We start from the raw sequence: 62,086 nt of genomic DNA on the forward strand, positions 1-62,086 counted from the left end.
TTAGAGTATCTAATTTTTTTGGAGGATGATCCAAAGAGCTCTGTCATTCACTGTGTTAAATAATAATAATAATAATAATAATAATAATAATAATAATAATTGAAAAATCAGCTGATGACCCAAAATGCAGACTGTGCAAGGAAACCGACGAAACCATTGATCATATCCTCAGCTGCTGTAAGAAAATCGCACAGACAGACTACAAACAGAGGCACAACTATGTGGCCCAAATGATTCATTGGAACTTATGCCTCAAGTACCACCTCCCAGCAGCAAAGAACTGGTGGGATCACAAACCTGCAAAAGTATTGGAAAATGAACATGCAAAGATACTGTGGGACTTCCGAATCCAGACTGACAAAGTTCTGGAACACAACACACCAGACATCACAGTTGTGGAAAAGAACAAGGTTTGGATCATTGATGTTGCCATCCCAGGTGACAGTCGCATAGATGAAAAACAACAGGAAAAACTCAGCCGCTATCAGGACCTCAAGATTGAACTTCAAAGACTCTGGCAGAAACCAGTGCAGGTGGTCCCGGTGGTGATGGGCACACTGGGTGCTGTGCCAAAAGATCTCAGCCGGCATTTGGAAACAATAGACATTGACAAAATCACCATCTGCCAACTGCAAAAGGCCACCCTACTGGGATCTGCACACATCATCAGAAAATACATCACACAGTCCTAGACACTTGGGAAGTGTTCGACTTGTGGTTTTGCGAAACGAAATCCAGCATATCTATCTTGTTTGCTGTGCCATACAACGTCGTTGTGTTGATAATAATAATAATAATAATAATAATAATAATAATAATAATAATAAGTTTATTTGTATCCCGCCTCCATCTCCCCCGAAGGGGACTTGGGGCGGCTTACAGCAAAATCAAAATACAAACAATGATAAAATATAAAACATCAGGACAAAAACAAAACCAATAAAAAAAATATACACAATAAGTTAAAAAACACAACGCAGAATTAAAACATCAGGTTAAAAACAATGAGGTTGCAATAGTGGATAAGCAAAGTGTACGGTGCACATTATGGGTAACAAATTCATAAATAGATAAAGTGCATTAGATAAAGTGCAATAAATGCCTTTGCAAGGTCAATGAATGCCATCTACAGAGGTTGGTTTTGTTCCCTGCATTTTTCTTGGCGCTGTCCTATGAGGGTTGAATGAAAAGTAATGCCTCCACCTTCATAACTCCTCAACAGATGGCAGTCCTGGTCTGCGGTAGGTCCTGGTGTGTTCAGTAGACTCTCCTCTACAGTTCCACTTGGAGGGAAGCCTTAGCATTAAACAGTTGTGTTGTTAAAGTGCGAAGTATGGAACCCTGCGCAGACAGTCGGTCAATGCGACTTAAGCAACATGCAGTCATTGAATTCTTGACAGCAGAAGGTGTCACCCCAAAGGAGATTCATCCGAGAATGCAAGTGGTTTATGGGGATTGTGTTGGTGTGAGCAGAGGTGGTTCTACCACCAGGCAAACTAGGCATTTGCCTGTGGCGCCATGTTGTTGGGGGCGCCATCGAGGCAACTCCTGTCTCCTGCGGCAGAAAGGAGCCTAGGAAGACAATATGGTTTTTGGGAAGCCTGTGAAGTAAGTATTGCTTATCTTACCTAACTTGGGTGAATTAATTTAATGCATACACCCTTATTTAATTGAATGTTCATTTTCTACTGTTACTTTTTAATTTATGGAGCTTGTTTTAATTCATAGGTGAGCCACTTTTGTCCCCATTTATGAGAAAGGAGGGAAATTGTTAAATAAGTCCTAGCACCTTCATTTATAAGTAGATTTTCCCAAGGATTAAAGTTTTAACACCTGTATGCAACTATTTAGTTTAGCAGAGATATAGAATCTACACTTTCTAATGGATGTGCAAGGCAGAGATGGCAGTAATGAATGTCCAGCACTTCTGGAAAATGTCAGTTTGAGAAAATCTGGCATACATTGTCAGAAATAGTTGTACTGATTCAGACTATTGGGTCATCCAACTCAGCCTCCTCCTCTGTAGGAAGCCTAGGAAGCAAGGCAAGTGGGGCTTCCTCCCTGGGGGCATTCTTGGTTGGGGGGTGTTAGTTGGCCCTGATTGCTTCCTGACCGGATTTCCCATTTTCAGAGTGTTGTTTATTTAGGCTTTTCCTTAATCCCTCCTTATTATCAAACATTTTTGCTTATCTAACACTTTTATTTTTCAGTGATTTTATTTGGGGGGGGGGGGTGCCAAAATTTCTGTTTGCCTACACTTGAAAATTACCTTGGACCGGCTCTGGGTGTGAGTCCTGTTGGGCGGGTAAGTTTAAAGATGCTGAGGTGGTAACATCTGACTTGCATGATAAACAAAGAGTTGGACGTCCTGTGACAGCAACCACCAAGTTTCACAAACAAAAGGTGGACAGATTGAATCAGGACAATTGTCATATTGTCATATCATTTCAAACATAATCGGCATTTCACAACAAAGTGTGGGTCACATGATTGCACAAAGATCTGTGCACAATGGGTCCTGTGAGACGCTGGTTGCGTAAACAGAGTGTCGACTTCTTCCGAGATGGCTTCAGAAAACTTGCTCATCGTTGGCAGAAATGTATCCAATTGCCTGGTGATTGTGTGGAGAAGTGAATAGTGGTAGTCGAAGAGCACATTCTCAGGATTATTTCTGCGTTTGATTTATCAAAATATTCCCATCCAAACCCAAGTAGCGAAGGTGGAGGCATTACTTTTCATTCAACCCTCGTACTTTGTAACTGTACACTCAATTCGCTTTCGACGCGATAAATAAATAAATAACCCATAAGTAGAAGAGCAGTCCTGACCCCTCTCCTTTTTCCAGTGAGGGGGGGGGCTGGAAAATCTTTAACCTGGGGGGGGGCTTCCTCTCGTGCCCAACGGTTCCTCCAAGCAAGGAGAAGCCCCTCCCTCCTCAAAGGCTTTCCCTCCATTCAAGAGGAAGGGGTCTGCTCAAGGTAAAGGGGGGGGGGTCTTTTGGGTCTGGATGGACCCCCCATCCAAAAAAAGAAAGAAAAGCAAAGCCTTGCTGCCTGCAAACAGACGACATCTGCCCGACCCTCCTCTTAATTCCTTTAAGCTGCTCAGGAGGGGACAGAGCCCCCCCTCGACCCCTCCCCAAATCAGGCCAAGGAGGGAGAAGGGGGGTCCTCCTTAAAGGCAAAGCAGTGCTCTAACAACAACAACAACAACAACAACAACAACAACAATAATAATATAGTACAACAATCATAATAATGTACTGTAATATAATCTAGTATAATGGCAATAATAGTGGCACACAGTATAGTATAATATCATCATCATCATCATTTAATTACTTATTAATCGCCCTCCATCCAAGATGCTCTAGGCGATTTACAAGATAAAATTGTAAAGGATAAAAATACATACATATAAATATTGATAAAATTAACATAGATTAAAAGCTCTAGTAATATAATCTAGTATAATAATATAGGACCTGGACTGACCTCATGGACCAGTATAATATAATCTAGCATAATAATATAAATATATATTATTATACTAATAATACACAATAATAATAATAATAATGTATAATATAGTATAACAATCGTAATAATGTACTGTAATATAATCTAGTATAATGGTAATAATAGTGACACACAGTATAGTATAATATAATCTAGTATAATAATATAGATATATATTATTATACTAATAATATATAGTAATAATAATAATAATGCATAATATAGTATAACAATCGTAATAATGTACTGTAATATAATCTAGTATAATGGTAATAATAGTGACACACAGTATAGTATAACATAATCTAGTATAATAATATAGATATATATTATTATACTAATAATATATAGTAATAATAATAATAATGCATAATATAGTATAACAATCATAATAATGTGCTGTACTGTAATATAATCAAGTGTAATGTAATAATAGTGATACACAGTATAGCATAATATAATCTAGTATAATAATACAGATATATATTATTATACTAATAATATATAATAATAATGATAGTAATAATGTATAATATAGTCTAACAATCATAATAATGTACTGTAATATAATCAAGTGTAATGATAATAACAGTGACACATAGTATAGTATAATATAATCTAGCATATTATATATATTGTTATGCTAATAATATATAATAATAATAATGTATAATATAGTATCATAATAATGCACTGTACTGTAATATAATCTAGTGTAATGGTAATAATAGTGGCACACAGTGTAGTATAATATAATCTAGTATAATAATATAGATATATATTATTAATATAATAATATATTTGCATAATATTATTAGTATAATAATATGTAATAATAATAATAATAATAATAATAATAAGAGTAGTAATTGGTTGCTGTGAGTTTTTCGGTCTGTCTAGCCATGTTCAAGAAGCATTCTCTCCTGATGTTTCGCCCACATCAATGGCAGGCATCCTCAGAAGTTGTGAGCTGTTGGAAATTAGGCAAATGGGGTTTTATATATCTGTGAGATGATGTCCAGGGTGGGAGAAAGAACTCTTGTCTGCTTGAGACAAATGTGGATGTTGCAATTAATCACTTTTATTTCTCACATTTATATCCCTTTGATTAGCATCGAATGGCCTTGCAGCTTCAAAGCCTGGCTGCTTCCTGCCTGGGGGGGGGAATCCTTTGTTGGGAGGTGTCAGCTGGCTTGGATTGCCCTACAATCTGGACAGTAAATAAAGAACAACACTCTGAAAACGGGGGAATTCCCAGACAGGAAACAATCAGGGCCAGCTAACTCCTCCCAACAAAGGATCCCCCGGGCAGGAGGCAGCCAGGCTTGAACGTAACATTTGTTGGATTTTCTTGGTGGGTCTGTAAATAGAGCCCTCCCTCTCCTTGCCCGGGGAATCCCTGCGGGGAGGGGCGGGGAGGGGGGAGGGGGCGTGGTCTGGAGCAGGCCCCGCCCCCTTTGCCCCTCCCCCTCCCCTCGGGGCCGGCCTCTCCCCGGAGGGCGCCTCGGGGGAGGGCGGGCGCCGGTGGAGCCAGGCTCCGGAAGGAAGGAGGACGCGCCCGTGGCCGTGGACATGGCCCTGGTGAGTCAGGGAGCGAGGGAGACGCTGCCTCTGAGCGCGTGCAGAGCGCCGCCAAGAACACACGCGCAGGAGGAGGAGGAGGAGGGGCAAAGGGAGGGAGTGCGGCTGCAACTCCGGCCTTCTTCTCCTTCTTTTCTTCCTCTCTCCTTCTTCCCTTACTTCTTCTCCTCTTCCTCTTATTTTTCTCCTCCTCCTTCTCCTCCTCTTCCACCTTCTTCTCTTTCCGCCTCCTCCTCCCTTCACCTTTCTTCTTCTTCACCTTCTCTTTCTCCTCCTCCTCCTTCTTTCCCTTCCCTTATTTCTTCTTCTCCTTCTCCTTCATCTTCTTTTCCTTCTTCTTCTTCTTCTTCTTCTTCTTCTTCTTCTTCTTCTTCTTCCTCCTCCTCCTCCCTTCACCTTTCTTCTTCTTCACCTCCTCTTTCTCCTCCTTCTTCTTTATCTTCCTCCTTCTCCTTCTTTCCCTTCCCTTATTTCTCCTTCTCCTTCATCTTCTTTTCCTTCTTCTTCTTCTTCTTCTTCCTCCTCCTCCTCCTTTCACCTTTCTTCTTCACCTTCTCTTTCTCCTCCTCCTCCTTCTTTCCCTTCCCTTATTTCTTCTTCTTATTTCTTCTTCTCCTTCTCCTTCATCTTCTTTTCCTTCTTCTTCTTCCTCCTCCCTTCACCTTTCTTCTTCACCTTCTCTTTCTCCTTCTTTCTTTCTTCTCCTTTATCTTCCTCCTTCTTCCCCTTCTCTTTCTTCTTCTTCTTACTTTTCTTCCTCCTCCTCCTCTTTCTCTTCTTCCTCTTATTTTTCTCCTCCTTCTCCTTCATCTTCTTTTCCTTCTTCTTCTTCTTCTTCTTCCTCCTTCTCCTCCCTTCACCTTTCTTCTTCACCTTCTCTTTCTCCTTCTTTCTTTCTTCTCCTTTATCTTCCTCCTTCTTCCCCTTCTCTTTCTTCTTCTTCTTACTTTTCTTCCTCCTCCTCCTCTTTCTCTTCTTCCTCTTATTTTTCTCCTCCTTCTCCTTCATCTTCTTTTCCTTCTTCTTCTTCTTCTTCTTCCTCCTTCTCCTCCCTTCACCTTTCTTCTTCACCTTCTCTTTCTCCTTCTTTCTTTCTTCTCCTTTATCTTCCTCCTTCTTCCCCTTCTCTTTCTTCTTCCTCTTACTTTTCTTCCTCCTCCTCCTCTTTCTCTTCCTCCTCTTATTTTTCTCCTCCTTCTCCTTCATCTTCTTTTCCTTCTTCTTCTTCTTCCTCCTTCTCCTCCCTTCACCTTTCTTCTTCACCTTCTCTTTCTCCTTCTTTCTTTCTTCTCCTTTATCTTCCTCCTTCTTCCCCTTCTCTTTCTTCTTCTTCTTACTTTTCTTCCTCCTCCTCCTCTTTCTCTTCCTCCTCTTATTTTTCTCCTCCTTCTCCTTCATCTTCTTTTCCTTCTTCTTCTTCTTCTTCTTCCTCCTTCTCCTCCCTTCACCTTTCTTCTTCACCTTCTCTTTCTCCTTCTTTCTTTCTTCTCCTTTATCTTCCTCCTTCTTCCCCTTCTCTTTCTTCTTCTTCTTACTTTTCTTCCTCCTCCTCCTCTTTCTCTTCCTCCTCTTATTTTTCTCCTCCTTCTCCTTCATCTTCTTTTCCTTCTTCTTCTTCTTCCTCCTTCTCCTCCCTTCACCTTTCTTCTTCACCTTCTCTTTCTCCTTCTTTCTTTCTTCTCCTTTATCTTCCTCCTTCTTCCCCTTCTCTTTCTTCTTCTTCTTACTTTTCTTCCTCCTCCTCCTCTTTCTCTTCCTCCTCTTATTTTTCTCCTCCTTCTCCTTCATCTTCTTTTCCTTCTTCTTCTTCTTCTTCCTCCTTCTCCTCCCTTCACCTTTCTTCTTCACCTTCTCTTTCTCCTTCTTTCTTTCTTCTTTATCTTCCTCCTTCTTCCCCTTCTCTTTCTTCTTCCTCTTACTTTCTTACTCTTATTTTTCTCCTCCTCTTTCTCTTCTTCCTTTTATTTTTCTCCTCCTCCTCCTTCATCTTCTTTTCCTTCTTCCTCCTCCTCCCTTCACCTTTCTTCTTCACCTTTTGCTTTCTACTCATTTATCTACAATATATTATATTATTAGCATAGCACAATATTAGCATTGTATATTACTTTATTGTACTAGAACACTATACTGCAATAGTATTTATAATACATTAATAATTAGGTTATGATTTTACAAATTAAGCACCAGAACATCATGTTAGACAACAAATTTGGCAGAAAATGCAGTTCAATACGCAGTAATGCTATCTAGTAATTACTGTATTTATGAATTTAACACCAAAATATAATGATATTTTGAAAACATTGATTACAAAAATGCGTTGAATAATCCAGAACGTTGGATAAGCGAGTGTTGGATAAGTGAGACTCTACTGTAATTACAATACAGTAATTAATTACTATATTAAGGAGCCCCGGCGGCGAAGTGCATTAAAGCGCTGAGCTGCTGAACTTGCAGACGGAAAGGTCCCAGGTTCAAATCCCGGGAGCGGAGTGAGCGCCCGCTGTTAGCTCCAGCTCCTGCCAACCTAGCAGTTCGAAAACATGCCAATGTGAGTAGATCAATAGGCGCTCCATGCAGTCATGCCAATGGCCACATGACCTTGGAGGTGTCTACGGACAACGCCGGCTCTTCGGCTTAGAAATGGAGATGAGCACCAAATCCCAGACATGACTGGACTTAACATCAGGGAAACCTTTACCTTTTAATTACAATATTGTGATCAATATTGTATGTACATACAATACATTATCTTAATAGCATAGCACAATACAGTAGAGTCTCACTTATCCAACATAAACGGGCTGGCAGAAGGTTGGATAAGCGAATATGTTGGATAATAAGGAGAGATTAAGGAGAAGCCTATTAAACACCAAATTAGGTTATGATTTTACAAATTAAGCACCAAAACATCATGTTATACAACACATTTGACAGAAAAAGTAGTTCAATAGGGAGTAATGCTACGTAGTAATTACTGTATTTACCAATTTAGCACCAAAATATCACGATGTATTGAAAACATTGACTACAAAAAATGCGTTGGATAATCCAGAACGTTGGATAAGCGAGTCTTGGATAAGTGAGACTCTACTGTATTAGCGTTGCATATGACTTTATTATACTAGAACCCTATTCTGCAATATTATTAGTAATATTACATGTAATACATAATTATTATATTATGGAAGCGGGCACTGGCAGGCTTGCTTTATGACTCAGGACTTATTGGGGGGACTCTGGTGGGCATGAGGGGGGAAGTGGGGAGGCCGCTTTCTTCTTTTCTTCTTCTACTGCCAAGTTCCTGGGTGGGTGGGGGGCTTGAGAGAGAGAGAGAGAGAGAAAGAGAGCGGGGCAGTGGTGGGAGAAGGGCCCCATTCAGGCAGGAATGCCTGGCCTTTCTGCGTGGGAAGGGCATTGGCATCGCCAAGAAGAGAGGGGGGCTTTGTCTAGGCTCCAGAACAGAAGATGAGGGAGGGGGCTTGGCACCGGAAATGCCCCCGACCCCCTCCCCATTGCACCTGAGAGATTCCTGCCTGCCAAGCAGCCCAACAGGTGGAGCCTCTGCCCACCGGGGTCCCCTCTAGCCTAGGTAATAATAATAATAATAATAATAATGATAATGATAATAATAATAATTATTATTATTATTGCCATGATCCCTCTGTCAACAATCTTACAAAAAACAAATCTTGACTATCAAACATCTAAGAAATCTCACAAAATTTCACATCTGATGTACATGGATGACCTGAAGCTGTATGGGAAAACGGAAACTGAAATCCAGTCTCTGACCAACACTGTCCGAATTTTTAGCACTGATATCAGCATGGAGTTTGGTTTGGACAAATGTTCAACAGTGGCATTGAAGAAGGGAAAAATCATTGAAAGTGAGGGCATAAATATGCCTAATGGCCAAACAATAAAGTGTCACCAGCCAGAGGCCTATAAATATCTGGGCATATTACAGCTGGACAACATCAAGCATGAACATGTGAAAACTGTGGTCAGTAAAGAATACACAAAGGGTCAGAAAAATTCTCAAAAGCAAGCTCAATGGAGGCAACACCATCAAGGCCACAAACACCTGGGCCATACCTGTCATAAGATATACTGCTGGCATTATAAACTGGACACAGATGGAACTGAACAATTTGGACAGAAAAACAAGAAAACTCATGACCATTCATCATTCACTGCACCCTCGCAGTGATGTTGACCGGCTGTATCTGCCTAGAAGATCAGGGGGCAGAGGACTCTTACACGTAAAGCAAGCAGTCAAAGAAGAAGAACATGCCCTGCAGAATATGTAAAGCAAAGTGAAGAACCTGCTTTGATTGAAGTCAAAAATCAGAAACTCCTCAAAGCACAGCAGACAAAAAACCAGTACAAGAAAACCGCACTACAAACTAGAGCTGACAGCTGGCACAACAAAACACTGCATGGAAAGTTCCTTGACAAAATTGAAGGAAAAGCTGATAAGGAGAAGACCTGGCTCTGGCTCACGAATGGGACCCTGAAGAAGGAGACAGAAGGCCTGATCCTTGCAGCCCAGGAGCAAGACATCAGGACAAAGGCAATTCAGGCCAAGATCGAAAAATCTGCTGATGACCCAAAATGCAGACTGTGCAAGGAAACCGACTAAACCATGGATCATATCCTCAGCTGCTGTAAGAAAATCGCACAGACAGACTACAAACAGAGGCACAACTATGTGGCCCAAATGATTCATTGGAACTTATGCCTCAAGTACCACCTCCCAGCAGCAAAGAACTGGTGGGATCACAAACCTGCAAAAGTATTGGAAAATGAGCATGCAAAGATACTGTGGGACTTCCGAATCTAGACTAACAAAGTTCTGGAACACAACACACCAGACATCACAGTTGTGGAAAAGAAAAAGGTTTGGATCATTGATGTTGCCATCCCAGGTGACAGTCGCATTGACGAAAAACAACAGGAAAAACTCAGCCGCTATCAGGACCTCAAGATTGAACTTCAAAGACTCTGGCAGAAACCAGTGCAGGTGGTCCCGGTGGTGATGGGCACACTGGGTGCTGTGCCAAAAGATCTCAGCCGGCATTTGGAAACAATAGACATTGACAAAATTACGATCTGCCTACTGCAAAAGGCCACCCTACTGGGATCTGCACGCATCATCCGAAAATACATCACACAGTCCTAGACACTTGGGAAGTGTTCAACTTATTATTATTATTATTATTATTATTATTATTATTATTATTATTATTATTTATACTCTGCTTTTTTTTCTCCATAAGGAAACTCATTAAGAACCCATCCGATCCCGTTCCTTGCTATTCCAGATTTAATCAATGATAATGAAAAGCAGGAAATATATTTCATGCTTTGCTGAAATCCAGATCAGCAACGTCTACAGCATTCCTATCCTTGGCTAAACTCATGACCGATTTTTTTTTAAAGGTGGGAGATTAGGTTGGCAGGATTTGTTCTTGAGAAACCCATTAATTACACCATCGTCAGATTCCTGAGTGTTTCAGAAAGATTCATGGCACTGAGGTCAAGCTGCACTTTAAAAAAAATATAGAGAGATGTTTTGCAGAGATTCCAGATAGTGTTATCAAGGAATATTTATCTGGTTACCTTCCTAGTTTTTTCTCCTCCAGATCTGATTTATTTATGGCTCTTTATGTTAACACATAAATGTAGAACCGACCTGTGTCCAGAGACGGCTACTTTGCTGCTCTTTTGGTGCTGCTGCCCCTTTAATTAGCAGTTTCTTCTCTGATCCCTTCTCAACTCAGGCCAGTTATTTGTTCCCTGTTTTACAAAGAACATTCCTCAATTACCAGCAATTAGTCAGTTCCTGTGTTGAGCAGAAAGAGCGATATTGGTGCAGCCGAAGGAGAGAAATGAACCTGAAGCACCTGGGATTCCTTGGTAGTCTCCCATCCAAGGATCATCCAAGGCAGCCCCTGTTTGGAATTACTTGCCAAGGTGCACAAACAGCAATGTTATACATTGCCCATTGCATTTGTGCATTGTGGCTGTACATTGCACGGCAACAGCACCCATGTGTTGCTTGATTTTACTATTGCTATTAACAATAACAACAACAAAAATAATAATGCACTGTGGCTGTACATTGCACAGCAACAACATCCATGTGTCACTTGATATTACCAATAATAATGATGATGGTGATGATGATGATGATGCATTGTGGTTGTACATTGTACAGCAACAACGTCCATGTGTCACTTGATGTTGCCAATAATAATAATAATAATGCACTGTGGCTGTACATTGCACGGCAACCACATCCATGTGTTGCTTGAAGTTGACAATAATAATAATAATAATAATAATAATAATAATAATAATAATAATAATGCATTGTGGCTGTACATTGCACGGCAACCACATCCATGTGTCATTTGTTGTTGTCAATAATAATAATAATAATAATAATAATAATAATAATGCATTGTGAACTGTACATTGCATGGCAACAACATCCATGTGTCACTTTATGTTGCCAATAATAATAATAATTATGATGATGATGATGCATTGTGGCTGTACATTGCACAGCAACAACGTCCATGAATCACTTGACGTTACCTATTATTATTATTATTATTATTATTATTATTATTATTATTATTATACATTGTGGCTGTGCATTGCACAGCAATAACATCCATGTGTTGGTTGACGTTATCAATAATAATAATCATCATCATCATCATCATCACCATTATCATCATTGTGGCCGTTCAATAACATCAATAACATCTATGTGTCGCTTGATGTTATCAATAATAATAATACATTGTGGCTGTACATTTCATGGCAACAATGTCCACGTGTCACTTGATGTTGCCAATATTATTATTATTTATAATTATTATAATGCATTGCGGCTGTACATTGCACGGCAACAACGTCCATGTGTCACTTGATGTTGTCAATAATAATAATAATAATAATGCATTGTGGCTGTACATTGCACGGCAACCACAACCATGTGTCACTTTATGTTGCCAATAATAATAATAATTATGATGATGATGATGATGCATTGTGGCTGTACATTGCACAGCAACAACATCCATGAATCACTTGACGTTACCTATTATTATTATTATTATTATTATTATTATTATTATTATACATTGTGGCTGTGCATTGCACAGCCACAACGTCCATGTGTTGGTTGACATTATCAATAATAATAATCATCATCATTATCATCATTGTGGCTGTGCAATAACAGCAATAACATCTATGTGTCACTTGACGTTATCAATAATAATAATAATAATAATAATAATAATAATAATAATGCATTGTGGCTGTACATTCATGGCAACAATGTCCACGTGTCACTTGATGCTGCATATATTATTATTATTATTATTATTATTATTATTATTATTATTATTATTGTATGACACAGTAAACAAGATAGATATGCTGGATTTCGTTTCACAAAATCACAAGTTGAACACTTCCCGAGTGTCTAGGACTGTGTGATGTATTTTCGGATGATGCGTGCAGATCCCAGTAAGGTGGCCTTTTGCAGTTGGCAGATCGTAATTTTGTCAATGTCTATTGTTTCCAAATGCCGGCTGAGATCTTTTGGCACGGCACTCAGTGTGCCCATCCCCACCGGGACCACCTGCACTGGTTTCTGCCAGAGTCTTTGAAGTTCAATCTTGAGGTCCTGATAGCGGCTGAGTTTTTCCTGTTGTTTTTCTTCAATGCGACTGTCACCTGGGATGGCAACATCAATGATCCAAACCTTGTTCTTTTCCACAACTGTGATGTCTGGTGTGTTGTGTTCCAGAACTTTGTCAGTCTGGATTCGGAAGTCCCACAGTATCTTTGCGTGTTCATTTTCCACAACCTTTGCAGGTTTGTGATCCCACCAGTTCTTAACTGCAGGGAGGTGATACGTGAGGCATAGGTTCCAATGAATCATTTGGGCCACATAGTTGTGCCTCTGTTTGTAGTCTGTCTGTGCAATTTTCTTACAGCAGCTGAGGATATGATCAATGGTTTCATCGGTTTCCTTGCACAGTCTGCACTTTGGGTCATCATTATTTGGGTCATTATTATTATTATTATTATTATTATTATTATTATTATTTATGATTAAAATGCATTGTGGCTGTAGATTTTATGGCAACAAGGTCCATGTGTTGTCTGATGCTGCTATTGCTACTACTGCTATTATTATTATTAATATTATTATTGGGTCTTGCATGGTGTTAGTGCAGCATCTCTCCATGTGCTGGTGTTTGCGGTGTGTTGTAGGATGGCCGGGCTGCACCTTCTTTCATGCATGAGAGGGAAGGAAAGAAGGAGGCTCCAGCTTCTGCCAACCTGCATGAAACAGCCTGCAAATGCAAATAGGGGAAAGGGGTGAAGTGGCCGTGGTGCAGAAAAGCCAAGCCTCGGCGTTTGATTCCTTGCCATCTTTGCTTTTTTCTCTTTCTCTCTGAAGTTTTGCAGCATATGATTAATGGATCATGGGAAGAGGCCTGTGGGCATGTTCCCTCTTTGTGGCCCAGGCGTTTTTTTGGCCGGTGCCCATCTCTGCACAAAGGCGCCTTTATGGGATCCCAGCGAATAGAATGCAATTGCAAGGGGGCAAGTGCAAAACTCAGCCCTATATAGTGGAGCGGGGCCGGGACCCTAAAAGCCCCTTTTTGAACTGCATATCCCGGGATCCTGCTAAACTTTGGAGCAGAAAAGCAGCTCAATAGCATTGCAATGGGATAAGCGCCAAAGAGGCCTGGACAGCTCTTTCCGGCCCATTGACAGTGAGAGGGGCCCCCACCCTCCTGGGCAGCAGGATGAGTGAATAATAATAATAATAATAATAATAATAATAATAATAATAATAATAATAATTGGAACCTATGCCTCAAGTATCACCTCCCTGCAGTTAAGAACTGGTGGGATCACAAACCTGCAAAGGTTGTGGAAAATGAACACGCAAAGATACTGTGGGACTTCCGAATCCAGACTGACAAAGTTCTGGAACACAACACACCAGACATCACAGTTGTGGAAAAGAACAAGGTTTGGATCATTGATGTCGCCATCCCAGGTGACAGTCGCATTGATGAAAAACAACAGGAAAAACTTAGCCGCTATCAGGACCTCAAGATTGAACTTCAAAGACTCTAGCAGAAACCGGTGCAGGTGGTCCCGGTTGTGATGGGCACACTGGGTGCCGTGCCAAAAGATCTCAGCCGGCATTTGGAAACAATAGACATTGACAAAATTACGATCTGCCAACTGCAAAAGGCCACCTTACTGGGATCTGCACGCATCATCCGAAAATACATCACACAGTCCTAGACACTTGGGAAGTGTTGTGATTTTGTGAAACGAAATCCAGCATATCGATCTTGTTTGCTGTGTCATAATAAAATAATAATAATAATACACAGTCCTAGACACTTGGGAAGTGTTTGACTTGTGATTTTTGTGATTCGAAATCCAGCATATCTATCTTGTTTGCTGTGTCATAATAAAATCATAATAATAATATTCTTCACCACTGCCGTGATCACTTTTTTGCGCTTTGGTAGAACATTTTTCCCGGTTGACGTTGCATTTTGAAATCCAGCGCAGCCCTAGCCTTTGAGAGCAATTTTTTTTAGGAGAGAAACTGCAGAGGTTTGGGATCCCTCTCTGTGCCCAGATGGCTCCTGCGGTTTGGTTCCCAGCCTGTTGCCTGGAGTTTTGCATTTCGTCTGGCAAATACTGGAGGATGGTGTTGTTTTTGTGGGAATGGTCCTCGGTTTTGCAGGCCTGCGTTGGGTGGCTTTGCTTTGGGACTTGCATCGCCGACTCCTTCCAACTTGAGTTGCAGTTTGCGCCATTGTTGCATGCTCAACCTGCCAGCGTGTGTTGCCGGTCCTGATCACAATCTGCTGCAGCAGAGATTGCGTGGGAGCCGATTCCAGGCCAGAAAGGCTGGGGCGGATGCTGATGCGGGAGCCGCCTTCGGGAATGTGGGATGGACCCACGGGTTCTTCCTCATGCCGAAGCTCCTTCTTCCTTGGAGTCTTTTAAACAGAGGCTGGATGGTTGTCTGTCGGGAAAGCTTCGATGGTGCTTTTCCTACCCGGCAATGTTTTGGTGCTAAATTCATAAATACAGTAATTACGACATAACATTACTGCGTATTGTACTGCTTTTTCGGTCATTTTGTTGTAAAGCATGATGTTTTGGTGCTTAATTTGTAAAATCATAATGTAATTTTATGTTTAACTAGCTGTGCCCGGCCACACATTGCTGTGGCGAAGTCTGGTGGTATGGGAAATAAAGTATTGAGGAATCGGTAGTAGTTAAGGTCAAGGGTAAAGGTTTTCCCCAGACATTAAGTCCAGTTGTGTCCAACTGCACACTGAAGTGGATTATATGGCAGTGTGGAGTCCAGATAATCCAGTTCAAAGCAGATAATATGAGATTATAAATGGGTTATATAGCTGTGTGGAAGGGCCTTGAGTCTACACTGCCATATACTACAATCCAGTTAAAATTTGATAATCTGTATTTTATAGGCAGTGTGGAAGAGGCCAAGTGAGGCCTAACTCTGCCTGTCCCCTGGCCTGAGTGGGTTGCTAGGAGACCAAGTGGGCAGAGCTTAGCCTTTTAACTGGCAGCAATTGGATAAAAACAATTCTTCCTCTCCCTCTAATTAGGACTTTATATTTCTTTTCTTTTTGTTGTATGAACGTAGAGGCATGGATGAGGGGTTGTGCTGCCAAGTTTAGTGTTTCTGGGTGTGTAGTTTTGTTGTTTTGTCCTAGGCCGAAATTTCATTACCCTTTTATATATATAGACAGGCTTTTTTCTTAGTCCCTCTTTATAATCCAACGTTTTTGCTTATTTATTTATTTATTTATTTATTTATTATTACATCATTTCTACCCCGCCCTTCTCACCCATCAGGGGACTCAGGGCGGCTTACAGTATACATCACAAACACAGTTTACATCAAATTAAAAGTCATCCAAGATTAAAAATTACAATAAAAATTAAAATATAAATTAAAAACAACATAATTATACATCTAAATATACATTTCAGGCGCATTATCCAATGTTCTGCCGGCCTGTTTATGTTGGATAAGTGAGACTACTGTGCAGTCATTACTACATAAGGTTTACCGTATAGTGAACTACTTTTTCTGTTGTTTTGTTGTAAAACATGATGTGTTGGTGCTTAGTCTGTAAAATTTTAACGTCATTTGACTTCAACTCCCGCTTAAACGCACGGAGGACCGAAGTTTGCCCATGCCTTGCCTAAACCCATGCAATGGTCAGGGATGTTGTTGTCCCAGTTTTTCAACATACGTTGTTCTGGGCCTGTGTCTCCAGCAGAAGGGGGTTTCTGCAACTTGGAGGTGACCGGGGAGGGTCTTTATTCCCCATGGAAAGGAGCCCGTCCTCCAGGAACCGGAGGCTCCCTGCCTGGAACTCATTTGGCAAAGTGGGAGGTTCGCCGGGATGGGATTCATGGGGAGATGACAAGTTAATTGTTGTCAGGAGGGGCATGTGTTTGGGCTTGCCGCAGAAGTGCTGAGGCTGCAGAGCCAGGGCTTTCGGCCTCGGAGTGCTGGAGAGGAAGCCTGGTCCCAGATACGGTTTAAATGCAAATAGTGCAATGAAAACAACATGTAAATGCTCCTAGCTCGGATTAAGTTCTGTGCATTTTGGGGTGTGTGTGCAAGAGCTGTGTGCGCTTCTGCTGTAATAATAAAATAATAATAATAATAATAATAATAATAATAATAATAATAATAAATTGCACAGACAGACTACAAACAGAGGCACAACTATGTGGCCCAAATGATTCATTGGAACTTATGCCTCAAGTACCACCTCCCAGCAGAAAAGAACTGGTGGGATCACAAACCTGTAAAAGTCTTGGAAAATGAGCACGCAAAGATACTGTGGGACTTCAGAATCCAGACTGACAAAGTTCTGGAACACAACACACCAGACATCACAGTTGTGGAAAAGAAAAAGGTTTGGATCATTGATGTCGCCATCCCAGGTGACAGTCGCATTGACGAAAAACAACAGGAAAAACTCATCCGCTCTCAGGACCTTAAGATTGAACTTCAAAGACTCTGGCAGAAACCAGTGCAGGTGGTCCCGGTGGTGATGGGCACACTGGGTGCCTTGCCAAAAGATCTCAGCCGGCATTTGGAAACAATAGACATTGACAAAATTATGATGTGCCAACTGCAAAAGGCCACCCTATTGGGATCTGCACGCATCATCCGAAAATACATCACACAGTCCTAGACACTTGGGAAGTGTCTGACTTGTGATTTTGTGATACGAAATCCAGCACATCTATCTTGTTTGCTGTGTCATAATAAAATAATAAAAACTTTATTTGTATTCCGCCCTATCTCCCCGAGGGAACTCAGGGCGGATTCCAACATAAAATGGCAAACATTCAATGCCTCCATAAACAAACAAATAGTAAAGGTAAAGGTTTCCCCTGACGTTAAGTCCAGTCGTGTCCGACTCTGGGGGTTGGTGCTCATCTCCATTTCTAAGCCAAAGAGCCGGCGTTGTCCATAGACACCTCCAAGGTCATGTGACCACTGGCATGTCTGCATGGAGCGCCGTTATCTTCCCGCCAGAGCGGTACCTATTGATCTACTCACATTTGCATGTTTTTGAACTGCTAGGTTAGCAGAAGCTGGAGCTAACAGCGGGCGCTCACTCTGCTCCCTGGATTTGAGCCAGACAACGCCGGCTCTTTGGCTTAGAAATGGAGATGAGCACCAACCCCCAGAGTCAGTCACAACTGGACTTAACGTCAGAGGAAAACCTTTCCCTTTTACTTGAGGCTCAAGCAAATGCATGGAGCGAGCGGTGGGAAGGTGGGTTTCAATTGCTTCCAAGTAGTGTCACGCAGGTAAGCGCACACTCGCACAGAACAACGCTCATAACCATTTTGCAAAAGGAGGAGGCGGCGGAGGAGGAGGAGCGGCCCGGCCCCGCTCTCTCTTGCAGGGGAGGATTGTGCCGCGTAAGCTGTCTGGTGTGCGCCTGCATGCATGCATGTGCGGGTGCCGGTGCCGGCCTGGGTTTGTTCTCTTGTCCTCACGCTCTCCGCTTTCCCTCCCGGCAGGACCTGCGCTCGCTGGACGGCTGCATCCAGAGCACGCTCTCGGCGCTCTTCCCGCCCTTCGAGGCCACGGCGGCCACGCTCCTGGGCCAGGTCTTTGCCGGGGTGGAGGCCGCCTTCCGGGGAGACGGGCTGCGCTACCTGACGGGCTTCCTGATCCCGGCCAAGCACGTCCTCCAGTGCATCCAGCAAGAGGCCTGCGTGAGTAGGAGGCACCTCCAAAAACTCCCCATCTCTCCCCAAGTCCTTTTATTATTGGTATTTGGAAGAGTGCAACACTTCCAAACTTTTCTTTGGTGAGGCCTAGAACCTGTCTGGCTGTGCTGTTTAAAGGCCCCTCCCTAAAGTGGATTTAAAGTGGATTTAAAATGGATCCAAACTCTAGTGTGATGCTGTCCCTAGATAATATTTTCCAGGCAAGGGCAAGAGGCCCTCATTCAACCTCATGGGCTCAAAGGGTGCCTTCCAAATCCCACCCCTTTCCAAATCCCTTCCTGCCCCAGGCCGCTCGGTGTTTGCCACCCCGAACCAATTACAGGACTGATTGATTTACGAGAGGCAACACTTTATTGCAGATCGGTTGCAAAGATGGAGGCGGCCCCACAGGTAGTTTTTGAACCTTCGGTGTGAGCACTTACCTGTAATCACAGCCGCGTTTTGCAGCCGTGTTCCCCTGTAAGAAAACCAGGTTTGGGCTCTGAAAGGTGCATTTCTTTGGAACCGCTGGAATGGCCAAGAGCCCCTTAGAGGTCTTGCTCCCCATTTGCAGGATCCCATTGTCTTGTCTTCCTTCTGTCCCTTCCATCCTTCCTTTGGTCTATAATTCCTTCCTTCCATCTTTCCTTCCATCTATCCATCGTTCCTTCATTCCTTTCTTCTGTCTCTCCTTCCTTTCTTCCTTCCTTCCTTTCTTCTAGCCCCCCTTCCTTCCTTTGTTCTATACTTCTTTCCTTCTTTCCTTCCTTCTTCCCTTCTTTCCTTCCTTCTTCCCTTCCTTCCTTCCTTCCTTCCTTCTTTCCTTCCTTCCATCTATCCATCCATCTATCCTTCCTTCCTTCTTTCCATCTTTCCTTCCATCTATCCATCCATCTATCATTCCTTCTGTCCATTCTTCTGTCCTTCCTTCTTTCCTTCCTTCCTTCCTTCCATCTTTCCTTCCATCCATCCATCCATTCTTCCTTCTATCCTTCCTTCCTTCCTTCCTTCCTTCCTTCCTTCCTTCCTTCCTTCTATCCTTCCTTTCTTCTATCCTTCCTTCCATCCAGCTTCCCTTCCTTCCTTCCTTCCTTCCTTCCTTCCTTCCTTCCTTCCTTCCTTCCTTCCTTCCTTCCTTCCTTCCATCTTTCCTTCCATCCATCCATCCATTCTTCCTTCTATCCTTCCTTCTTTCCTTCCTTCCTTCCTTCCTTCCTTCCTTCCTTCCTTCTATCCTTCCTTTCTTCTATCCTTCCTTCCATCCAGCTTTCCTTCCATCCATCCATCCATTCTTCCTTCTATCCTTCCTTCCTTCCTTCCTTCCTTCCTTCCTTCCTTCCTTCCTTCCTTCCTTCCTTCCTTCCTTCCTTCTATCCTTCCTTTCTTCTATCCTTCCTTCCATCCAGCTTTCCTTCCATCCAGCTTCCCTTCCTTCCTTCCTTCCTTCCTTCCTTCCTTCCTTCCTTCCTTCCTTCCTTCCTTCCATCTATCCATCTATCCTTCCTTCCTTCCTTCCTTCCTTCCTTCCTTCCTTCCTTCCTTCCTTCCTTTCTTCTATCCTTCCTTCCATCCAGCTGTCCTTCCATCCATCTATCCTTCCTTCCTTCCTTCCTTCCTTCCTTCCTTCCTTCCTTTCTTCTATCCTTCCTTCCATCCAGCTGTCCTTCCATCCATCTATCCTTCCTTCCTTCCTTCCTTCCTTCCTTCCTTCCTTCCTTCCTTCCTTCCTTCCTTTCTTCTATCCTTCCTTCCATCCACCTGTCCTTCCATCCATCCATCTATCCTTCCTTCCTTCCTTCCTTCCTTCCTTCCTTCCTTCCTTCCTTCCTTCCTTCCTTTCTTCTATCCTTCCTTCCATCCAGCTGTCCTTCCATCCATCTATCCTTCCTTCCTTCCTTCCTTCCTTCCTTCCTTCCTTCCTTCCTTCCTTCCTTCCTTCCCTTCTTCTATCCTTCCTTCCATCCAGCTGTCCTTCCATCCATCTATCCTTCCTTCCTTCCTTCCTTCCTTCCTTCCTTCCTTCCTTCCTTCCTTCCTTTCTTCTATCCTTCCTTCCATCCAGCTGTCCTTCCATCCATCTATCCTTCCTTCCTTCCTTCCTTCCTTCCTTCCTTCCTTCCTTCCTTTCTTCTATCCTTCCTTCCATCCAGCTGTCCTTCCATCCATCTATCCTTCCTTCCTTCCTTCCTTCCTTCCTTCCTTCCTTCCTTCCTTCCTTCCTTCCTTTCTTCTATCCTTCCTTCCATCCAGCTGTCCTTCCATCCATCTATCTTTCCTTCCTTCCTTCCTTCCTTCCTTCCTTCCTTCCCTTCTTCTATCCTTCCTTCCATCCAGCTGTCCTTCCATCCATCTATCCTTCCTTCCTTCCTTCCTTCCTTCCTTCCTTCCTTCCTTCCTTCCTTTCTTCTATCCTTCCTTCCATCCAGCTGTCCTTCCATCCATCTATCCTTCCTTCCTTCCTTCCTTCCTTCCTTCCTTCCTTCCTTCCTTCCTTCCTTCCCTTCTTCTATCCTTCCTTCCATCCAGCTGTCCTTCCATCCATCTATCCTTCCTTCCTTCCTTCCTTCCTTCCTTCCTTCCTTCCTTCCTTCCTTCCTTCCTTCTTAATGTCCTTCCTTCCTTCGGGTCCCACCTCTTCCTCCCTCTGGTCCCCATTATTTTTATCATTTTTTTACTCCTGTGGTTTGTGAATTTGGGGTGCCTCCACCTCCAAACCTTTGGGTTGGGAAGGTTCCCAGAGCAGCCGTCATTACCGAAACGCAAGAGATCATATTAATAGAAGCGGAAACTGCCGCAGAGAAGGGAACAGGCCCGCTCTGCAACCCCTCCCACAGGCCGGGCCCAATTGCTCATTCTTGCGGACGGCAGCCACAAAGGTGCGAGCATCTCACCCCTTGTCTGTCTGTCTGTCTCTTTCTCGTCGTGCAGGCCCCGTTCTGCGGCCGCCTCTTCCGCCACGAGGGCTGGCCCCTCTGCCTGGGCGAGAAGGTGGTCGTCCAGCTGGCCGCGCTTGACCAGCGGGCGCTGAGGCCCGGGGACTTCTACCTGCAGGCGGTCCCTTCCCCAACGTCTCCCCCGCGGATCGTGGCCAAGTGCTTGTCCGCCGACGGGTGCCGCATCGAGGAGCTGGTGGTCCCGGAGGTCTGCTACACCGCCATCTTCACCCCGGGATGGCTGGAGGGCCTCAACCGGGAGCGGAGGGGGCCGGCGCTGGACAGCTGCCTCCTGGCCACTGAGGCCGGGCCCGTCCGCCTGCCCTGGGACCGCGTTGTGCGGCCAGAGTTCGTCCTCATCATGGATGCTGCCACGATTGAATCTCCTTCTTCGCCTGGCCTTTCAGGGGGGCAGCTTCGGGACGGACCCCAGGACTTCCATGGGGCAGAGAGGCCTGAAGAGAAGGAGCTTCTGCCCACATCAGAGAAGCCTTTGAGAAGAGCAGACAAGGAGGGAGACTTGGAAAGTGAATATGTAACATTGGCCAAGGTCTCCCAACCACCAAAGGTATCTGAGGCCCAGCCAGACTCTACTGAAACTGGGGCCCGGGATTGGCCTCTGCTTCATCCATGTGGCAACACTTCCTTGAGCAACGGAGTCGGCTTGGATGTGCCAACAATGCCAAGCGGGCTACTGAGGATCTCCGAGGCTCCGTCCAGCGATGCCAGGATCTGTTGGGCGAACGAAGGCGGAATGGGAAGTTCCGTGTCCGTGGAGCTTCCAGAGGAGACCCTTCCCTCGGGGCATGAACTCGACTGGCGGTTTGCCATGTGCCGCTTCCAGGAGGCAGAAGAGGCTGAGGGTCTGTCACTCACAGCCGGGATCTCTCTTCGAGGCCAAGGAAGGACTGCTGAGGCGGGTGGGTCTCTGGGACCAGGCCATGTCAGAGCATTGGACCCCAAGGATCAGCAGAGAGCGAGAGGAGGCAAAGTGGGTGGAAGTCCACAGAGAAGCGGGGACACTGTGGAGGAGCATTGCGGGCGGACTCGTGAAGACCCTCAGACTGTTGTCCTAAGTTCCCAGGAGGACGACGACAACTCAAGCTTCTCGCCTACAATGAAGCCGTTCCCACCAAAAGCCGACTTGGATGGGACTCTGGATCCTGCTCTCCTTGCTGTAGAGCCTCCTTGTGCAGTGATCTGCCAGTCAGCTCCTCATCTGATGGATGAGGAGAGACAGAGGGAAGCTGACCAGTTGGAGGGGCCACACAACAGGACTGGTGGGGGGGCCAAGCAAGGCCTGTCGGAGCAGCACGGCCACGGAGACCCCCCTCTTCCGCTTCCTCTTCCTTCTCTGGGCTCCAGGAGGAAGGAGCAGCACAAAGAGGAGGATGTCCACAAGTCCGACAACCGCAGCACTCTTCCGCTTTGCCCCTCTGAACCAATGCCACCAGAGAACGGTTGCCCCACTTTGCCAAGCACAGACTTGGTGAACTTCTCGGGCCTCCTCAGTGCGGAAGGGGCCCCGGCATGCCCTCTGGACCGGTCCAATCTCACCATCGAGACCAAGGCCTTCCTACTGGACTCTTTGCAAGACCAAAAAGAGACATTCCCTGCACCCATTTCCCCCAAAAAAGAGCCAGGCCTGTGGTCACTTCTGGGGTCCAGCCCCCTTCCATCGCCCTCGGCTCCACCGATGACAGCGGAGCCTCCAAGAGCCCCCCAGGAGGACCCAGCCACAGGTAGGCCCCCCAGGGCAGGGTTTGGGGCCAGAGGGTGGGATTATGCTTGTGCTGGATGGGGGGGGGTCTGATTTCCCTTGGCTTCCTCTCCAATTAGTTGAAGATGTTGTTTTATCTGTTTTTAACTTTGCTTCATTTGCAAAGTTAGCTGCCCAGAGTTCCTGCGGGGAGATGGAATAGCATTGAGTCGCCTCGCAGCTGCAAAGTCAATCAGTGAGGGTATCTGCATAGAGGTAGCCTGGCTGTTGTTGCCTGAAGGCATCCTCTGTTTGGGAGGTGTTAACTGGTACTTGATTGTCTCCTGTCTGGAGTTCTCCTGTTTCTGAGTGTTGCTCTTTATTTACTGTCTTAATTCTAGTGTTTTTTAAATACTGGTAACCAGCCTTTGTTCATTTTCATGCTTTCTTCCTTTCTGTTATTGTCCACATCGGAACCACCAAACACAGCGTTGCCCAGGCACGAATCAAAGAGTCATGAGTTTAAGAGTTCATGCTGCCCACTGGGCCATGGCTGCCTGTGTCTTCTGGGGAGGGGTCTGCAGGTCTGTTGCAGAGAAAGAGAGAACCTGTCGAACCGCCTGCCCTCCCTCTTAAGGCCCTCCTTCTCTTCCGCTCGAGGCGCTCTCTCCTCCCCACACCCTGCGCCCCACACCCATTGGACTCAATGCGCACTCAGCCGGGGAAACAGGCCTCTCTCATGCGGCAGGGATTACGGGCTGCCCGAGAGCAAAGGCAAGCGCTGGCTCTTTATCAGAGAGAATAAGAGAGGCACAAACACTCCAGGACTCAAGGACAAGGAATACTCAGTACTCGTCCTCTCTTGCTAAGCCACTGAAACTTTCTGCTGACGTTTCGCCTGCATCTGTGGCTGCTGGCATCTTCAGAGATTCTCATGATGGTAAAAAGAAGGGGAATATATAATATACCTGTGGGACAAAGGCCTGGCTCCTTCCAGGCAGATGCCCTCATTATTGACAATGCAATCTTTTCAGCTACTCATGTGCTAATGGGCGGATCCCACTCAAACACTTGCAAATCAGGCCTGTTAATTGCACCTTTCACACTTGGTTAATAGGCATAATAATAATAATAATAATAATAATAATAATAATAATAATAATAATAATAATAATACAGTAGAGTCTCGCTTATCCAACATTAACGGGCCGGCAGAACGTTGGATAAGCGAATATGTTGGATAATAAGGAGAGATTAAGGAAAAGCCTATTAAACATCAAAATAGGTTATGATTTTACAAATTAAGCACCAAAACATCATGTTAGACAACAAATTTGAAAGAAAAAGTAGTTCAATACGAAGTAATGCTACGTTGTAATTACTGTATTTACGAATTTAGCACCAAAATATCACGACGTATTGAAAACATTGACTACAAAAATGCGTTGGATAATCCAGAATGTTGGATAAGCGAGTGTTGGATAAGTGAGACTCTACTGTAATAATATAGTCGAATGCAATGTAGTATAACATAATAACCATAAGACTTCACAACCTCTGAGGATGCCTGCCATAGATGTAGGTGAAACGTCAGGAGGGAATGCTTCAGACTTGTCCAAAAAAATCACAGCAACCCGCTGCTAGAACACATGGACCAGACAGCATAGAAAACCACACAACACTCCAGTGATTGCGGCCATGAAAACCTTTGGCAATATAGTGATGAAGTGTCATGCAATTCCTGACAATTCTCCCCACCACAATTCACATTCTAAAGTTATAACGACCGTATATACTTGAGTATAATATTTACTTTTACTCCAGGAAGACAAGGAATGGGAAGTCCTGCGTGGGGACCCCCATTTGCCCTCCTTCTGGCTTCCAGAGCCTCTCTTTCATTCACGGAGGCCAAAGGGAGAGAGAGAAAGGGAGAGGGCAAAGGCCTTGCGTGGGAGGACGCCAATGGCCTGGCCGGTGCTGGAACCTGTGTCCGTGGGAATGCAATGCAATGCAGGCGGTTCAGAAGCCCCTCTGTCAGCGTCGGGGTCTTGCGAGGCGGAAGTGCGCTGGGGTGGCTTTCATTCCCCGACTTGTCTTCCCATTCACTAAAGCCTATTCTGCCAGTCTCTGCTAGACTAAACAGAGCCGAGCAGGGGCCTTAGAGAGGCAATTGAGAAGAAAGGAGGCCAGAGTAGCCAAAAGGGTTCAAGAAATCAGGGCCTCTTGGCAGGTTCCCACAGCTCTTTCGAACTAAAACCAAATGTACAAAAGTTCAGACATAAGGAGTGTTGGCTCAGGGCCTGCGTATTTTCACCTGGAAGGCATGCCTCCTCCTTTACCTTTTCTGTTTGGCACAAAAAGAAGAAAAACCGCGCAGACATCTTCTTACCTGAGCTGGAATATATCTATCTATCTATCTCTATATATCTATATCTATATAAAAGAGTGATGGAATCCTGGCGACCGACAAAACAACAAAACTACAGGCCCCCCAACCTCGAAATTTGACAATACAACCCATCATCCACGCCTCTAGGTTGATACAACAAAAAGAAAAGAAAAATAAAGTCCTAATTAGAGAGAGAGGAATAATTGTTTTTATCCAATTGCTGCCAGTTAGAAGGCTAAGCTCTGCCCACTTGGTCTCCTAGCAACCCACTCAGCCCAGGGGACAGGCAAAGTTAGGCCTCACTTAGACCTCTTCCACACTGCCTATAAAATACAGACATCACCAGACAACGCCACAGCAACGCGTGGCCGGACACAGCTAGCGATATATATATATATATATATATATATATATACACACACACACACACACACACACACACACACACACACACACACACATATATATATACACACACACATACACACACACACACATGCATATACACACACACACACACACACACAGAGTTTTCTGTTGTTGTGTTTTCTGTCATGTTTTTGTAATGACTGTTACCTGGGATAAATGAAACAAATTAGTACAGGTCGTCTCGGTAGGTTTGTTTTTAAGTTAAGTTTGTTTTTAAATTGGAACAAGTACATTTCTAAGTGTAACTCCAGCCAAATTTATTTATTTGTAGTATTTATATTCCGCCCTTTCTTCTCACCCCGAAAGGGACTCAGAGCGGACATACGACATACATAGACAGACACAGAGGCAATTGAACATTTTCCAGCTTCTGGCTTCATGAGGCTATGCTCGATTCCGGCCACAGGGGGAGCTGCCGCTTCGCCGTCCACTTGTGACACTGAGTCCTTGATGGAGTACTTCCTCATTCCTTTCCACACATTGCTGGAAGTTTTTATGGTGTCATAGATTTATTAAATTAGCCTCCCTGCATAAAGCGGTACCTAAATTTTCTACTTGACAGATGCAACTGTCTTTCGAGCTGCATAGGTCAACAGCAAGCTAGGCTATTAATAGTCAGGGGCTCAATATGAATTGGGCTGGCTTCAAACTTGTGACCTCAGTCAGTAGTGATTTATTGCAGCTGGCTACTAACCAGCTGCTCCCCAGCTCGGTCCTTTGCTGTTCGAAACTAATGTATATATTAGTGTGTGTGTATGTATTAGGACAACGCCACAGCAACGCATGGCTGGGCACAGTTAGTGTATGTATATATGTGATAGAGATAGTGTCATAGATTTAGAAGGGACCCCCATGGACCATTGAGTCCAGCTTTGTTCTTAACTAGGAATCGTATGTAAGCCAGATGTTTGTAACTTGGGGACTGATTGTACATCAGTTTTGTCCCTGGGGATAGTGCTGATGGGTATGCCTCCCATGCCTCTTTCTTTTCTCTTTGCAGCAGCCTGCTTGAAGAGGCCAGAGGAGGCCCACAGGCAAAGCAGACCCGTCGTTGTCTGTCCACCGGAGACACTGCCCTCCCCCCTGGAGGTCCTGGGACCACCTTGCTTCCCTTCTGGGGGGGAAGCCCTTCAGATGGCCCCACTGTCATCATCGTCGCCCTCATGGAGGGACGTGGATTGGGAGATGCTCCAGAGTGGCGTGGCCTACCTGCCAGGTAAGGAGTGCAACTCTTTATTATGTTTATCTATCCATCCATCCATCTATTGTATATACACACACACACACACACTAGCTTGGGTACCAGCAATTCCCAGGTTCTTTGAAAAGGGCCTTGTTTGTTTTTGGATGTTAGGTAATATCACTTTGGTCATATGTTACTATATGTCTTAGCAAAAAACTCAGTATTTCCTGTTGTTTTTTTATGAATGCTCCCTTTAGAAAATCCATAAGGATGTGGGTGAACTACAATTCCCAAAAAACTTGGGTCAGTCCTCCCCAAACTCCGGCAGTGTTCACAGTTGGCCATGTTGGATCTGTGTGACAAATTTGGTCCAGATCCGTCATCTCCTGGGGTCAGTGCTCTCTTGATGCGGGCAAACTACAACTCCCAGATTCCCAATTCAGCCCCCCTCCCACCCCCAAAAAACCCACCAGTATACAAAGTTGGCTGTGTTGGGTCTGTGTGCCAAGTTAGCTCCAGGTCCATTATTGGTGGGATTCAGAGTGCTCTTATATTGCAGGTGAACTATACATCCCAGTCCCTACAACTCCTATAAATCATGGTGAATTCTCCCCAAACCTTTCTCTCTAGTATGTTCAGTTGCTGCGTTCCATAGAAAAGAATAGGAAAGCATTAATAGATGATAGATCAGATAGATAGATAGATCGGTAGATAGATAGATAGATAGATAGATAGATAGATAGATAGATAGATAGATAGATAGATAGATGTTTTAGATAGATGTTTATTACACGGAAATATTCAATAATCCAAATGTTCTAAGATTTTGTACATGTCATCCAAATAGGACAATACCATACTAACATGTCACCTGGAGGGAGAGACAAAGTTAGCCCAGGCTTAGTTTATTCATTCACTTCATTCACTTAATTTATTCATTCACCAGAGCCAAAGACTCCGAACGAGACTTAGGCCCCTTTGCTTTGCCCATGAGTGGCCCTCCCAAGAATGCACGTTTCCTCCTCCTCCCTCCCCAGGCGGCAGGGACCGGTGTGGGCGAGCAGTGGCCGTCCTCCTGACCAGGAGCGCCCTGCGGCCGGACCCCTCCAAACAGGCCAGCGGACTGGTGCGCCTCCTCCTCTACCTGCGCAGCACCCTCAGGTTTGTGGTGGGGCCGAGGGAGCGGGAGGAGGAGGGCACAGAGGCCACAGGCCAGGCCGCTCACCCTCCTCCTCTTCCTCCCTGGTCTCCAGGCCTCAGCTCCAGGCTCTGGGCCTGACGGTCCTGGTCGATGTCCGGCGATGTCCTCCGGCCCCGGCCCTCCTCACTGCTCTGGCCGCCCTGCAGGTGAGAGAGAGACAGGGAGGGGGGGGGGCAAGATGTGGCCCGCAGGTGGCAAGGGATGGCCAAGCAAGGGCTTCCTTCCTTCCTTCTGTCCTTCTTTCCTTCCTTCTGTCTTTCCTTCCTTCTACCTGTCCATCCTTCCTTCTTTCCTTCCTTCTATCCATCCATCTATCCTTCCTTCATTCCTTCTTTCCTTCCTTTCTTCCGTCCTTCCTTCCATCTTTCTATCCTTCATTCCTTCTTTCCTTCCATCCATCTATCCTCCCTTCATTCCTTTCTTCTATCCTTCCTTCCTTTCTTCATTTCTTCTATCCTTTCTTCCTTCCTTCCTTCCATCCATCCATCTATCCATCTATCCTTCCTTCCATCCATCCTTCTATCCTTCCTTCCTTCCTTCCTTTCCCTCCCTCCTTCCCTCCTTCCTTTCTTCTATTATTCCGTTCTTCTTCCTTTCCCTTCCTTCCTTGCCTGCTCTTGTGCTTTCCCTCCCTCCCTTCTTCTCCCCATCATTTTAAATCTTTTTTTTTTACTTCTGTAGTTTGTGAATTTTGACTGTGTGGTTCCTCCTATTTGTCATGAGCCACCTTGAATCCCAAACTGGAAGAAAGGTGTGATGATGAAGATGCTGCTGCTGCTGCCCCAAGGATGGGGGGAGTGGGTGGAGGGAAGTCATTCTTTCCATGGGTCATTGGGCCAAAGTCACAACTGACGGTGGGGGCGATGGAGGGGGGCTCGGCTGAGCACCACCCTGCCTTGTTAGTCCTGCTTGGCCTTTGCTGGTCTCTCCCTTGTGTTTGGAAAGAAGGGGTCGTGATGGGGACTCAATCCTGGTCTGGTTCTTTTGCAGGAGGCCGTCCCTCGCTGTGTGCACGGAGTGCTCTTGCTCGCCGAGAAAGAGGCCACCTTCCGGGTGGAGAAACCGCCCTCGATGCAGGTAGGGTCAGGCGCGAAGGGGCCACTCTGGGTGGGGAGGTACATGGCGGACTTCCAGGAGTGCCGTGGCCACCCTCTTTCTTCCTTCTCCTCCAGTGCGAGCTGCTGACCTCCCTGAAGGCCCTTCACAGGCACATCGAGTCCGCACAGCTTCCCCCGGAGTTCGACGGGACCCTCCGTTACTGCCATCAAGACTGGTTGCGCTTCCGCATGGTGAGCGAGTGACGGAGTGAGTGAGTGAGTGAGTGAGTGAGCAGGCCTCCAAGGAGCAGGCACTCGAACACCTCTTCACCCAGCACCACACCAGAGTCCGGTAGTACTAACTACAAAAGTTTATTAGACAAGCAGGTACAAATAGAAAAAGGCATTTCCCAAAAGGGCAGAAGAGTAGAGAATACAAAATAGCAGTAATCCAGAAATGCCCAAGTACATAAAGTCCAGAGAGAGAAAAGCCACAGCAGACATTCAGACATAAATCCATAGCATTAAATCAGGAACTTATTTCAAGGCAATTCCTTCAAAGAATATAGGCAAACGGAAGACTTGAGTCATAAACAAAAACAAAGACAGGGTACTTGAATCATGAACTTTGAGAACCGAGACAGGAAAACCATCCTTAAGGCAATGTTGTCTCCTTTGAAGGCATGAGGCCCGCGCTCCTTAATTTAAGCCTGACTAAGTAGCCATGAGATCATGTCAAACGCACCTGGGCTTCGTGGGCTTCTCATGGATTTTCTCAGAGCAGTGTTCCCTCACTTATCTCTGGGGTTAGGTTCCAGGAAAATCTGCAAAGTAGGGACACTATATTTATTTTAATATTTATATATTAGTAGTTATACACAATTTTAAGTCTTTATCAACCAATCATGTGTTGATAAATCGCCTCCTTCTCCTCCCATTGCTGCTTGGGCTCCTTTTCTCTCCCTTTGGCTTCTCCTTCCTCCCTTCCTTAGGCTGTAAATTGCAATTTTTATGATTTATAATAGTCTTTTAGTGTTTATTGAAAAACTGCGAAACAGTGAACCGCGAAGTAGTGAGGGAACACTGTAGTCTGTTTTTCACTCCCTCTGTTCTCAGGCCTAATCTAGCTTCTCTTGAGAACTCCCACACAGGTGAAGCCTATTTCCCAGGGGACCCGGGACTTTCCCTTTCCCTTGTTTTTCCTGTTGTCTGGAACGGGTACTGTAATCCAAAGCCTCATCTGGATGCAATTTTCTCCTAATACAAACAGAATCATTACTCTGAAACCCATCAAATCCTTTGTCTTCTGAAATATCAGTAAAATTCTCAGCGTTTTGCGGAGCCACGACAGGCATCCTCTCTTCCCTGAGGCCCTTCTGGGTCTGTCCAGAAGCCAAAGCCTCCAAAGTGGACATTGGTCCAGTACCTCCCCCCTTTTACCAGCCAAAGGTGGGTCCCTTTAGATTCCCCATCCAAGGCCATGCCTTTGTGCCCCCTTCTTCCAGCGCCTGGAGCAGCTGCTGCAGGGATGCAGAGGGGCCCGCGCCTTCCTGGAGGGGGCTGTCCAAGCCGTGGGGTCCGGCGGGTGGCCAGAGAGAGCCGAGGTGAGTCTCTTCCAGAGGGAATTTTATTATTATGCTCACAGACCAGGAGTGTAAAACTTTAAAACGTGGATCCCTATCCTCTATAACAGGCATGGGGAAACTTGGGCTCTCCCTCCAGGTGTTTTAGACTCCAACTCCCACCATTCCTAACAGCCTCAGGCCATTTCCTTTCAGCCGCCAGGGTTGTGCAAGGACAGAAGAGAGTGATGGGTGTGTGGGCTTCCAGGGCGGAGAGATCCATGGGGGCTTTGCATGTCTCCCCAGGAGGCGGAGGCGCTGCTGAAGAGGGACCGGCAGCTGATGAAGACGGTCCTGGAGGACGCCCGCCTGGTCCGGTTGCAGCAAGAAGGGGGGGCCCTGCTAGCCCGTCTCCGGAAGGAGGACTCCTGCGTGGCTCTCGCCCAGGACTTCCCGTGAGTCGCCTCCTTGCGTTGAAATGCCTTTAATGTCAGCTGCACTGGGTCTTCTTGTGGAGAAAAAAAGCATTCCGATTATCCGACTTCCGCTTATCCAAGACACCGTATTATCTGATGCGCCAGCGTCCCGCCCCTCCTGGCAGGTGCCTGACACTTGGAGAGACCTGCTGTGCGTTGCTGCCTAGAAAAACTATCTGTATTTTTATAATGCGTTTTATGAATGTTTTATGTAAGTTAATTTTTTTAACTGCTTTATAGTGTATTGTACAGTTTTTATATGTGTGTTTTATTGTAAGCCGCCCTGAGTCCCCTGTTGGGTGAGAAGGGTGGGATATAAATATTGTAATAAGTAAATAAATAAATAAATAAAAACAGCTGCTTTCCTAGGCAGCAGCAGGGCTCTTCAAGCCAGGTGCTTGCCGGGAGGGATAATAGAGCTTCGATTATCCGACATTCGGCCCGCCCGTTTATGTCGGATAACCAGAACTCTACTGTAATCATAATACTTGGAGAGGGAGGGAGGAGGAAAAGGAGAGGAGCCTCTGGGAGGAAGCAGACCTTGAGGGGAGAAGAGGGGAAGTGCATTGCCCCCATGGCGCTGACCTTCACCCTCCTTCCCTTCCAGGTCGGCGCTGGACGAGGCCACTGCCCTGTACAACCAGGTGGACGAGGGCATCCACCAGCTGGTGCTGGCCTCCAACCAGCGCATCCGGGCCCTGGAGCTGCTCAGGGACCTGCCGGCCTTTGAGGAGGCCTTTCGGGAGGTTTGTGCGAGTGGGGACGGGTGGCACTAACATTCTTCCTGAAAAAGGAGTCCAGGGCTCGTGCAGGGCACTGCTTAACCATCCATCAATTGCATTGGCTCCCTTGTCCCTCTGCAGGTCAGCAGCTGGATTGAGAACGTGGGCCGGACGCGGCTGGCGGAGCTGGGGGAGCTGGGCCCTTCCTCGGAGGCCCTCCTTCGGGCACGGAGGCAGTTCCAGGACTTCGAGCTGGTGGCTGGTGTAAGTCAGGGCAGCATGAGGGTTTCAGTGGGGTTGCCAAAGACCATCAGAAAACACATATTTCTGATGGTCTTAGGAACTCAAATCCCTCTGGTATTTTCTGCAGGTCATAGGGTTTCTGTGTAGGAAGTTTGGCCCAATTGTATCATTGGTGGAGTTCAAGGGGTTCTTTGATTGTAGGTGAACTATAAATTCCAACAACTACAACTACCAAATGTCAAGGACTATTTTCCCCAAATACCACCAGTGTTCAAATTTGGTCATATTGAGTATCCGTGCTAAGTTTGGTTCAGATCCATCATTGTTTGAGTCCACAGTGCTCTCTGGATGCAGGTGAACTACAACTCCAAAACTCAAGGCCAATGTCTACCAAACCCTTCCAGTATTTTCTGTTGGTCATTCTGTGTGCCAAGTTTGGTTCAATTCCATTGTTGATGGAGTTCAGAATGATTGATTGTAGCTGAACTATAAATCCCAGCAACTACAACTCCGAAATGGCAAAATCAATCCCCCCAACCCCACCAGTAGTCAAATTTGGGTGTATCGGGGGTTTGTGCCAAATTTGGGCCAGTCAATGAAAATACATCCTGCATATCAGATATTTGCATTACGATTCACAACAGTAGCAAAATTACATTTATGAAGTCACAACGGAAATAATGTTATGGTTGGGGGTCACCACAACATGAGGAACTGTATGAACAGGTCACGGCATTAGGGAGGTTCAGAACCACTGCACCAGAGGCTCCAGGCCCACGTTGCAGCCAGAAAGCGCACAACCACACTCTCGCTTTCTGGGGCATTTCCTGCGAGCCTACCAACCCTTCTCCTGCTTCCTCTCCTTCCAGGAATACATCCAGAAGGGCTGGGAAGCCCTGCGGAAGACGGGATGGAAGGAATTCTCCTTGTCCGCCGGGGAGCTGCCTGCGGGAGCCGTGGCCCAGTTGCAGAGCGGCAGCCAGCACTTGCAGGGCTTCTGCCGCCAACTGGACGATGGCAGGGACCGGCTGGAGGAGGCTGCCCGTCTCTATGAGTTCCTGGACCAGGTGAGGAAGCAGCCCGCCAATCCCTGCCCAGCATGTTGTTCCCACCCCCTTTGAAACCCATTTCCAGCCTGAATGGGCCAGGATGCACAGCCACATGTCCGCTCTCTGTCCGGGCCACACCTTGTCTGCAAACCCTGCATCCTTCTTTGAATAATAAAAAGCCCTCATATCTTCAGCTGTGTTGCACTCCTTGCTCTGAATTGGGCCTGAGCCCTGCCACATTATACTATTGGATAAACACAGATGTCTATTCTAAACAATGTAACGAGCTATACAAAACACAATAATGGTTCAAAACATAAGTAGTACACAATATGTATATTAGAGCATCATATACATATTACATTCACATTTACATTCCTAAAAGGATTTGATTGGCTTAAAGGCAAACCGATTCAGAGTCTCTGCAGTTCTGGAAGGATTCCTCAGGACTCCACAGGTTTAGAATCAATAGTAAAGCCAAGGAGACAGCGTCAGTGCTGATGTAGATCCTGAGTAGCTGGTTATTGACTGGAGTAGGTGGTAATATATCCGTTTACTCTGTTTACAACTGGCTTCCGGGTTCTATCCCAGTTTCGGTAAGCCAATCAAATCCTTTTAGGACTGCAGAGACTTATATCAGCTTGTTTGATTTATAATACTGAGTTAGATACTTTTGGGTTATAAACCATAGGACTGAGCATTGATTCTGTGAATGTAATATGTATATGATGCTCTAATATACATATTGTGTACTACTTATGTTTTGAACCATTATTGTGTTTTGTATAGCTCATTACCCTGCCACATTATAACAACACCAGAGGCACTCCATGTGGCCAGCTACTGGTCAAAGGAAATCGAGTATAATATCAAGTTTTTAACTTTGTGTGTTTTTAAAATACATTATAACTGTTTTATAATTCGCTTCTGACACGGTAAATAAATAACCATCAGCTCAACAGTTACCATATATACTCGAGTATAAGCCGACCTGAATATAAGCCGAGGCACCTAATTTTACCACAAAAAAACTGGGAAAACATTGACTCCAGTATAAGCCAAGAGTGGTAAATTTCAGAAATAAAAACAGATACCAATAAAATTACATTAATTGAGGCATCAGTAGGTTAAATGTTTTTGAATATTTACATAAAGCTCCAATTTAAGATAAGATTGTCCAACTCTGATCAAATCATTATTCTAATCTTCTTCAATGTAAATGTGCTTATGTATCCTTTTAATAATAATAGAGTCAAATAATACATGTAATAATAATATTAAATACAGGAAAATAATACATGTAGTAATAAATAGAGTAAAATAATTATAATAATAAGATCAGAGTGAAATAATAATAATAATAGTAGTAAAATAAATATAATAGTAGCAACAATAATAGAGAAAAATAATAAATGTAATAATACCAATAATAATAGAGAAAAATAATAAATGTAATAATACCAATAATAATAGAGAAAAATAATAAATGTAATAATACCAATAATAATAGAGAAAAATAATAAATGTAGCATATATTCTTGAGTATAAGCTGACCCAAATATAAGCCAACCAAGACCCTCACCCGAGTATAAGCCGAGGGGGGCTTTTTCAGTCTTAAAAAAAGGGCTGAAAAACTAGGCTTCTACTTGAGTATATACAGTAATCATTTTCACGGTTCTCATCAGCAACTTTTAATAACAGTTCCTGAGTGTAATTTATTTTCCAGGCCTCAGTATTGTAGAATCGTGTCTTCATCCCAATTAGGCCCCATTATACCCCCTTTGGTGTAATTTCATTCATACCATACATCATATTTATCCATCACATGAGTGCCCTTCCTTCTCCCGCAGGTGCAATCCTGGGCTGCGGAGGGGACGCGGCTGCTGTCCGTCCTGGGCCCGGAGGAGAGCTCCATCTGCCCCGAAGACGCCTCCACGGCCGCCGCAGCCTGGCTGGAGAGCGCCTGCAGGTTCAGCGAGGCCCGGTTCCAGGAGATGAAGGAGGCGGCGCTGCGTCTGAAGAGCGGGGCTGCACTGCAGCGGTGGCACCGAGCGTGGGCCCAGTGCAAGGAGGCCAGGCGGGGCCTGGAGAGGAAGCTGGAGGTTGCGCTCAGCGCCACCGCCAAGCCTTTGCGGCCACACTGGGCCTGGCCACACGAGCTGGCTGCCGTGGGCCCCTCCCAGGCCTCTCCCAGCCCCAACGGTGACGTGGAGGCAGGCCCCGCGCACCCCCAGCGGATCCTGCGCAAGGCCCAGAGCTTTGAGCTGGGCGGCACCATGGAGGGCCTGCGCCCCAGCTGCCACCGCACCCTGAGCGAGCCGGCACCCTTCGGGCACCACCACCACGGGGTTTTCATCCGGGGCCTGGAGGTCAGCAGCACGGAGCTGGCCAGGAGGGCCGGAGGGGCCCCGCAGGCGCTTGTGCCTCCTGCTTGGGGCCCCACATGCGGACAGGAGCAGCGCATGAGCAGCGGTCTCAACACGGCAGAGGAGGAGGAGGAAGAGGAGGAGGCCAAGGGATGGAACCGGTAGGCCGGGTGGGGCCATAGGGGGGGGGATGAGATATTATTACTATTATTTTATTTATTTATTAAATGCTTATAATTGGATTTTGCCCCTTCCTCCCTCCCTCGCTTCCTTCCATCCATCCTTCATTCCTTCTTCTCTTCATCCCTCCCTCGCTTCCTTCGTTTTCTTCTTTCATTCTGTCTTCTCTTCCTACCTTCTTCCTTCCTTCCATCTTTGTTCTTTCTTCTCTTCTTCCCACCCTCCTTTACTTCCTTCCTTGCTTCCTCCCTCCCTCCCTTCCATCCATCCTTCGTTCCTTCTTCTGTTCTTCCCTACCTCCTTTACTTCCTACCTTCCATCCTTCGTTCCTTCTTCCCTTCCTCCCTCCCTTCTTTCCCTTCCTTATTTCATTCCTTCTTCTCTTCCTACCTTCTTCACTTCCTTCCTTCCATACATCCTTCATTCTTTCTTCTCTTCCTCCCTCCGTCCTTTACTTCCTTCCCTTCCTTCCACCCTCCCTTCCTTCATTCCTTCCATCCATCCATCATTCATTCCTTCGTTATCTTCCTTCCATCCATCCTTCGTTCCTTCTTCCCTTCCTCCTTCCCTCCTTTACTTCCTTCCTTCCTTCCATACATCCTTCGTTCCTTCTTTTCTGCATCCCTTCTTTATGTCCTTCCATCCATCCATCCATCCTTTGCTTCTTCTTTTTCCCTACCTCCTTTATTTCCTTCCTCTCTCCCTTCCTTCCTTCCTTCCTTCCTTCCTTCCTTCCTTCTTCTATCCTTCCTTCCTTCCTTCCTTCTCCTCTTCCCTGCCTCAGGCTGAAGAACATTGTGGACGAGATGGTGAGGACGGAGCAGGAGTACGTGCGCTCCTTGCGCTACATCATGGAGAGCTACTTCCCGGAGATGGAGCGCCCGGACCTTCCCCAGGAGCTGCGGGGGAAGCGCAGCGTGGTGTTTGGGAACCTGGAGAAGCTCCACAGCTTCCACAGCCAGTATTTCCTGCGGGAGCTGGAGAGCTGCTGTGCCCACCCGCTGCGCGTCAGCCACTGCTTCCTGAGACACGTAAGGGGGGTCTGGGAGGGGCCAGGGACAGACCGGGAAGGCGAAAGGGAAGCCAAGTTGGGGTCATGGTGCTTCTTCAATTGTGGCCGACTTTGATCTCCGCTTGGGGATGATGGCTCCATCCAGTCCCATTGGCACCTGTGCCAACCATGGAGAGCTTGGGGTGAGAGCACCTCCTGGTCAACAGAGCTCTTCCTATGACAATGATGGGCAACCTTTTGCACTTGGTGTGTCAAAATTCACCAAAAAACCTAGCATGACTTGGGTAGTGTGTCACTTCGAGAAAAAAACCATAATTTTGCAATATGTATAGTTTAAATAACAAAAATATATAATTGTAATATATAACTGTATTTAATAAATCAAAAACTATTTACTACCATTATTTCCATGTACAACATTCTATGGTACCTCTTGCAGTTTCCACGCTGATTTCGCTCTATTGTAGTTTCAATGTAGTCATGAATATAGTAATATAATAGTAATAATATGATAATATATTACAATAATAATGGAATGATATAATAATTACATATATATGTGTATGTATGGATATATATATATATATATATATATATATATATACACACACACACACACACACACACACACACACACACATACATAATTCCCATGGACTAAACAACAAAACTACTGGACCAAATCTCATCAAATTTGGCCACAAAAGACATAGTCATCCAATCAATCTGCATGTGGCAGCGTGGCAGCAAAAATGGCTAGGTGTGTCAGTGCTGACACGCGTGTCATAGCTTGGCCATCACTGTCCTATGATTAGTCGCATGCCTTTAGGGGGAGGGGTCTTCCTCCTCCCCCCCCCCCCCCCCCCAGCTGACATCTGCCTCCCTGACTCAGGCCTTGCTCCTTCCCTTTTGCAGAAAGATCAATTTGGGATGTATGCGCTTTACAGCAAAAACAAGCCCAAATCGGATGCTCTCCTGGCCGGCCGAGGGAACGCGTTCTTCAGGGTGAGTTTGTCATGAATACTTTTTTAATCTTAAAAATCCATTTTCAGTGGGACAGGTTGCAGCAGGCACTTTCAGAGAAAGAAGTAGACTCACAGACTCCAGTTTGTTTTAGAATAGCTATATTGGTTACACAGACATTCACATTTACTCCACATTCACTCCACATACATTCATTCATTCACATGCATACTCACCACCTTCTTCATTCATTCAGGCCATCTTGGAAGAAGGCGGGTGCAAGCTATGCATTCCTCATAGATATGCCACACTTTTCCAAAAGGAAAGTACAGTAGAGTCTCACTTATCTAAGCTTCACTTATCCAAGGTTCTGTATTATCCAAGGCAGTCTGCCTTTTAGTAGTCATTGTTTTTGTAGTCAATGTTGCAATGTTTTGGTGCTAAATTTGTAAATACAGTAATTACTACATAACATTACTGTGTATTGGACTGCTTTTTCTGTCAATTTCTTGTAAAACATGATGTTTTGGTGCTTAATTTGTAAAATCATAATGTAATTTTATGTTTAATAGGCTTTTTTCTTAATCCCTCCTTATTATCCAAGATTTTCACTTATCCAATGTTCTGCCGGCCCATTTATCTTGGATAAGTGAGACTCTACTGTATCTCTTTAGCAATTTTTATTGTTGTTATTCTGAATTGATTGACAACTTGTTATTCAGCTGAGACTTGTTGAAACTCCATCAATTCTGGACAAATGTTTTATTATTGTTATTATTATTAGTATTAATAGCCTGCTTTTTTGCTCCATACGGCTCATAACTAAAAGGCATTTCAATACAACTTAAAATATACAACTACAGTAGAGTATCATTTATTCAACATAAATGGGCTGGCAGAACGTTGGACAAGTGAAAATGTTGGATAATAAGGAGGGACTAAGGAAAAGCCTATTAAACATCAAATTACATCATGATTTTACAAATTAAGCACCAAAACATCACATAAATTATTTATTATTTACAGTATTTATATAAAAGCAGTTCAATACGCAGTAGCGTTATGTAGTAATTACTGTATTTATGAATTTAGCACCAAAACATTGCAATGTATTGAAAAGATTGACTACAAAAACATTGACTGCTAAAAGGCCGACTGCGTTGGATAATACAGAATGTTGGATAAGTTGAGGTTGGATAAGCGAGACTCTACTGTATTCAAACAATATTAAACAACATTAATATTAAAACAATCCAGGTGAAAACCTCTTCCTTAAAGTAAGGAGCCATTATTTTTGACTTCCTTACTTAAAGAATTATTGTCTCTGACCATGTAAACATGTCCTGTTTGCCCCAGAAGTTCCCAGATCAGTTATCGTCAGGAGTTTAGTAGTTTTCCTTCATTAGCATTTTTCTTCACCTCTGTTTCTCCATAATGCTGTTTTAAAGGTTCCGATCCACTTAGGATGGTGTCTTCAGCCTCAGCAAGCCTTAATAGTCCCTTAGCCAGACCCCAACCATTCAATCCGCACATCAGAAATTTCCCACTGACTGCTGGGGGAAGGACTTGGGTTGGGTTGAATGGCCGGCTGCCCCCTAACCTGGTCCCTCTCAGTCCAAGCAGGTGCAGCTGGGGGACAAGATGGACCTGGCTTCCTACCTGCTGAAGCCCATCCAGCGCATGAGCAAGTACGCCCTGTTGCTCAAGGACCTGCTCCGGCAGTGCACTGAGGGCCAAGAGCAGGAGCGGGCTGACCTGCGGGCTGCCCAGGAGATGGTGCGCTTCCAGCTGCGGCATGGCAACGACCTCCTGGCCATGGACGCCATCCGGGAGTGCGACGTATGAATGTTTACATGGAGGGAAGTGGAGGGAGGGAGCGGGGAAGAGGAGACGGGCTGGGGGACCCCTTTGGATAGCCTCTTACATCCCTGTTTGGATGGCCAGTAGGCAAGTGTGATCCTGGGGGTGGTCTTAAAGGGAGATGGTCTAATTAATGTTTCATCCCGGAAACTATAAAAAAAGGAACTAAACCCTCTTTTTAAAAAGGGACAACTGAGATTCAACAAAGAAAACAATAAAAGCCTCTGTGGGGGTATGACACTCCCCGCCTAAAACATCTTATAGAAGTTTTACCCCCATTAACCTCCTAACTAATGCTAATATAAACATGTATCCCCATGCATTCCACACAGTCTTGACTGCATTGGCCAGCTTCCCCGGCCTGCTTTCCATAACTCCACCTTCTGTCTGTCTCTTCCTGCCTTGCAGGTGAACCTGAAGGAGCAGGGCCAGCTGGTGCGCCAGGATGAGTTCAGCGTCTGCCTGGGCCGCAGGAAGTGCCAGCGCCACGTCTTCCTCTTTGAGGATCTGATCCTCTTCAGCAAGCCCAAGCGCGTGGAGGGCGGCCTGGACGTCTACGTCTACAAGCGCTCCTTCAAGGTAAGAGTGGGGACGGAGCGTGGAGAGAGGAGGGAATCCCTAGTCCTTTGCAGTTGGCTGCAATTTCTCTCTCCGCCCCCTTCCTTGCAGACGGCAGACATCGGCCTGACAGAGAACTCGGGCGAGAGCGGCCTGCGCTTCGAGATCTGGTTCCGGAGGCGGAAGTCCAGCGACACCTTCGTCCTGCAGGCCGGAAGCCCAGAGACCAAGCAGGCCTGGACAAGAGACATCACGCGGATCCTGTGGGAACAAGCCGCCCGCAACAAAGGTGCGCCTCCTCCTCCGCGCAGGTCGACCCACACCTTTCCCAGCGATCCCAGGGCAGCCATTAAGCCCCAGCTGGAGCCTCGTAGCCCTGACTGCCCTGCCATCCCCTTTCTCCCTCCCTCCCTAGAAATCCGGATACAGGAGATGGTCTCCATGGGGGTGGGCAACAAGCCATTCCTGGACATCCAGCCCAGCGAAGCCGCCATCCAGGACCGTGCCATCGACTACATCATGAAGGGTCGAGGTGAGCGCAGGCCCGGCCCCTCCCTCCCTCCTTCTCCCTTCGCAGTGCTTTGATGGTGCTTTTCCTTTACGGCAGAAGGGGGTTGGACTATTATTCTATGACTCTTCGAAGCTGACCTTTTGGATGTCCCTTGTGCAGGAGCCAGGACCCGCGCCTCCATCGCCGTCTCACTCTTTGACCACGCGGTGCCCTACCGGAGGCCCCAGGCCCCGCTCCCTTTGGGCGGCCCCTCCTTGTCCCCCTCTTCCTCCTCTTCCTCCTCAGTGCTGGGCCCCCTCAACCTGCACATGTACCTTGACCGAGGCCAGCTGCCCCACCTCTTGGCCCACAGCCGCCCCTTCGACGCCCGGGCCCCTTGCCTGGAGGAAGACGAGACCGAGAATGAGACCAGCAGCCAGCCTTCCATGAGTAAGTGTGCGGGAACCCCTTTGTTGCTGTTGGGCCTTTCAGCATTCTGTACCACCCAGAGGAAGAGTCATCCCATGCCAAGTGGCTTAAACCTTTCCACCATAATATTCTCTATTTTTATTCAAATTTTAGATGTAGCTACAGTCAAGTGTCAACTGTGAAGCCTCTAACTGCAATAGTGGTTGATCTAAAGCCCCTTATCTGAAGGGTAGTCAGTCAGTGTGTGCACAACATTTAAGAAAATGCCATTTTGGGGTCTAATAATTTTTTAAAATATATTTTTATTTAAGATTTTAGAATTACATTAGAACAATCCTAGAAGAAAAGAAACTACCAGAACCCTGGAAAAGTGCAAATATAGTAATGCTACCCAAGGAAAATGCAGATAATACTCAGGTTAAAAACTATAGACGGATTTCACTATTAAATTCAGACTATAAAATATTTTCCGGTATTCTTGCAGCAAGGTTAAAGGAGATAATGGATAGAACAGAGGAAGATCAAACGGGATTCTTACCCAGAAGACATACGAAAGAGAACATCAGGACTATATGAATTCAATCGAGTATTACGATAAAAACAATCAATGCTTTCCTGTTCCTAGACGCAGAGAAAGCATTTGATAACATCAATTGGTTTTGTATAACTGACATTTTGAGGGAAATGGATGCAGGATTTTATTTTATAAATGTTGTAAGAGTGATTTATTCACAAAAATGAACTAAAATCATAATAAACAGGCAATGTTCAACCAGCATGAAGATAAACAAAGGGACAAGGCAGGGGTGTCCCTTTCCCACCTGCTGTTTATCATGACCTTGGAGTCCTCTGCTCCGTGTATCTTGTCTCCTGTAACTTCTCTTCTTCTTCTGCAGCTACAGAGAGCTCTAGCTCCTCCTCGCAGGGTCCTCCGTCCGCCAGCGGTTCCAGTGGCTCCGACAGCGGCTGCTGCGCCTCCACCCCCTCCCAGGAGAGCGGCCCCGAGGGCCCCACCGGGCCACTCCTCCCCCGGCCCATGCCTCCGGACCAGGCCCCCCGCCTCAAGAGCCAGTATGTCTCCGCGGTAAGTGCTCAAAAGAGACCCTGGCGCAGCCCTCCTTTTGGGGTACAAGGCAAGTCGCTGTTGAGGTTGGGTGAGTAGTATCTTTTCCATTCCAATCTAGATACTTTTCATCCTTCTTGGTTGCCTCTCTAAGATCCCTGCTGTGCTTTGTTTTGTCTAGCAGAGACTGGCAGAGTGAGCTTTAGAGCAGGCCTGGGCCAACTTTGACCCTCCAAGTGTTTTGGACTTCAACAGCCTACTGCCTGTTAGGAGTGGTGGGAGTTGCAGTCCAAAACACCTGAGGAACCTCTTCTCAAAACCTCCAATTCCCCCTCTATCTCCTATCTCAATCTTCCTTTTTTTAACTTTCTACAAACTTCATTCTTCTGAACCACACACATACCATTTCTCCTTTGTGGTCAACTGTGAAATTCGCACATATGGTATTTCCTGCGCCTGTGCAGGCAGCTTCGGAATCTTCTAGAAATCTTTTTTGACACTTTTTGGCAGTAGCCCCGCCCACTCTCCCCATAGAGTATATATAGCCAGTGCCTCAGTTCTTCTAATCCGCCGCTATTGCAGTAGCAGCTGAGGAATCTTTGTTCTGACTAGCTTTCTCTACCGGACTGCCTTTACTGTGTTTGACTCGGATTGTTTGATCTACGGGACTCCTGACCCCATAGATGACCCTTGTCTTGCAGGTCTGAATGTCTTCAGCCTCTCAGAGGCATCTGGAGGAGCAGCCACCCACTGCCCGCTTGACCAGCCCCTCCCGTTGACCGTTGGGTACAGAGGGGCCCATGCCTCCCGGGCCAGACTCGTGCCCTTTGTGAGGGGCACTGGTTGGAAGGTGGGGGCAGAGACCACTCTCCAAAGAAGCGCAAATGGTCTCCCTTTGTTGTTGTTCTCATTCCAGAAGTTGCACATGTTTGAAGTGTCCTAAACACAGAAGGAAGTATTTATTTTCATGGTGCAGAGTCCCCGTTGTGTTCTCTGTCCGCTGAACCTTGTTCTCCAGGCCAGTTCTCTTTGTTTTGCCTTCGCCTGATGTTTGAGGGGGTAATAATGTATTTCCTTGTCCTTCCAATTACGACTCCCTTCGTTAGCGGATTCCTCAGCGCCAGGGTGACCCACTTGCCTTGGCGCTTTCCCTGCAAATGGCAAACCCTGCAGCCGTTGCCATTTTGCTTTGGCTGCGCTCCTCTCCTCAGGTTTCGTAACCAAATGCCCATTTGCCCCTAAGCCCCGCCACTGCGAATACGGGCCCTTGTTTTGTACATTTATTTAATACGCTGGATTTTTTCCTCCCGGCGGCCTTGTCTCTCTTGTAAGAATTTAATACTATAAAGCTCTACAATGCGGATTTATGGGCATGAATGACTTTGGGGGGCCCTTTGCTCTAACTCAAGGGATTCCTGGAAACGGAAAGGCAACGAGCGTCTTACATGAAATCCCTCAGGGGAGACTGTTGTTGTTTACTTATTGCGTCTCCAATGCCGACGCCGTTTTTAAAAGTTTGACTTAATAAAAGAGGTTTCTTCTAATCTTTGGATTGTCTCAATATTTTATTCAGAGCTCTGCAAATACTTCCCAATGACAAAATGTGAGAGCGATTGAAAATACCCCTTTTTCACCAGGAGCTCCATGCAGGAACTGTACTTCCAGGCGAACGGCAGGGAAAACTGAAAGGGAAACACACATCAAGGCAAGCCATGGATGGGTTCAGGGGGGCCGAGGTGCTCTTGGCCTGCCCCTCTCCCAAATGCGCCCGGAGGCAGGCAAACAAGCAATGCTTTGCCTCGGCAGGACCTCTTCTGCCTCTCAGGAGGCAACCGAGGAATTGGAGGAATCCTGTCATCCCCATGGACTTACCTCAACCCACTTGGCCAGTCTTTGGCAGGCGCCGTTGCCGGCCTTGAAGGGGGGCAAGTGCAGCAGGTCGGCCACAAACTCCCCGGCTGAGATCTGCAGGCCCTGAAAGGGAAGAAGAAGGGGCTCCAGCATTTGGGGAGGGGGCAGAGACCCCAAAAATGACACCCACAAGGAGCTCCCAGCGTGGACTGATTTGAATCCGAGAGGCAGGGTGAGCTCCTGCCTGTCAGCACTAGCTTGCAGGGACATGAGAGAAGCCTCCCAGCAGGATGGTTACACATCCGGGCATCCCCTGGGCAACATCTCTGTTGATGGCTAATTCTCTCACTGTGCTTGTGACTGTGGCGGGACCACGAGGAGGGCCTCCCTGGCTGATCTTATAATAATAATAATAATACTTTATTTTTCAACCCTGCCACCATCTCCCGGCAGGGACTCAGGGCGGCTACACGGGTCAGAAGCCCGAAATACAAAACAATAAATCAGTTAAAACACATTAAAATACAAAGACAGTTTAAACCAGTAGTTATACAAACAGTTACCTTAACCAAAACAATACAGTAAATCACAAAAACTCAATTAACATATAAATCAGTTAAAAATAAAAACAGTTAAAATGAAGTAAGATAAAATGGACCACCAGGTTGCTGGAGAGGATGGCATGGTGTTCATGCGGCCTGCCCTTGTTTTACTGTTTCTTTGGTTTTTTTGATGTAATGTATATTATCATTTATTGTATTGCTTTTAATTGTGTTATGGTATGCTGTTTTTATATTTTATTATATTGTACTGCTCTGGGCATGGCCCCATGTTAGCCGCCCCGAGTCCCTGTTGGGGAGATGGTGGCGGGGTATAAATAAAGTTTTATTATTATTATTATTATTATTATTATTATTATTATTATTATTATTATTATGGCATGACGGGGCTACCTAAACTAAAGTGCAATGACATAGTTCTAAAGTGCTTTGGGTCAAAGGACAAAGTGTAAACATTCCAGAACCTAAGGAGAGGGAGACGGCCGGCCAATTGGTTGTGAGAAAAGGGACCTGTGCGAACAAAGGTCTTATTGATCTGACTTTTAGACAAATCTTAGAGCCCTTGCCAATTCATAGGGGGGAAATGCAGTCAGGAAGATAGGCAGGGCCTATCACAGGCAGGGCCTATCTTCCTCTTCCTCCTCCTTACTCTTCCTCCTCCTCCTCCTCACCCAGAGCCTCTGCACCAGGATCTGTATCCTGGCGGTGGTGCCCTTGGGGTCCTTCTGCCGGATGGACTCCAGGATGAGGTCGGTGAGGAAGACGTGGCAGCTGCGCCCGTAGAAGATCTCCTCCTGGGACAGCGGGAGGCTCAGGAAGACGATATCTGGGGAGCAAAGTGTCCGGCACCTCGGTCAACTGCAGCCTGGCTTCAGGTGCCCAGAGTGGAGCTGGAAGAGGCCGCTGGCCTGTCCATCCCCCTGGGCAGCCTTTGGGTCCCCAAGGAGGGGGTATCCCTCCCCCTTTGAGACCCCTACCTTGGGGCCGGGACTCTGTGAGGGTGCTGGGCAGCTGGAGGCCCTCCAGGGAGGCCGCGTAGAGGAGGCTCCCTTCGTGGGACACGCAGGACCCATCACATGCCACCATCGGGGGGTGCGCCACTTTCAGGATCAGGCCGCTCTGGCCCCGGGGCTCAAAGGAGACGGGCCCTTCAGAGAGAGAGACACACACACACACACATGTTGCATGGGGGTTAAAAGGTCCCTATGGGTGAGAAGGGCAAGGTAGATATGATGTAAATAAATAAACACAATAAATATCATATTCTGAAGCCTCACCTATGCCTCTCCAGGAGAGCTGAGGAAGAGGTCGGACCCCCAAAGGGCCCCCAAGCTATGGCCAGAAGGAAGGAAGGTTGGATGGATGGATGGATGGACAGAAGGAAGGAAGGACAGATGGAAAGGAGGAGGGAAGGACAAATGGATGGAAGGAATGACAAATAAAAGGACAGAAGGAAGGAAGGGCAAATGGAAGGACAGAAGGAATGAAGGATGGACAGATGGAAAGGAGGAAGGACAGATGGAAAGGAGGAAGAAAGGACGGATGGAAAGGAGGAAGGAAGGACGGATGGAAGGAATGACAAATAGAAGGACAGAAGGAAGGACAGGTAGATGGATGGAAGGAAGGAAGGAAGGAAGGACAAATGGAAGGACAGAAGGAGGGAAGGATGGATGGATGGATGGATGGATGGATGGAAGGATAGATGGAAAGAAAGAAGGACAAATAGAAAGACACAAGGATGGAAGGGCAGATAGAAGAAAGGAAGAGGAAGGAAGGAATTAAGGAACAGAGGAAGGACAGAAGAAAGGAAGGAAGGGCAGAAGGAATGAAAGAAGGAAGGACAGGTGGAAGGAAGAAAAGACGAATGGAAGGACGGACAGAAGGAAGGAAGGGCTCATGGATGGCACCTGCCAGGTCCCTCACCCCTGCTTCTGGGGAGCAAAGGGCAAGGAGTGTGGACCTGAGCCCCCTCCTCACCTTTCTCCATCTCTTTGGGGCCCTTTGACCCTCCTCCGCCTGCAGCTTCTCCCTGCGAGGGACGCATCTCGGCAGCCGCCTTGCCAGGCTGAGACTCAGGAGCCCCCGTTGTGCACTGCCCGGCTTTGAGAGAGCTTTCCTGTGCAGCCGGTGCAGCCTTGAGGCCGTTTTGCAGGGTGGCCGGGACCCCGAGGCTGCAGGGGGTCCTCCTCCTGGGCCCTTCCTCCTCCTCCTCCGCCTTCTCCTCTGCCGGGGCCACCATGTCCCATCCCTGGACCAGGGAGATGAGCCTCTGGATGGGGGTCTCGCTGCCCGTGGCCCGCCTGGCCCCGCCGCCCTTGGCCGGCCTCTTCCGCGGGGGGCTCTCTGGGGCCTGGCCTTCGCCGGAGGAGGGAGCGGGGCCTTCCCTGCTGCTGCTCTGGCGCTTGACCGCCTTGGCTGGAGAGAGCCGGGTCGGCCGAACTCCGCTCTCCCTGGCGCTCGCCCGCCGCTCCAGGCCGTCTCTCCCTCGGCTCCAGGGACCGGGCACAGACACCTGCGGGGGCTCCAGAAGGAAGAAGGAAGGCAGGCCCATTGACATAGGAAGGATAAGGCTTGCAAAAAAAAAGGCGTGACCTCTGCCCTCAAGTGAAATGGGCCCAAAGTGGGCAGGAGGCCCGGTTGCCTTGGATTGAAAAAAAAAAACTCCAAATAGAACAAGGAGAACTTGGGCAAAGACTGTCATACAGGCTGTCCCCGAGTTAGAAACATTCAACTTATTAACGATCGGTGTTGGACTGGATGTCCTTTGGGGGTCTCTTCGAAATTATCATAATATATCTCATATATTTATACACACACATATATACATATACATATATACACACACATATACAAGAGCCGCAAATCAAACCAAATTTGGCCACAATACTAATCACTTTCCAAGAAGTGACCTTGCACCTTCAGAGCCTGGCTGCTTCATACCTAGGGGATTCCATTGTTGACCAACTTGAATACCATTGAATAGCCTTGCAGCTTCAAAGCCTGACTGTTTTATACCTAGGGGAATCCATTGTTGGCCAACTTGAATAGCCTTGCAGCTTCAAAGCCTAGGGGAATCCTTTCTAGGCCACCTTGAAAACCGCAAAGAAAACCCAACTTAGAACTATGCCACAGCAACACGTGGCTGGGCACAGCTAGTAAATATATATATATTGCAATGTTAACAAACAAACCTATGGAACCTATCTTGTTTGTAACTTGAAGATGGCCTGTATACGGTCTTCAATGAGGAAAGTGCAGAGAAGAATATGCTGTGAGCAGAAGGGCGTTTGAGAGGGAGGGTGGGGTTCTCACCTCCTGGGGGTCTCCTCCAGGCCGCTGTTCCTTCTCCGGCTCCAGGCTCTGCGGCAGAGGGGCTTCCCTCAGACCTTCACGTTGCTGCAGCCACAGCCTACAAGGCAAGCCTTTCCCGCTCAATGGCCAGAAATACTCTTGGAGCCTTCCTCCCATGGTCACGGGGATATGCTAAGCAGGGCCACTCCACCCCTGGGACACTTGTTTCCTTTGAACATCAGCAGACCTGTAGCCTTCATGTTGGTGGAGGGCCTCCAGAAGAGAAGGGATCTGGAACTCCGCCGCTTCCTGGCGCAGAAGAGCCCATTCCCTGGGATTACAGAGATTGCATTTGCAAAGCACTCAAGAGTCTTTCCCTGTTTTCTCCTTATTTAACCATGCTTACAGACTAAGAAAGCATTCCTTTGTCCTTGGGTTCCCACATGTTTACCAGCTATCCTAAGAGAACATCTGGGACGATGAACTTTTAACCTTAACCTTGTATCCCTATCTAAGATTCCTCTGACTCACTGCCAGAGCCACCTGGGACTTGTTGATGTTCTGAATCCTGTGAAAGGTCACCCTTATCACTTCTGCTTCAGGACTAGTCTGCGGCCTCTCTAACAATTCAGAGCCTTCAACATTTCCCTCATCAGCACTTCCTTGGTCAGCCTGCATAAACCCAAATCCCCCTTCAGCATCAGACTGAACCACAACACCGGGGTCTGGAGGAGGCAAGAAGGGGGCTCCTGCTTCTGTTGCTGCTGCTGCCACTGCCACCTCACTCACGCAGAACCAGGACCCGGCTAGGAGGGCAGGTGAGCGAGCGAGGAAGGCTAGCCCCAGGGTTTCAGATAATACAGAGTGTTGGATAAACAGAAGTCGAATAACCGAGACTACTGTATATCCCAACGTGGTGAGGTCCTCCAACTAACCTTTGCGATGTTAAGCAGTTCAAGCATTGCCAGGTATTCCTGAAACGGCGTTCTACCATGTACCTCCTGAATTCCGCTTTTTTGGCAACACGGAAGAAAAGATGCTTTTATTTCTTACCCACCTCTCCCTATGTCTCCTCCTCACTTACTTAAATTCCACTGGCAAGAACAGCTTCCCGAGGCGAAAGAAGTTGAGAATGTGCCGAAACATTTTCCCGTCACCGTGGATGAGAAGACTGTGTCCGAAAGCGATCCAAATGGCCTTTTTGCTGTTGGACAGCAGCTCCGGAAACTGAGGTGCGGAGGAAGAAGGGGAAAACAAGGATGCTTGTGAGTTTCGAACAGCGGGATTCCCTCTGCTTTGGTTTTTGCACTCTTAATTTCCCCATTTGGCAAGAAATTAAGAGACCCAAGGCACCGTACCTTCAATAACGTCTGTAAGTAGGTGGCGTACCAATGGCTCCCCGCGTACACTTTGACAATATGAAGGGGCGAAAAGGCGGTCACATCCGCTGCCCAGTTTGCCTCTGGAAAACAATTCAAAATAGTACCAAAGAGAGCAATAAAAGGCATTATTTCTACGGAAAGAGACTTGTAGCGGCTCCTCTTACCCCTTACTCTAGTGTCCGTGGGCATCCCTTGTTTCAAATATATCTTCAAAGCTTCCTTCATCGGCTCATAGGTGACATCCATCTGATCCAAATAGGCACAGAGTTCTGGGAGCTCAGACATGGTTCGCGTCAGCGGGAGCCGGCAGATCCCCAACCAGTTCCTTTGGTGTGTAAAGAAAGAAAGGGCGTTGTGATAGATTCCACCTGGAAGATATCAATTAGATCAGGGCTTCCCAAACTACAGCCCACGGTCCGGATACGGCCCTTCAAGGCCCTTTATGCGGCCCTTGCTCTAAACTTTAGACTGGGGGTCGCCCTGAGTCAGAAATGCCTTGAAAGCACACAACAACAACAACAACAACAACAACAACAACAACAACAACAACAAGCCTGAGTCTCCTTCTGGAAAGATAAATAAATATAACAATAATCTTCATCATCATCATCACCATCTGACCAGCCAAAAGAAGTCCGTTTTTCTCATTGAAATACTGGTAAGTTTATATTGGTTAAAACTGTTCTTCTTTTTAAATATTGTATTCCTCTTTCGTAGTCTTTTTCGAATTACAGTCCCCAACAGTCTCAAAGATCACAAATCGGGCCTCCTCTTAAAAAGTTTGAGGACCCCCTGCAGTAATCCATCTTTCCCAGAGTCTCACAGCTATAAAGTGGAGAATTTAATACAAGCTCCCTTGCAGTATTTGTTGGCAGGATGAGGCCCTTGTGTTGAGGCAGGGTGCCCAAATATCGCTAGTCTCTTTTAGTTCCCAATCAGAAAATAGAAATGAGGAAATTAAAAATAACAAAAGTTTTGAAGGGGACAAGGGACACCTGGTCTAATTTGACTCGTAAATAGCAATAGTGTGGAGAGTGATTTGGATTAAAATAGCCTTAGTCTTTCGTCAAATCCCGGGAGCGGAGTGAGCGCCCGCTGTGGCTCCAGCTTCTGCCAACCTAGCAGTTTGAAAACATGCAAATGTGAGTAGATCAATAGGTACCGCTTCGGCGGGAAGGTAACGGCGCTCCAGGCAGTCATGCCGGCCATATGACCTTGGAGGCGTCTACGGACAATGCCGGCCCTTCGGCTTAGAAATGGAGATGAGCACCAACCCCCAGAGTCAGACATGACTGGACTTAACGTCAGGGGAAACTTTTACCTTTTTACCTTTACTCTTAGAAGGAAATCTGCCTTAGTCTTAATGTTAAGCCACAAGAAAACACACATAGGAAAAGGCTCACATAAACAGAGCAAAGAAAACATGCAATACAAATGGCAATGGGGCTTTAAAAGGCCCAGATGGTATATTAATATATTAAATGGTTGTAACCGGGCATTTACTTTCCTGAACTGTTTTGATCAGCATCTGATCAAAAGCACTATGTACAGGATGAATGACGGAGAGGGTATGGGGATGGAAAAATGTGTAAGGTGTGAAATGTCCTTGGAAATCCTATTAAAGTCCAACCAAGCTGTGTCTTGGTGTGGCATTTCCTTCTTTTCATGCTTCCCGCAGGTCACAATTTTGCAAAATAAAATCTGCTATATCATCTCCTTGCCTCAGAATCTATGAGGTTTATGGGAGCCAAGCCTTTTCATTTTAATCTGCAAAAAAATGTTAATACTAAATTGCAAACGCAGTTGACTGCTGTGCATCGTGGATTTTATAGTCTCTGATTGATGCAAACACATACAATCCAGACTTTCCCTCCTCATAACAATATCCTTTCTGTCCCAAGCAGAAAATAGAAATGAAATGATTAAAAATAATAGTTTAATTTGCAGAAAATACCAAGGGGTGGTTCCAGATTGCAAAAACGGAGTACCACACCTGACTGTCATGCACCATGGCTTTTATAGTGTCGGATTGATGTGTACACACACACTTTGATGCAATCCAAACCTCAGCCTCCTACACGTGGGCTCAGGCGACACCCTTCTTGCGGAAAGCCCTTCGGGGGAAAATAAAGAGATCTCTGCTCCCAGCACTACCTGGGATGCCGCTCTGTACCTGACGTGCTGGAAGAGGACTCCGTTCCCGGAGACGTAGAGCCGGCTCCTGTCCAGGCTGCCCTCCATGTGGAGCTGGCCCAGGGCCGAGTCCGGGTACTTGACCAGCAGGCCCAGCGCCATTGGGAACAGGGCCAGGGGGCGGCCCTTGGGGCCCCGGGCGCTGCAGGACGGACGGACCGCTCTGCCCTTTGGGAGCCCAACCTGGATGCCAGTGGCCTCCTCCTCTGAAGCCAGGCCTGGGAAGGAAAGGAGGGATAAAGGAAAGAAAGAAGGGAAGCCACAAGGTTATATCCAGGTTCGTTGTCTTGATGTAAGCCAGTTTTCTATTTTCTGGCTTATGGTCCCTTCAGCACCAAAAGCGTGGTGACGGGAGCCGCACCAAGGAGCGCCTTGTGGGCCTTCAGGGCTTCGTTGATCTCCGGGATGTCCAGGGCTTCCGCTTCCGCTTCCAGGGCGTCCAGGTGGGAGAAGTCGTCCGGCAGAAGAAGCCTCTCCGAGCGGAGGAAATTCGCTGGACAGCGACGACAAGAAGAAGAAGGAGAACCAAGATAAGTCAAAGAGGCCCGCTTTGGATGCTGCATTTTAGTCTAAAGCAGGGGTCCCCAAACTAAGGCCCGGGGGCCGGATGCGGCCCATCGAAGCCATTTATCCGGCCCCCAAGGCACAAGGGCAGAAGGGGGTTGGGCTAAATGACCCAAGGGGTCTCTTCTCCCATCATCATCATCATCATCATCATCATCATCATCATCATCATCATCATTATTATTATTACAAACACAACAAGATGAGTCCACAGCAGACACTCTGCTGGCTGTTGAATAGGAACACACGTCGGACACTTCCCAAGTGTCTAGGACTGTGTGATGTATCGGTGAATAATGCGCGCAGATCCCAGTAAGGTGGCCTTCTGCAGCTGGCAGATGGTAATTTTGTCAGCGCCAATTGTGTTTAAGTGCAGGCCAAGGCCTTTAGGCACTGCACCCAGTGTGCCGATCACCACTGGGACCACCTTGACTGGCTTGTGCCAGAGTCTTTGTAATTCCCCCTTTAAATCCTCATGTCGTGTCAGCTTTTCCAGTTGTTTCTCTTCAATCCTGCTGTCACCTGGGATTGCAACATCGACAATCTATACTTTGTTTTTTAACACGATTGTGAGGTCAGGAGTATTGTGTTCCAAAACCCTGTATTATTATTATTATTATTATTATTATTATTATTATTATTATTAATTAACATTGAGGCTGGGTGGCCATCTGTCAGGGATGCTTTGCTTGTGCTTTTGGTGCACAGAGGCAGAAGGGGGTTGGACTAAATGGCCCAAGTGGTCTCTTACAACCCTCTTTATTATTATTATTATTATTATTATTATTATTATTATTATTATTAACATTGAGGCTGGGTGGCCATCTGTCAGGGGTGCTGTGCTTGTGCTTTTGGTGCACAAAGGCAGAAGGTGATTGGACTCAATGGCCCAAAGGGTCTCTGCCAACCCTCTTTTTATTGTTGTTGTTGTTATTTTTTATTATTATTATTATTATTATTATTATTATTATTATTATTATTATTATTATTGCTCGGTGGCCAACCATAGTCCGGACCTCCAACGGTCCGAAGGATTGTGAACTGGTCCCCTGTTTAAAAAGTTTGGGGACCCCTGGTCTAAAGAGAGGAATCACCTCTGACCTTGAGGCTGCCCCCAAAGTAAATGCTGGGGTGAATCGAGGAGGGAGAAAGCCAAGAAATTGCGCCCCTTTCTCCCCCTTCTTTGCTCACCAATGAAGCGGAATTCACTATTTTCACACTCGACCAGAGCAGCGTTGTCCGAAAGCCACAGCAGGTTGTCGTCGTTGACCAAAGCAGGGTGTTTCTCCACCAAATCCAGCGGCAGGAAGCAGTAATGCACTTCCTCCTCGGTGTCCAGAAGCGGGGTGTCCATCAAGCCCAGGGGAGCCTTCTCCTGCAACCCTAAAGGGAATTGAAGCCGGGAGAAGAAGGGATGGACTACTGCAAAGGGCTCCCTATGGGGCTGCCCTTGAAGACGGCATTTGCCAGTGTTACATATCCACTGCCGTCTTTCCACATTGTTATTCATTTGATAAGGGGTTATGAAAATAGCCAAGCATTACCAGTCAAGGCTGGGTTTTTCGGGGGGAGCTCGGGCGGCTTGCTGATGCATTTCCTGGTCCGCCAGTAATTCATGGAGGCCCTTTCTGCGATCGGGATGTCGGACGGCCGGATGCGCAGGTTGTGCTTCCCTTCCTTCAAGTTGTCCAGAGTCTGTCGAAAGAGAGACGGAAAGGGCTCATAAGACCTTGGGGCTCCAGGGCAAACCCAGTGCAAAAACTGCCCAAGGCAACGGAGACCCTGAAGGAGTAAGTTCCTCTTGCAAACCCCCATGATGGTGGTGATGGTGGGCTTTTGGGGTGTAATAATATCATATATAATAATAGTAAAATAATAATATAGTATAATAATGATGATGATGTTGATGAAGATGGCAATTATAGTGATGGTGGTGGTGGTCAGTGGGGTTTTCAGGTGTAATAATATTGATATAATAATAGCAAAATAATAATAATATAAATATTATAATGATGATGATGATGATGATGATGATAGTGATGACAGTGGTGGTGGGTGGGCTTCTTGGGTCTGTTGTCCCCTCCTGGCCCTGTCATCTCCTCAATTTAATAATAATAATAATAATAATAATAATCACCTGGGCCATACCTGTCATAAGATATACTGCTTGCATTATAAATTGGATGCAAGTGGAAATGGACAATTTGGACAGAAAAACAAGAAAACTCAGGACCATTCATCATTCACTGCACCCTCGCAGTGATATTGCCCGGCTATATCTGCCTAGAAAATCAGGTGGCAGAGGACTCTTGCAAGTAAAACAAGCAGTCAAAGAAGAAGAACATGCCCTGGCAGAATATGTAAAGCAAAGTGAAGAACCTGCTTTGATTGAAGTCAAAAATCAGAAACTCCTCAAAGCACAGCAGACAAAAAACCAGTACAAGAAAACCGCACTACAAACTAGAGCTGACAGCTGGCACAACAAAACATTGCATGGAAAGTTCCTTGACAAAATTGGAGGAAAATCTGGTAAGGAGAAGACCTGGCTCTGGCTCACAAATGGGACCCTGAAGAAGGAGATAGAAGGTCTGATCCTTGCAGCCCAGGAGCAAGACATCAGAACAAAGCCAATTCAGGCCAAGATCGAAAAATCAGCTGATGACCCAAAATGCAGACTGTGCAAGGAAACCGATGAAACCATTGATCATATCCTCAGCTGCTGTAAGAAAATCGCACAGACAGACTACAAACAGAGGCACAACTATGTGGCCCAAATGATTCATTGGAACTTATGCCTCAAGTACCACCTCCCAGCAGCAAAGAACTGGTGGGATCACAAACCTGCAAAAGTCTTGGAAAATGAGCACGCAAAGATACTGTGGGACTTCCGAATCCAGACTGACAAAGTTCTGGAACACAACACACCAGACATCACAGTTGTGGAAAAGAACAAGGTTTGGGTCATTGATGTTGCCATCCCAGGTGACAGTCGCATTGACGAAAAACAACAGGAAAAACTCAGCCGCTATCAGGACCTCAAGATTGAACTTCAAAGACTCTGGCAGAAACCAGTGCAGGTGGTCCCGGTGGTGATGGGCACACTTCTTGGGTCTGCTGTCCTCCCCTGAACATGTTGCCGTTTCATATATAATAAGATTAAAATAATAATAATAATAATAATAATAATAATAATAATAATAATAACAACAACAACAACAACAATAATGGTGATAGTGATGGTGATGGTCATGGTGATGATGATCAGTCTGCTGTCCTCCGCTGAACATGTCGCCCTTTCATATATAATAAGAGTAAAATAATAATAATAATAATAATAATAATAATAATAATAATAATAATGATGATGATGATGATTATGGTGGTGATCAGTGGACTTCTTGGGTCTGCTGCCCTTCCTTGAACATGTTGCTGTTTCATATATAATAAGATTAAAATAATAATAATAATAACAACAACAACAATAATGGTGATGGTGATGGTGATTGTGATGATGATCAGTGGACTTCTTGATTCTGCTGTCCTCCGCTGAACATGTCGCCCTTTCATATATAATAAAATAATAATGATGATGATGATAATGTGATGGTGATGGTCATGGTGGTGATGATGATGATAATAATGTGATAATAATGTGATGGTGATGGTGATGATGATGATGATGATAATAATGTGATGGTGATGGTGATGGTGATGGTGATGGTGATGATGATGATGATGATGATAATGTGATGGTGATGATGATGGTGATGATGATGATGATAATGTGATGGTGATGATGATGGTGATGATGATGATGATAATGTGATGGTGATGGTGATGATGATGGTGATGATGATGATAATAATGTGATGGTGATGGTGATGATGATGGTGGTGATGATGATAATAATGTGATGGTGATGGTGATGGTGATGATGATGATAATAATGTGATGGTGATGGTGATGGTGATGATGATGATGATAATGTGATGGTGATGATGATGGTGATGACGATGATGATAATGTGATGGTGATGATGATGGTGATGATGATGATGATAATGTGATGGTGATGGTGATGATGATGGTGATGATGATAATAATGTGATGGTGATGGTGATGATGATGGTGGTGATGATGATAATAATGTGATGGTGATGGTGATGATGATGATGATGATGATGATGATGATGATAATGTGATGGTGATGGTGATGATGGTGATGATGATGATGATAATAATGTGATGGTGATGGTGATGATGATGGTGATGATGATGATAATAATGTGATGGTGATGGTGATGATGATGGTGATGGTGGTGGTGATGACGATAATAGTGTGATGGTGATGGTGATGGTGATGATGATGATGGTGATGATGATAATGTGATGGTGATGATGATGATGATGGTGATGATGATGATGATAATGTGATGGTGATGGTGATGATGATGATGGTGATGATGATGATGATGATAATGTGATGGTGATGATGATGATGATGGTGATGATAATAATGTGATGGTGATGGTGATGATGATGATGATGATAATGTGATGGTGATGATGATGATGATGATGATGATGATAATGTGATGGTGATGGTGATGATGATGGTGATGATGGGCTCTTTGGCTGTGTTGCCCTCCCCTGACCCCGTTCCCCCCAATGGTAGGGATGTAGTGAGAGAGGATGGCAGTGGTGGGCGTGTCCTGACCTGGAGGGGGCGTGGCTGTAGGCGGAGCCTGTGGGCCAGCTCCTGGAGGAGGGCGTGGTTTGCGTGGGCGGGGCCGTGGAGCGGGGCGCGGAGGGAGGCGCGCAGGTGGCGGAAGGCCAGCCCGTCCGCGTCCAGGAAGAGCCGCCGCCCCCCTCCTCCTCCTCCTCCTCCTCCTCCATCTCCTTCCTCCTCCTCCTCCTCATCCTCCTCCTCCTCGGCCTCCTCCTTCCAGGGCAGCGGGGCCAGCTTGCTCCGCGGGAGGGAGAAGCCCCAGCCGCCCACGCTCAGCGCCAAAGGCCGCGCCGCCTCCGCTCCTTCTCCCTCTTCCTCCTTCTCCTCCTCTTCATCCTCCTCCTCTTCCACTCGGCTCTCCTCCTGCCGGGAAAGATGCTCAGCCCTCTGCCCATGCTCAGGGGCACCCCCCCCCTTCCGATCCCTAGGGTTACCATGGAGACGGGGGCGGCGAGGAAGGCGATGCTTCCTGCTTCCTCCTCCTCTTCCTCCTCAACGGCTTCGGCTCGCGCCCCGCTTCCCAACCCACGCCAAGCTGGTTGCTAGGCAACAAAAGGGCCCGCGGCCTCCATGCAAGGACAGCATCCTATATTGCCCTATTGAGATTAATAATATTAATGGTAATGGGGCCGGGCTGTGGCGCAGCTGGCTAGTAAGCAGCTGCTATAAATCACTACTGACCGAGAGGTCATGAGTTCGAAGTTAAGCCCCCGACCATTAATAGCCCCGGCTTGCTGTTGACCTATGCAGCCCCGAAAGACAGTTGCGCCTGTCAATTAGGGAAATTTAGGGACGCTTTATGCGGGAGGCTAATTTACAACACCATAAAACTGCCAGCAAAACACGAGGAAAGGAATGAGGAAGTACAGCCACTACTGGACGGTGAAGCAACAGCTCCCCCTGTGGCCGGAATCGTGAAGCTGGAAAAATGTTAAAAATGCCTCTGAGTCTGTCTAATGTATGTTGTTTGTCTGTTGGCATTGAATGTTTGCCATATATGTGTTCATTGTAATCCGCCCTGAGTCCCCTTCGGGGTGAGAAAGAAGGGCGGAATATAAATACTGTAAATAAATAATAACAAATGGATGTATTTATTTTATTTGCAACATTTATATCCCGCCCTTCACAAGGGTGCGGCTTACAAATTATATGTGCATACAATATATTATATTATTAGCATAGCACAATATTAGCATTACATATGACTATATTGTACTATATAATAATAATAATAATAATAATAATAATAATAATAATAATAATAATAACTTTATTTTTATACCCCGCCCCATCTCCCCGAAGGGACTCCGGGCGGCTTACATGGGGCCTGGCCCGATAAAACAAAAACAAAACAAAAATCATACTGTAATATTAGTAATATTACATTATTATTATTATTATTAAACTTTATTTGTACCCCACTAGCATCTCCCGAAGGACTCGCTGCGGCTTACAAAGGCCAAGGCCTCAACACACAATATAACAATACAAAACAAAGGCAATTAAAAGAATTAAAACAGTATAAACCACAAGCAATAACAATACGCTAAAACACAATAGAACTGGGCCGGGCCAGAGTAATGGGTACAAGATTAATTAATAAATAATTATGTAATAAATATATAATTATTATACTGTATTATTACTAGTACAGTAGAGTCTCACTTATCCAAGCTAAACGGGCCGGCAGAAGCTTGGATAAGTGAATATCTTGGATAACAATAATAATAATAATAATAATAATAATAATAATAATAATAATAATAACTTTATTCTTATACCCCGCCCCATCTCCCCTAAGGGACTCGGGGCGGCTTACATGGGGCCATGTCCGGGCACAACAATATAAAGCAAAAGCAAAACAATAAAACAATCAACAATAAAACATCAACATCGATAAAAACAGTCATTAAAAAGTCACATACAAAATAAGGAGTTAAAATCATGAATAGATAATGAGAGATTAAGGAAAAGCCTATTAAACATCAAATTAGGTTATGATTTTACAAATTAAGCACCAAAACATCATGTTTTACAACAAATTTGACAGAAAAAGTAGTTCAATATGCAGTAATGTTATGTTGTAATTACTGTATTTACAAATTTAGCACCAAAATATCATGATATATTGAAAATACTTGACTACAAAAATGGCTTGGATAATCCAGAAACTTGGATAAGCGAGGCTTGGATAAGTGAGACTCTACTGTATATCATCATACTGTAATATTAGTAATATTACATGTAATAAACATATAATTATTATACTGTATTATTACTAGTATTATATGGTGTTACATTATAATATAGTCTATATATTATATATCATTGCATATTATACATAATATGTTATATATTACAGTAGAGTCTCACTTATCCAACATAAACGGGCCGGCAGAACGTTGGATAAGCAAATATGTTGGATAATAAGGAGAGATTAAGGAGAAGCCTATTAAACATCAAATTAGGTTATGATTTTACCAATTAGGCACCAAAACAACAAATTTGACAGAAAAAGTAGTTCAATAAGCAGTAATGCTATGTAGTAATTACTGTATTTACGAATTTAGCACCAAAATATCACGATGTATTGAAAACATTGACTACAAAAATGTGTTGGATAATCCAGAACGTTGGATAAGTGAGACTCTACTGTACTGTATTCCAAAGCGGTGCACTTCCCAGATGTGGCCACTAGGTGGCGGCAAAGGACTACCAGTAGGAGGAGAAGCCGGCTTCTTCCTGTCAATAAATAGCTTTGAGAGTTTTGAACGACCGGCCAATCAAGACGCAGCATTCTGTCCAAGGGGCGTGGTCTCCATGCGGACCAGAAAGGCGAAGTTTTCACTCCGGTCGGCATCAAGAAGCGGAAGAGGCGTATGTTTTGGATTTCAACTCCCACTATTCCTAACAGTCTCTTGTATTATGATTAGTATTGTATTGGTATTATATTACATTGTGGAGCCCCTGGTGGTGCAGTGGATTAAACCACTGAGCTGCTAAACTTGTTGACCAAAAGGTCGGCGGTTCGAATCCGGGGAGCGGAGTGAGCTCCCGCTGTTAGCCCCAGCTTCTGCCAGCCTAGCAGTTCGAAAACATGCAAATGTGAGTAGATCAATAGGTACTTCTCCAGCGGGAAGGAAACTGCTCCGTGCAGTCATTCCGGCCACATGACCTTGGAGGCGTCTACGGACAACGCCGGCTCTTTGGCTTAAAAATTGAAATGAGCACCAACCCTGAGTCGGACACAACTAGACTTAATGTCAGGGAAAACCTTTATCTTTACCTATAAGAGTAGTGCCCCATCAGTGGTCTGCAAAAACTAAAATTTGGTCTGCGAAACATTTAAAAATGTCAGCTTTTATTCATTTTACCAATATATGTAGATACAATATATTATTAGCATTATTATTAGCATAGCACAATATTAGTATTATATATTACTATATTGTACTATACCAGATATACTTGAAACCATGTACAGTAGAGTCTCACTTATCCAACATAAACGGGCCGGCAGAACGTTGGATAAGCGAATATGTTGGATAATAAGGAGGCATTAAGGAAAAGCCTATTAAACATCAAATTAGGTTATGATTTTACAAATTAAGCACCAAAACATCATGTTATACAACAAATTTGGCAGAAAAAGTAGTTCAATACGCAGTAATGCTATGTAGTAATTACTGTATTTACGAATTTAGCACCAAAATATCACAATGTATTGAAAACATTGACTACAAAAATTGCTTGGATAATCCAGAACGTTGGATAAGCGAGTGTTGGATAAGTGAGACTCTACTGTAGTTGTATCTGGTACAATGAACTTCTCCTGAGATGGGAGAATTTATAAACGACTGTTTGTTCACTGATGGGTTTATGGGCCGAAATAAATGTTGTCATATTGTACTATACCACTATACTGGAATAACACTTTCATACCAGAAACAGGATTTTTTTTCAAGTTCTGTTACATAATGTAAAGCAGGCCTGGGCCAACTTCAGCCCTCCCTCCCTCTGGGTGTTTTGGACATTTCAAGTCCACAATTTCTAACAGATTGCCGAATTTTATGAGAGTTGGAGTCCGAAACATCTGAAGGGAAGGCTGAGGTTGGCCGATGCTTGCCTTACAGCAGGGGTCCTCAAACTTTTTAAGGAGAGGGCCGCTCCACAATCCTTCAGACTGTGGAGGGGCCAAATTATCATTTGAAAAAAAAAAAAAGGAACAAATTCCTGTGCACACTGCACATGTCTTATTTGTAGTGGGGAAAAAACCAACAAAAATGAAAGAACAATATAATATTTTAAAATGAAAACAATTGTAACCAACATAAACCTATCAGGATTTCAATGGGAAATGTGGGCCTGCTTCTGGCCAATGAGATAGTCAAGTTAATTAGGATTGTTGTTGTTGTTGTGTGCCTTCAAGTCATTTCAGACTTTGGGTGAGCCTAAGTCTAAAATTATTTATTTATTCATTTACTACATTTATTTATTACATTTATATCCCGCACTTCTCACCCCGAAGGGGACTCAGAGCAGCTGAATGTACATACAATATATTATTAGCATAGCACAATATTAGAATTATATATTACTATATTGAACTATACCACTATACTGTAATATTATATGTAATATATAACATATAATGGGGGGCCCTGGTGGCACAGTGTGTTAAAGCAATGAGCTGCTGAACTTGTGGACCAAAAGGTCCCAGGTTCAAATCCCGGGAGCAGAATGAGCATCCGCTGTTAGCCCCAGCTCCTGTCAACCTAACAGTTCGAAAACATGCAAATGTGAGTAGATCAATAGGTACCGCTCCGGCGGGAAGGTAACAGCGCTCCATGCAGTCATGCTGGCCACATGACCTTGGAGGTGTCTACGGACAATGCCGGCTCTTCGGCTTAGAAATTGAGATGAGCACCAACCCCCAGAGTCAGACATGACTGGACTTAATGTCAGGGGAAACCTTTTTATAACATATACTTAATATTATTATATGGTACTAGCTGTGCCCGGCCACGCGTTGCTGTGGCAAAGTGGTGGTGGTATTGGTTAAAAATTGTTGTGTAATTTTTATTTGACGTTATTTGCATTTTTTTTATTAATTTTATTGTAAGTTATATTTTTATTTATTATATTTTATTATTTTCTTGTATTATTTTTAGTTATTTTCTGTTATTATAGTATTTTATTGTATTAATTTTTAGTGTTTTTTA

The 62,086-nt window shown here is 45.5% G+C and overlaps 2 protein-coding genes across 5 annotated transcripts; one reads left to right on the top strand and one right to left on the bottom strand.

Annotated features, from left to right (window-relative positions):
* Window positions 1-4,974: 4,974 nt before the first annotated feature.
* On the top strand, window positions 4,975-43,840 carry plekhg4 (pleckstrin homology and RhoGEF domain containing G4). Of its 3 annotated transcripts, XM_062961564.1 has the most exons (23): window positions 4,975-5,099; window positions 18,261-18,458; window positions 21,381-23,127; window positions 26,903-27,118; window positions 28,123-28,246; window positions 28,339-28,432; window positions 29,277-29,363; window positions 29,459-29,575; window positions 30,829-30,927; window positions 31,192-31,340; window positions 31,969-32,107; window positions 32,225-32,347; window positions 33,196-33,393; window positions 35,226-35,902; window positions 36,706-36,952; window positions 37,849-37,938; window positions 39,511-39,735; window positions 40,165-40,335; window positions 40,426-40,603; window positions 40,730-40,846; window positions 40,985-41,254; window positions 42,130-42,317; window positions 42,998-43,840. In XM_062961564.1, exons 1-23 carry the CDS (start codon window positions 5,091-5,093, stop codon window positions 43,001-43,003), a joined length of 5,469 nt encoding a protein of 1,822 aa, XP_062817634.1. In that variant the 5' UTR covers window positions 4,975-5,090; the 3' UTR covers window positions 43,004-43,840. The 3 variants fall into 3 exon arrangements, with proteins under 3 accessions (XP_062817634.1, XP_062817632.1, XP_062817633.1); XM_062961562.1 differs by having other exon boundaries at window positions 42,130-43,840; XM_062961563.1 differs by having other exon boundaries at window positions 26,906-27,118; window positions 42,130-43,840.
* On the bottom strand, window positions 41,516-57,441 carry kctd19 (potassium channel tetramerization domain containing 19). 2 transcript variants are annotated; one of them, XM_062961566.1, is made up of 16 exons: window positions 57,299-57,441; window positions 56,853-57,227; window positions 53,682-53,832; window positions 53,329-53,520; window positions 51,935-52,066; window positions 51,554-51,791; window positions 49,545-49,705; window positions 49,357-49,460; window positions 49,083-49,225; window positions 48,246-48,329; window positions 48,020-48,116; window positions 46,685-47,219; window positions 45,685-45,855; window positions 45,379-45,533; window positions 44,169-44,270; window positions 41,516-43,978 (listed from the first exon to the last, which is right to left on the bottom strand). In XM_062961566.1, the coding sequence occupies exons 1-16, from the start codon at window positions 57,299-57,301 to the stop codon at window positions 43,862-43,864; spliced, it is 2,760 nt and encodes a 919-aa protein (XP_062817636.1). In that variant the 5' UTR covers window positions 57,302-57,441; the 3' UTR covers window positions 41,516-43,861. The 2 variants fall into 2 exon arrangements, with proteins under 2 accessions (XP_062817636.1, XP_062817635.1); XM_062961565.1 differs by having other exon boundaries at window positions 46,685-47,228.
* Window positions 57,442-62,086: the final 4,645 nt, after the last annotated feature.

The sequence above is a fragment of the Anolis carolinensis genome, unplaced genomic scaffold (genome assembly GCF_035594765.1).
Source record: "Anolis carolinensis isolate JA03-04 unplaced genomic scaffold, rAnoCar3.1.pri scaffold_9, whole genome shotgun sequence".
NCBI classification, from domain to species: Eukaryota; Metazoa; Chordata; class Lepidosauria; order Squamata; family Dactyloidae; genus Anolis; species Anolis carolinensis.

Coding starts and splice junctions, on each gene's coding strand:
- plekhg4 (XM_062961562.1), top strand. Junction 23,128..26,902: donor CCAGGAGGACCCAGCCACAG/GTAGGCCCCCCA, acceptor TTCTCTTTGCAG/CAGCCTGCTTGAAGAGGCCA. Junction 40,847..40,984: donor CTACATCATGAAGGGTCGAG/GTGAGCGCAGGC, acceptor TCCCTTGTGCAG/GAGCCAGGACCCGCGCCTCC.
- kctd19 (XM_062961565.1), bottom strand. Junction 53,833..56,852: donor TACAGCCACGCCCCCTCCAG/GTCAGGACACGC, acceptor CTCTTTCGACAG/ACTCTGGACAACTTGAAGGA. Junction 49,226..49,356: donor ACTTACAGACGTTATTGAAG/GTACGGTGCCTT, acceptor TCCGCACCTCAG/TTTCCGGAGCTGCTGTCCAA.